This window comes from Garra rufa, chromosome 4 (genome assembly GCF_049309525.1).
Source record: "Garra rufa chromosome 4, GarRuf1.0, whole genome shotgun sequence".
Taxonomy (NCBI): domain Eukaryota; kingdom Metazoa; phylum Chordata; class Actinopteri; order Cypriniformes; family Cyprinidae; genus Garra; species Garra rufa.
Window position 1 is genome coordinate 29,115,692 of NC_133364.1, and position 72,089 is coordinate 29,187,780.

Genomic DNA, 72,089 nt, shown 5'->3' on the forward strand with positions numbered 1-72,089 from the left:
TTTGCAATAACAGTACATGAATTATCATGCATTAATTCGTGAATTAGTAATTTCTTGACTATGAACTAATGATTAGTTAAGACATGTATTAATCAAGAACTAATGAAGAACTAATGTAACTACGACCTGAGTCATATGAATTACTGCATGAATGCAATAGCCTACTGCTAGAAGATATTTTGAATTTCACTGACATTGTGGTGGAGTCAGCATTGTGAAAACATCAAATGTTTAATTATAAATAGTAAGGAAGAAACTCACCTGTTCCCCTCTCATTATCCTCTGGGAAATAAGGGTAAACGGTGTTTTTTTTAACATTATTATTATCACACTGTACAACAATAATACTGTTTTTATATTATAGTAAGGGCTAAGTTTAGGGTTGGGGTAGGTGTAGACATAAAAAAAAAAAAACACAATCTAATAGGTAGAAAAATTTATTTAATTGTTAGTCCGGTCGGAGATGTATACTGTGGCCGGGCGGAGAACAGCAACAACACAGCAAGAGTTGAGTGAGCCCCGGAGGGTGCGTTTATTGACAGAAGTGAAGGCAAGTAAACAATACGGTGAGTGAAGAGGTGAGTTCGTCTTCCTTGTGGTGCAGGGTGGCTTCTTCCTGGGTGCTTGTGTCTCCTAGTGACGGTGGCCGGTGCAGGGGGTTGGTGCAAAGGATGTGCTTTAACCCCAAAACGTGCAACCCGGAAGTGGGGGACCAAGCGGTCACGGCGACTCTGTAGGAGAGAGGACACAACGATCAGGTAAGTCTCACAGTTCATTGGAGATGATTCTCACTCTCTGGTTGTGGCAGATTGCTTATAAAGCCGGCGGCGCCGTGACCGATTGGTCCGTGATGAGTGGATCCAGCTGGTCCTCGTGTGTTGCCAGGGCGACGCTGATTGATCCTCGGGACGCCCGTCACAATACCTTCTAGCCAACACAGGTAAACCATATAAACACGTTGTTCGAGGTCTTGGGAGAATAGAGTAAATTGAACAATAGCGCCATCTGCTGTTTTGCAAGAGGAAGTTGCTCAATTGCATTTGTGAGAAGATATGGACGCATTTGTGAGAAAATCTGTCTGTACACATGTGAGAAACCAAGTTTTCCTCACAAAAAGTATACATATTTGCAACACACAATGCATATATTTGTTATACCTCTGCATTTTCTCTGAAATTGACTTGTGTTTGTGCATAGTACTTTTTGTTTGTTTGAAAGTCGATTTTTTCTTTGCAAAGCAGATTGTGTTTGTTTGCAAAACGCTGTATTTGTTTGTTTAATTTTGGCACATAAATAACTCCATATTAACTTGTCCCGCTATATGGTGTTAATGGACGAGGTGCAGGCTTTGCAGAGAGAAGTACTCTGCCAAGCTCATATCTGTCTTGAGAGTTAAATGGCACCTACCAGCCAAACAATTAGAATTTGCTGTTTCCTGGTATATTACGTGGTCCCGCTACAATCACGTTCGTCACGTAGACGCGCACACTCGGGACAAGGCCAGCGGTGGAATCGTTGCGGGGCTGCGGCTTTCTCTCGTAGTGGAAGCGTTTAGTACAGTTGAGGAGATGGTCGCGTTGCGGTCTCGGAGCGGACGTTGCCATTTGTATTTACTAGAAACTAAATAAATGCAGCAGGGTTTTTCTTTTTTTGTTTCTTTTTTCATTTTACGATTCCTAGACAAAATCACTTGCCTGTGATCAAAGATAGTGAGAACTGATGTTGGGGATTATAGCCAAATTTCTGCAAAATTATTAGTTCTTCAACAGCTTTAACTAATTGAGGGCCTGACATTAAGGAAAAGACAAGATAATTGGTAAATCTGCTAAAAAAGACAGACAAATTCATCCAAATAAAATAAATTGTTTTATTTATTTCAAAACACAAATGTATCAACATTGTTGGGAAGGTTATTTTGGAAATAGGCTGTAATAGGCTACAGATTAAATTTCCCTATTTAAAATGTAATTTAAAAGTAGTGTAACTATTTCAATTGCTTTAGAGGTAATGTAACATTACATTTAATTACTAAATTTCTAAGGAATGTTTTCAACTGTTAATCCTTTTAAAAACTTTTTAAGCAGGCAGGTTTATCTTACAGTAGCACTCAACACTAATTACTGTCAATTTTACAAAATCCTTCATCACTTGAATTAAGATTATAATAATTAAATTTTAAAGCACAGCCACCACAAAATCTTTAGCACCACTGTTTAACTCCTGAAACATTGGTGTCTCTTATTTTAAAGCAGTCAATGCGATTTGGGAAATAAATCAATCAAAATATTTACATGTAACCCACTTTGTAATTGTTAAAATTTTTAAAAGTAACTGTAATTTAACTATATTTGTTATTTCTCAGTAACTGTAACAGATTAGTTAAATGTCGTTTTTAATTAAATTACTTAATTCAATTACATGTAACTAATTACTCTAGCTAAGTTCAAGCCCCTACCACAAAGTCAAAGTGTGCAATAAACACTTGAAATACAAAATGACATTAGTAAGCTGAAATATGTACCCTCTCTCTTTCACAAACACACACACAGATTGACATACATGGTATGAGCAAGTTCTGCAATCCTCCTGTATGTTTACAGTATGTGCATTGAGCAATGCTGTTTAGTTTGCTAGTTTGGGGCCAAATTTCTTTTTTTTACTTTTGATACATATGCATTTTTGAAATATTTAAAACATTTTATTTTTATGAATTTGACTTATCAGATCTACCAATTGTTATATTTTTTTATTTTGTGCTGGTTAATTATGAACAATAGATAGTTGAACTTTTACCAAAAACTGGAGAGAATTGCGTGGGGCAGAGGGGCCGCTGCTGCAAATATTTGAGTGGCTCCTCCCCTAACAGATAAAATCTCACTCCAAACTTTTCCCAAAACTTGAGAGCCCTGCACTCGGTATGTGAATTATCAGATATTCTGTTCCATTAACAGAAAATAAATAAATAAATGTCTCATTGGACACGAAAATTAAAGGATTTGTTTGGATATTTATATTTATCTGAGAGAAATCAAAAAGCAATACTCACATAACGTTATCCTGGCTTGAAGAATAATAACGGCCCAACGGTCTGTTAAAATTTAAAAAGCGCTTCGGAACAGTGACGAGTAAATGTCGTACAGTGGTTGTCCAGACAGCCTAAGCACAACTTTCAGAGATGGCCCTGAACCGTAGTAGAATGGCAACATTGTGACAACGTAGTAACAACCTGACAACACAATGTAGAACCAACAACCTTTTAGCCATGTTGTTACAACGTTGCTAAGAGGTTGGCTACGTTGAGGCAACGTTGTGTGTTTGTTGGGAAGTGTTGTAAATACTCAAATAATGGATAGGGTGGAAACGAAACAGAAGCCGATTTTGAACAGAAAATGATATTTCAAGTAAAAAAAAACGTACATGCAGTTACTTTAAATTGCCATGAAAATACACTACTCACAATAAGTTAGGGATATTGTGAGAGACTCAGTGGATGTCGTACATACGGTGTTTGTTTCACTTCAGACATTTTTGGGATAGGGAGGCAATTGTATTGGGGTGATAGACACACCTCATTTTGTGTTTTCCATGTAATGGTCTCATTGTGCACAGGTGTCCCTTATATTGGGGCCAAAACCAAAAGACAACCCTTTTCAATGTGGCATCAATTTCAACATTCCGTGGGTATAAAAAGCTGGTATTGTCAGTAAGTCATTCCAAGTTGATCATTCAAACAGCCATGAACACACAACATCACTTAACAGACGAGTAGCGCCACCTGGCCATGGGGCGCCTTTGGGTCGGTGGCAGGCAGTCGTTTACGAGATGTGAGGGGTACTAGGGTTTCCAGACAAACCATTCGCAACCGACTACACCGCTTTGGCTTGAATGCCAGACGACCGTTGCAGGTGCCTCCACTGACACCAAGACACTGCCATGAACGTTTGCAGTGGGCACAAGACCATGTGACCTGGACAATGCAGCAGTGGTCTACTGTCCTGTTCACTGATGAGTGTCGGGTCACCTTGCACAGAAAGGCAAGGTGAGTGATACACTGAGGTCAACATGGTCCCCAGGGTTTCCTTTGGTGGAGGAGGTGCAACAGTCTGGGCAGGCATCACCAGTCAGCGCAAAACAGATTTGGTTATTGTAGATGGCTCAGTCACTGCACGTTCTTACCTCAGAGACATCATAGAACCCATCATCATCCCCCAATTCCGCCAGCTCACCCCCAACTTTCTGTTCATGGATGGTAATGCTCCACCACGTCGTGGCAGAATTGTCACAGCTTGACTTCAGGAATTTGGAGTGCCTCATATGGTATGGCCATCAATGTCCCCTGACCTGAACCCCATAGAGCACGTCTGGGACCAGTTGAAGCAGAGACTGCATGATCATACCCCACCCCCACGTGACCTGGTAGAACTGTGTTTAGCACTTGTGGAAGAGTGGAACGCATTGCCTCAGAACAACATCATGAGGCTAGTGAGGAGCATGAGACGTCGCTGTCAAGCTGTCATTGCGGCAAATGGTGGAAACACCCGCTACTGACATTGGCAATTTTTGTTATTTGGGGCTATCCTTGTTATTGTCTAAATTTTTGGGGTAATAAATATTAAACTATTAAAAATGGTGTTTCTTCTCAAACATTATTAGTAATATCAAAGGGAACTTTTACTTATTTCATTAAAATTCAGAGCAAATAGGAAAGGCACTCATGTAAAAAATTGTGAGTAGTGTAATATCATGTGCTATACAGTACATATTATTAATAGAGAGTATTTCTAATGAACTCAAGATGTAACTATCTTATGAATTTATTAAAAAAAGGACAATTCCATTAATAATTCTAATACCCACTAATACAAAATCTATCTATTGAATAAATAAATAAATTAATAATAATAATCTGCCTAAATTAAACTAATCACTGTAAACAGGCATAGCCACTAGGGCTCTGATCAATTGAACCATAAATAAATAAATAAATGAGAATAACTCCTAAAGTTAAGCAAACGTTTTTTTATCAATTACCTGGTGAAAAAGTACTACCCAACCCACAATAAATTAACAACAGTACAAGTACAGTATCCTACAGCCATTATGGAGTACAAATACAAACATTTAAAAGAAAAAGAAAAGAAAAAAAGCAGTTGAAACAAAACCATTCACTTAACACAAAAGTTGGGGCAGCATTTTTTTTTTTTTTTTGGTTTCATTAGAATATCAGAATAACGCACTTGTGGTTTTCATAACAACATGACTTTCTAATATGAAAAGACAAATAAAATTATATATTTAGTTATATAAATACATCAAAATAGGTTAAAATTGTTGTAAAAACATTCTTAGGTTACAAAAAAATGCCAAATAAAAGCCTGTGTACAAACTTCAGTAATTTAAACATAAAAAAACAAGTACTCTCACATTATGTTCCAGCCCTGATTACAGTATTCTTTTGCTTTAGTTTCACACAATTTATTTTGTCCATTTGTTCCAGCATCAATGAGTAATTATGCTTTGTATAATTCACTAAAATGTATAAATACTATAAAAATTTATGTACAGTACCCATTACAGTAAATCTGAAGAATAACTTAGTGTTAAGCAATTAACATTATTTACAGAAATGATTAAAGACTTCTGTGTAAATGAGACGGGAGTGGCAAGTATACAATAACAGAAAATACAGAAGTCACACAGCAGGTGCCAGTCAGGAATAACGATTAGTAAGGCTTTGAAATGTGCCTGCATTTGCCAGTCTTAGTCAACATCACTGAGGTCGCTCATAGGTTCATCTTGGACTCGACTCAGATGGTTCATAGCGCGGTTAAAGGCAGTCTGAACAGCCTTGCGGATGGATGAGGTCCGGCCCTCCATCATTTTAATCTTGTCGATAGTTTTGTCAATACCAAGAGGAACCATCTTGGATTTAGGAAGCCACTGCCTGGACAAGGAAAACAGCACACACAATCAAATAAATGAATACAAAAAAAAAAAAAAAAAATACCACTATAATTCCCCAGCTGATTGATTACATTAAGAACTAAAACATTTTTTATTACAAGTTCTCTGAAATGTTTAAATGCAAATGAACTGTTATCCAATTAAATATGCACTAATTTGCATAGATTTTAAAAGGAAAAACCTGAACACTGGATAAAGCCAGGTTTCAAATTCTTGTTTCATTTTGTTAACATCTTAGAGTCAAAGTTATTTTTTAAAGACAGGAATTTGGATCTCTCTTTTTATCACTCTGTAAAACAAAAAATAAAATAGCCAGACAAAAAAAAAAAAATAGGAATAAAGCATTGTATAAAATTAGGTAAATTATATATGAACAAACCCCTCTGTAATATAATATAGATAAGAATAAAACTGTAAAGTGTAAGTAGTGATTTTTGTCTGAGTGCAAGAGAAAAGTAGTAGATACTGGGGCTACACTGGGAAAAAAACCTAATACATCACAAAATTGTTAATGTATTACATGTCCTTTGCTTTTCTTTTTATTCAGCTCTCACAATATTAAATGCATTAAATACAAGACTTGCTGTCGGTCTGTTGTGAGTTCTGTGTTGCGTGGATGCAGACTTGGACTTGCCACTTGTCATATTCATTATGTTTGAACTAGTAGATTGCACATATGCAGATGCATGCTATAAAAACAATGCTGTTAACATGCAGTATCAAAACCTTATACAAGGTTACATGGTTATCATTCATGTCTGTAGTGCAAACAAGGACAATTTGATGTTCAATCGTTTGTTCAAATCCCCAAGTATGAGTAATAGTAATAGTGATGTCTGACTTGGCAAACACCAATAATTAGCCTCTAAATCTCACCAGCTACGTTTGTTGTCAAAGAAGAGAACGAGGTAAAGTTTCTCTTCTGACTTGTACTGCATCTGTTCTCCGATCCGTAGAACCTCTAGCGGAGGCATTGGGATAGAGACTCCATTGTGCTGGCACCCCACTCGTGGCATGTGAGGGTCTATGATCTTTAATAAAACAAAAACATGTTACAGAAAATGAGGACAAAAATCAAAATCAAAATGAGAAGGAAAAATTATTGGTCTAACATTTGAACAGAAACCATCACATAAGAATCTGATATGAAAAGCAAATTACATGAAGAAAAAGTGTGAAATAATCTCTGTTATATGTAAACAGTGACTTATAATAGACACTGTGCTGATGTCAATTAGGTTGTGCTTACAGTTGAGATATGCCCACACTGAGTGTAAAAAAAAAACAGTGTCGAAAGAGAGACTTACAGAGAAATTGAGACAAGTGAAACAGCACAAAAACTCAAAGCTTATGGAACAATACTGCAGTATACATTTAAGTTCCCATCCCTGATTGCTATCTTGGTTAGCAATCAGGGAAGAGAAACAGTCTCACACATACTGTTGTCTGTCACATCAAAACTTTGATTGTTTTAAAGTATTGAAAAGAATGAATCAAACAATCTGATAGAATTTTTTTTTTAAGTTTCCTGTAGATGGGTTTGATGAGTATCACTAGATAAAAAAAAAAAAAAAAAAAAAAAAAAACAGAAAAAAAATAAAATTAGAGAGACTGCAGACTTTGAGGTAATGTAGAATAAGAATTAAGAACCACCTAAATACAACTGGTAAGTTAAGACTGACCAATTATTTCTTGATCAAGAAATTTGTGTTTTTTGGTTTCCTGATTGACAGTCGTTCCATTTATTCTGATGTTTTTTTTTTTTTTTTCAGATTTTTTTTTTAACAAGTAAAATGATGGTCACAAATGTTTTATTTTGGCTAGCTCCTAAAAGTGTGACAACTGACATCACAGCTCATGCACAAGACTGAAGCCATAAGGAAAGGAAAGGAAAGGAAAGGAAAGGAAAGGAAAGGAAAGGAAAGGAAAGGAAAGGAAAGGAAAGGAAAGGAAAGGAGGTGATGTGAGGCCAAGTATGGTGACCCATACTAGGAATTTGTGCTCTGCATTTTACCCATCCAAGTGCACACACACACCGTGCACACACACGGCTACAATCCCTGCCGGACCTGAGACTCTCTAACCATTAGGTCACGGCTGCCCCTGCCCACCAAAGGGTTCGGCCAAATGAGCATCAGCTCAACAGTTTAAATTATGTTAATTCTGCAGAAAAGTGGTACTCAATGCGCAAGACTGGACAGACCCTATCCCAAAGAACCTAATGAAAAATGCATTTTCTAATTCACTCCTTTAAATGCATGAGAATAGAAAAAAGGAAAGAAAGAGCTAGAAATAGCTGGTTTCTACACATGCATACACAGACTTACCAGGGCAGGGTAGGAGGGGTATCCACTACATTTAGCCCAAACTAGTTTGAGAGGTTCCAGAACTGTAGCAGCACTAGCAGGCATCCAAATACTGCTGTTGCCAACTTCTATGAAAGTAGGAATATCAACAACTATGTTATGATGGTGCAGACATAATATATATATGTCTATAGTGATATAGCAAATAATAATAATAAAAACTCAATAATTTTAGACAATTCTTGTAGCAATTATTTGCAGTGAAAACTGATTTTTATAAGGCTGGACAATAAGGGTGAAGTGATACAAAAGAATTATGGTTCTGTACTTAATTCTGATTATAAGTCACAGTTCAGTACATTTTCAGTACAGCGGGGGTGTCTAACACTTTCTTTTTCTCTATATTTTATTATTATACTGTTATTTATAATTGATTATCTGTTCTCTTCATTATTAGTGTTTTATTACCTTAAATTATATGTATGTCTGCACTATGTCTGTACTTTCTATACTGGAAGCTCCTGACACCAAGACAAATTCCTTGTGTGTGTAAACACACGTGGCAATAAACCTCTTTTTGATTCTGATTCTATACAGTAGCTTACTGAACAAACTGTATATACACATACACATACACATACACATACACATACACAGTCATTTGACTGGCTGTCAAACTGGGATCAAATTACAGTTCAGTAAAAAGCATATAGATTTGGATACTGACCAGCAGCTATTCTAGCAGCCTTGGCAAAGTTTCTATTCTCAATGCAAGCAATAATCTCATTCTTGTCCTCCACTGTGTTCCTTCGGACGAGGGCTGGCTTCCCCTTCCCACACTTTGGTAGATTAACTGCAAAATTACTAAAGACAGACAAGAAAACATGATGGTGTGGGAGAATGAAAAAAATCTCTATATGAAAAAAGGAATGCTGCAGGGTTACAGGGATGTGCATTTTGCACTACCCAAGCACTTGACATAAATCAAGTCAAGATAAATCAGCTGAGTGCTTAAGTACTTGTGGTTGCAATGTGTGTTCTTGCAGCTCAAACTATTGAGCACGGTGCTAGCAATGCCTAAGCCATGGGTTTGATTATTTTTCAAGGCATGAAATGAAATGATAAAGAATATTCACTGCAGATTTCTCAGTGAGGATGCTAAAGGGTTAAATACTTTACAGATTTATTTATATATATAATACAATCAGAATTTCTGGCCAAATCCTTCAGCTCTACAAACGCACACAGCAAACCTTTATTATTATTATTATAAATTGCAATAGCAATTTTTATATATAAAAAAAAAACATAAATTACAAATTACATTTGAATGCAGCTTTTCTAGACAATATTTATTTTGTCTTCCCTAGATCGTTTTAATAGTCCTGGCAAGACATGAAATAAGCAAAATGTTAAAATTTGTTTTTCAATGAAGTATAGCATGTCACAGTGCATTTCATACTCTCAAAAGTATTTTATGACAACTACCAACCTGCTGCTGGAGGACATACTGGATTCAGATGCGCACCTGCGACGACGCTCCAGCTGCCTGCTAGAAACCAACTCCTTCTCTTGCTTCAGACCAAAACCATTTGGCAGCCCTAACAGACACGAGAAAAAGAGAAAGGCTCTCTATTCGCTGCTTTTACAAACGTCAACAACCAGTGAATGGAGGATGCTGTGATCGGAGCTGTTTTTGTTGTGTGTTGCGGGTTTTCAAGACAATGGAGATGGAATGTAAACGCAAAATTTGCGTGACTGAAAGAGCATGAAAATCAGGTTAAATCTCTTATTACAACTTGCAGTGTTACATATCATCAAGCTGAGAAAAGAACATGCTGCAGGCAACAGGTAGCTAAATGCCATAACTGCTGTTTTTTCATGTTCATGGAATAAATATTTTTACATGGCTTTTTAAAAATGCAAAGTGACTGGTGTTTCACGTGCGTTTGTCTAATCAGCGTACACTTACTTCACAGGTGGCTCCTATGAAACTGTTTTAGACCCTACTCTGAAGTAGGATCTTATTAAGTTCATCCAAAAGGTTTTCCTAAAACTAAATACGTTCCTAGTTCCTAATTAATGTGCATTTATATCAGTTATACTGTATCTGTCTTGCCCTTTTTGTTTGTTTTCCTGCACATTCTACCTGTATCCAGGCGTTTGATGGGCGATTCGTCCTCAACACTGTCTCCACTGGCACTCCGTGGTCTCTTCCTAGTGTGAAGCAATGTCTCTAGGCGTGGAATCACAACTGACAGGAATGTTTTTGTGCCTAGCCGAGAACTGCCCTTTGGAGTTTCACCACCTCTCACAGGCTTATGAGGGCTTGTGCTTTTTGATTTGCGGAAAAGCACAGCCGTTCGTCGATTTACTGGGCTTGATGGCTCAGCCAGAGTTGATGTAGCTACTACACTGACGTTGTTGTTCTCTAACTGCAGATGGGAGAGTCCATTGAGTGGCTGGGAAATACTATCCTGGTGGCACCGGGTTTTGTCAGGACCGGGTTCAACTGGTTTCAGTTTGGGTGGCTCAGAGTGATGTCCCGCATTAATGAAGGGAGGCACAGAAATAGATGGCTCAAGCTTAGGTGGGACAGATGTATCACCTGAAAGAAAAAAAAGGAGATAGTGTCACATTTTATTTTCTCAGAAAACTGTGAGCAGTATCGTGTGTGGTTGCCAGGATAATGCTATTAAGTTGCTAATGTGTGTTTTCAGTGCAATGCAATGCCATGCGGTTGCTAAAGCAGGGTTCTTCAGTCCTGCTCCAAGTGGGCCACTGTGATGCAAAGTTTGGTTTCAACCCTAATCAAACTCATCCGCCTGTAATTTACTAGTATTCTGAAGTCTAGAATGGTTTTAGCAGTTTTTTTCAGCAGGGAGGTGTGTTTGATTAGGGTTGAAACAGGACAGTGGCACACCAAGAAGAGGCTTGAAGACCCCATGTGCTAGTAGAGTGCTATGGGTGGTTACTATTGTTTACTATGTGGTTGCTACCAAGATGTTCCAAAGAGGGTTTCACAGCAGGGCTGCACAATAGTAGCAAGTCAGGACAGCTGAGCCAAGGGAAAAAGCAACAGGTGAAGTGACGGACAGGATCAGTAAATTACCTTGTGATGGAACTTGAACTTTAGTCGCTTGTCATATGTCGTTATGGCATTACCCACACGTATTTGACAGACGCTCAACTGGTTAATATCTTAAAAAAACATTTATACCAACAAACCTTTTTGGAGGATATGACTGGCTTCTTCTTCTAAAGCATTCTCCAGTTCAACAGAAGGAGAAGCCTTCTTCAAACTCAGCTCCATCCTCACATCACTAATGATTTTCTTAAGCATCTTTAGTCGTCTACTCCGTGATGGGCTGGATTTCATTGCTGTAGTCAGATCCAACTTTTCCAGTAGCTCCCTCAGCTGCTCTTCCAATGACATGTGCTCTCGATTGGCTGGAACCAATAGGCGGTCCACTGAAAGAGTAAAAAGCCAACATTTCATGTAAGGCTGGACAATAATTCGATATCAATATATATCGCGATAGAATTTTTTTCAATAACGATGATACTATATTTAAACCCATTTCCGATATTTATATATATATATATATATATATAATATTTTATACATTAGCATTTGTCACTGAACGATGTTCAGTGTTCAGCCGCCAGAAAGAGCACAACAGAATTGCGTGATGACGTACATCACAGACACGCTGCCAGCGCTCAGCAGTAGTTGGTTACAGATTATGTGAGCGAAGCGGTGTAATTTTGAATGGAGGGAGGAGCGGATTTTCTGAAAAATCGGAGCGTCGTGGTTTTCACTCGCTCCAAGAGCGCTCCACCACCGCTCCATCACGAGTACAATTCATGCCAACGGTCCGTAATATGTTAAACATATATAGCTAGCTTGATAGAGATGGATCACTCAAATCAGAAATAATGTGAAGGCTATGATGACGGCAATAGACATGAGCGGTAAATTATAGTTCACAAGGAATTAGTTTGTTCCTTCAAGATACTGAATATTTTCAGGTGAAAGCATGATTTAAACAGGTACAACACTTATTCACACGCATTAAAACAAATGTAATGGTATCCGATTTTGAATGAGCAGAAATCTGTAAGAAATGCAGCGATCCGTAGGTAAAATAACTGACTGAAAATGTTTTTTTTTATTTCATTACAAACTTTGCACTGCAAAAAGCAGCAATTATGCTCTTTTAATGCTGACAATGTTATTAGCTTGGGTGGTAGGAACAAAGTTTGCACACTAGGTGTTTCAAACTCTCCTGTTATTTTATTTTAGTATTTTTAATTTTAATATATGTTATGAACAGGACCGTTATATTTCAAACATTATTTCAGTTTTTTTTTTTTTTTTTTTTACGCGGAGCGAAGGCGGAGCAGTGTTTTTGATATCAGTGAGCGAGGAGTGGAGCGGGAGCGGGAAATTGTGAACTAGAGACCTGGCGCGGGACGGATTTTTCAGTCCCGCTCCCGCCCGCTCCCGCAAGATTGTGTCCCGCGCCCGCCCGCTCCCGCAGAAATATACATTATCTCGTCCCGCTCCCGCCCGCGACATTCATGATTTATCCCGCTCCCGCCCGCAAAAGCCCGCATAAAATTAACCTATATAGATTTTTTTCAGTACATTGATTGAATTTACATGAAACAGTTCTGTAACATCTGGTAAGTTCCACTAGACCCCAGCATAAACGCTCTGGATAAAATATTTGTTATTTAGGCTAAGCATCAACATTCACAAACCACTGTTATTCTTAACAAAAAAGCAAACATAAGCTACTGCGTGCATCCACAGCAGAATGCAAACAAAGCTTCTTTAAAGCTGACATCTCAGTATACGCGATCTCATAAAGCTCTTAAAACACAATGGATATTATGCACAATTAATCTTTCATACATGTCTACACTTTGAGTGTTGTAATTTGTAAGCACCCAATATTCAGCACTGTTCAATACTTTTTAGCAGTGAGTGGATTTTAACTTATCACCACTGATTGGCGATGCGTTCCAGAAATCAGCAGATGGCTACATTGCTCACACTGCAAACAAGTTTTAAATCGAAACTGCCTATTCTTGCGCTTACTGAGCATATTTATGTTGTTCTTGCTGCTCTTGTGCAATAGATGAATAACAATTTTTTGTTTTTAGATATTTTATGTTTAGATATTTCTATTTTGCGGGAGTCCCGCGAATCATTTTATTTTCCCGCATCCCGCACACACACGAGTCTCTACCCGCCCGCACCCGCACTTGCCCATCAAGTTTTGTCCCGCGCCGCACTCTGTTGCATTGGGTCCCGCGGGTCCCGCGGTACTCCCGCGGGATTGCAGGTCTCTATTGTGAACCCGGAGTGGAGCTGGAGCAGAGAGATTATTAAATGCACTGAGCGCGGAGGGGAAATTGTTGCCGCTCCACTCCGCTCACATACTCTGGTTGGTTAAACTTTCGCGGAAAGTTTTAGCTACAAAATGAGTACCCCTGACCGCAATACAGATGTGGATGAACAAGCTTCCACAAGTAAGAAGGCAGACGAAATAGTTGATAGTTGAGAGGAAAGACTAATTCAGTGGTGTGGAAGTGGTTCGGCTTTTTAAATTCGGATAAACTCTGCCATTGGTAAGTTATACACAGTTCATGCAAATGCTCGCCATAATATCAGCGCTGGCCGCTTCAAATAGATTTTCAAAAAGGCTTTGACTTTGTTAAATAAACATGAGCACTGCAGGTTTCAAATCAAAATGTGGCGCTGTTTTTTTTTTAAATGAATCTGTCTAAAAAGGAAACTTACTGTATTCAGAAAAGTTTGTCATTTTCATTTAATTTTTACTAATTCCTTATAAAGTAATTCATGACCACTGTGCTACTTTGTGTCCAAATGTTACCAGGAAAATGCGGGAAACAGCACCTCCTTCTGGAAGAGGATTAACTCTTTATTTATTTTATTTTATTATTTTTGTTTCTTTATCCTGGCTGAAGCAGTTTGTTTGTTGTTTCAATTTATATGAGTCTGAGAGTTTTATTTATTTGATAGTTTATTTCACATTTATTGTTTGTAAAGGCTAAATACAAATAAAAAGTGAACATTATTTTTTTGTACTGCTTATTTAAAATAAATAAATATATATATAATAATATAATTTTAATAGGAGGAGCCTGGAGGTATTATAGACTTTGCAAATTCAGTTTGCAGACATTTGTAGGTACTTGACAAGAAACGCCATTGCTTAGACACAAAGACATGCTTGAATAAATACATTTGTTTAGCTAAAACAGTGAGTATGCATTAGGGCTGGAGAAATAAATTAATGCATCACAAATCGAGAAATGATTCTGCATTGATTCTGGAGATTTTCCGAATGCATTGCCATTCTCTCTCGAAACGATTCTGAGCTTAGTCTTTAACAGCAGATGGCACTGCATGCTTTAGAAACAACAGTATTCTGCTTGCTTTCTTATGCACACTTGAACCTAAAATAATCATTCATAAAGTTAAAAAAGTTTGAAGCAAATTACAAGGGTGCTCAGAGTGAGCTGTGTTTACATTAATCTCCTGTCATAAAAGCAATCTGAGCCTAGGCGTAATTACATGACTCAGCAAAAAACACTCTTCTTCTTGAGCATTTGAGTGTGTGGTTAAAAACTAGATTAGAGCTCCATCTCTCTGGAATCGATTCTGGACTTAGTTTTTAACAGCTTAAAAACTAAGCCCAGAATCGATTCCAGAGAGAAACGCAATGCATTCAAAATCGATTAATAAATCGCGATGCATCGATTTATTGTGACAGCCCTAGTATGCATGTGTCGTTTTCACTTTGTTTTATATGTAAACATATAATATAATAATCTCATACCATCACATAGGGTGCACTGAGTGTAGTTTGCTTTATGTCCACAAGCAACTCTCTTTTACATAAACAAAAAACATACAATTTGATTGGGACTACAGAATTTCTACTCTAATCAGTATAGTTTTTGTGTATTTACCATCATCCCAAGAGAAGGGTGCAGATGACTCAATCTTGGGTGGCTCAAGCAGGTGCATGCCAGTTTTAAAATCAAAGCCGATTCTCTGAACATCTCGGCGAGTTTTCCTTAGCACGGCTCCACCCTGGTCTCTCAATCTAACAGCTGCCCTGTAGAAGAATGTATCCTTGCCATTGTACTTCATGCAGTTTTCAGTAATAAGATTGAAGTCAGCTTCAAATTCATCCAGATTCTTATAGCCTTGTGCGTTGATGCGTTTCCTCATGGTGGAAAAATCCATAGGGTGCAAAATGTGGTCCAGATAGTCAGGCACCTATGAGGAGCACAAAAAAAGAACCTTCAAGCCTCCTCACATAAAATAAGAGAAATTTCAGATTTCAAGTATCTCTGATTTTGTGACTGCATAAATCACACATTACATCACTGCGTTACAGAGCACAAAAAATAAAGAAATAAATAAAATGCTATGCTACACAATTAATAAAATTAAAAGTTAAAAACATTTAACATCAATGTTTGTATGTAAGAATCCTGTTAATAGCTTGGTTTTGCAAGAATAAATACATTAATCAGACTGACCTCTGTGTGAGACAAGCACACACAATGTGGCTATAAAAAGACTACACACATACATGTGTGTGTATATATATATATAGATAGTAGATCATAGATAGTGCGTGCACCCTTCATTCAAAAATCTCTCACTTGTAATATGTGAGCATATTTACTGTACAAAACTTGTCAGTGAACTATGAGGGCAAAAAAAATTATATTATTTAAATATAATTAAATAGAATTTTATTAATGAATAAAATAATCGTTCATTAATCGTAATCGGGTTAAAATGTTCAATTAATCGAGATTTTGATTTTAGGCCAAATCGCCCAGCCCTAATATATATATATATATATATATAATTTTTTTTTTTTCCTAGGCTTGATTGTGTTTATGGGGTGCAGTCTAACATGTGTTAATGCTTAGTTTAAAAAAATAAAATAAAATAAAAATCACCTTATTTTTCACATAATTTATGTCAAGTGTCAAGTAACGTCACACCCCTCACCTCAGTGGTGTTGTAAACAATGGCATCATCAATATTGCTTAACAATTTGAGCCTGAATGAGACCCAGAGAAGAGGATCGCAGAGAACCTGTGCAAACACAGCTCTTACAGAACGTTTCAGAATGGGAAGTTTTTTGTTTTTTTTGACCATAGGTCTTTTTGACTTCGGCCTGGGCTATTCCTCAGCCACTCCAAAATGTTGTTCTTATGAAGCTATTCCTTTGCTGACTTACATTTTGTGTTTGGGGTTATTACCACGCAGAAAGATGAAATTTCTTTTCATCTTACATTTTGTGTTTGGGGTTATTACCACGCAGAAAGATGAAATTCCTTTTTCATCTTCAGCTTTGTAATATAAAAGGGCTTTAGATGTTGTTCCAAAATTTACCATTTAATTATTTTTACATTTTGCAATAACATCCTTTAGCAAATAAGTTATGTGCTAACAGCTCAGCCATGCTCAACACTGTGTTTCCCTCAGTATCAGTATCAGTGATACTAGCCTTCATTCATAGTATTGTATAAGATGCCATTAAACAAATACTTAAAATAACCATTTAAAATACGATATTTTATTGTACATTAATTTGGAGAATCAGTGTGAAAATATTTTACAACTACAAATTTTAATGTTAATTAATTATAGAAATTTGTTATTAATTTTTATTGATCCTTTTTCTTATGCATTACAATCCTGATATACGCTATTGCTCAAAAGTTCAAGATCAGTAAGATTTTTTAATGTTTTTTAAAGAATTCTCTGCATTTATTTGATCAAAAATACAGTAAAAACAGTAATACGGTGAAATACTACAATTTAAAGTAACTGTTTCCTATTTTAATATACTTCAAAATATAATTTACTCCTGTGGTGGTGAAGCAGAATTTTTATCAGTTAAACTGTCTTCAGTGTAACATTATCCCTCAGAAATAATTCTAATAAGCTGATTTATTATCAATGTTGCGAACAGTTGTGCTGCTTAAAGGTGCCATAGAATGCATTGAAACAATATTTTAAATTGTTCTCTGATATCTACATAGAAGGTATATGGCATAGGAAAGGGCAAAAAATCTGCAGAAATGGTTTTACAGGTCCATTTACAACCCTATGATTTGTCCCTAGAATGAAATGCTCTGTTATTGCCTTATTTGGAAGGTTCCTGCATAATAATGAGGAGCTCTGCTCTGATTGTCTGTCTTACAGAGCGGCTTGCTCACACAGCTGTAAGGAAACACATGGAGGAAATATATATTTAATTATGGCCGCTTCATTTATTTAACTAGCCGCTTTTAATATGCGGTTTGTTGAATCTGCCGTTTTGAATCCGCGACATTTTTTTCTCTCACTACTGTGATCGCATGTGCTCTGTGTAACGTTATACTGCAGCGAAGTAGTATAACAAGAAGGACTTACCACACAAGTTTTGATGCTTTAGTGATGCTCAGGATCTGTAAATCATTGGCCATCATCAGTGCACTCATCTCTTCGTTTATGTGGTAAGTAAAATCTTATGTACAGGCTACCGCTAGCATTAAGCTAACCATGTCCCTTCAGTGGTTTTACTGATGTACTGACGTTACTGATGATTGGGCTATGCAAATGTTGGGGGCGTAACTATTAACGATTGGGATATTGCATAATAGTCGGTGTTATGTTGGAATTGACCTATTTTTCGGTGGTCTTTTGCAAACATCAGATTTATATAAGAAGGAGGAAATGGTGGTGTTTGAGACTCACAGTATGTCATGTCCATGTACTGAACTGTTATTATTCAACTATCCCAAGCTAAACACAATTTTTCTATTCTATGGCACCTTTACTATTTGTATTCTTTGAATAAGAGTAAAGTTCAAAGAACAGCATTTTCAAAATACACATCTTTGTAACAATAAAAGTGTTTACTATAACTTATCAACAATTTCTCATATCCTTGCTGAAGTTTAATTTCTTAAAAAAAAAATGAGAACAAAAAAAAAAAACAAATAAAACATACTACACAAAAACAACTGTGAATGGTAGTGTATATTGTTACAAAAGATTTATTAATGTTGTCCTTTTTAACTTTTAATTCAAATAATTTTCAGGAAAAATATTACAGGTCCCAAACAAATATTAAGCAGCCCAACTGTTTCTAACACTGACAGCAAATCAGCATATTAGAATGATTTCTGATGGATCATGTGACACTGAAGACTGTAGTAAAAGATGTTGAAAATTACATTAAGTATAGTTTTATTTAAAATATAGACAAATAGAAAAACATAATTTTAAACTGTAATAATGTTTCTCAATATTACTGTTTTACCGTAGTTTAATCAAATAAATGCAGCCTTGATGAGCATAAGAGATTAAATTTAAATTTAATTAAACGCCATATTTACCATTAAAAAAGTTGGGATCAGTAAGATTTGTAGTGTATATTGTGCATCCTGATTTTGATATTTTGTTGTCTAACACAATGACGGTGGACATTTAAATTACATATGTTGTGGTTATAGACAGGGTACTGAAATGGCCTCTGATTAATTAAAGTTCAGGAAACTGCAGACAAACCTCTTTAATGCTGACAGGCTCTACAAAAATGTGTGCTTGGTCTTTCTCCTGTAACTGATCCAGCACAGCCCTCAGAAGGACTGTGAAAGGAGTGAGTTGGACCTCCATTAATGTCTGCTGAAGCATAATCTGCAGCAGAACACAAGAATCATCATCCAAGAACACATACAGTCATGTGAGAAAATTAGGACACCCTATGAAAGCCTGTATATTTTAAATTTATTTGGACATATGGATATTTAATATCAATTTTAATAATACTGAGGGATCCAAATAATATAACTAAACAATTAAAAAAAAGAAAAGCCTTTTTAAAACTTTCTGTGAAATGTAATTTAAAACGAATGCAATTTCTGGTAAGGAATAAATTAGGACACCCCCACATATTATCCCACTTAAAATGGTTAAAATCACACACAGGTGTATCACGTCAGGTGCACGTGATCAGTACATCGTTACCCAGCATTGTAAAGGAGCCTTGCCCTATTTAAACCTCACATTTAGTTTGGTGTGCTCCTGACTGTTGAAGTGTTGAAGTGTGCGCCACGGTGAGATGTAAAGACCTGTTTGATGCCCTCAGAAAGAAGATTGTGGCCACTTATGAGTCTGGTAAGGGATTTAAAAAGATCTCAAAAGAATTTGACATCAGCCATTCCTCCATCTGGAAAATAGTTTACAAGTGGAGGACATTCAAGACAACTGCCACCATGCCCAGCTCTGGCCATCCAAGCAAATTCACCCCCAGAGCAGATCGCAAGATGCTCAAAGAAGTCATCAAAAATCCTAAAATGTCATCACGGGAACTACAGCAGGCTCTGGCTACTCTCGATGTGAAAGTGCATGACTCTACTATCAGAAAGAGACTACACAAGTTTGACTTTCATGGGAGGTGCGCAAGGAGGAAACCTTTGCTCTCTAAGAGAAATATTAAGGCCAGACTGAAGTTTGCCAGAGTGAACATAGACAAAGACCGTGACTTCTGGAATAATGTTCTTTGGACAGATGAGTCTAAAATTGAATTATTTGGACACCAGAACAGAAGATATGTTTGGCGTAAACCAAATACAGCCATCCAAGAAAAGAACCTCATACCAACTGTGAAGCATGGAGGTGGCAGTATCTTGGTTTGGGGATGCTTTGCTGCAGCAGGACCTGGCCAGCTCACCATCGAATCCATCATGAATTCTACTGTGTATCAGAGGGTGCTTGAAGAACATGTGAAACCATCTGTAAAAAAATTAAAGCTGAAGTGGAACTGGACACTGCAACATGACAATGACCCAAAGCATACCAGCAAATTCACCAAGGACTGGCTAAAAACTAAGAAGTTGAGAGTCCTGGAATGGCCAAGTCAAAGCCCTGATCTTAATCCCATTGAGATGCTGTGGGGTGACTTGAAACGGCTGTGCATGCAAGAAACCCCTCAAACATCTCACAGCTGAAAGAATTTTGCATTCTGAGTGGGGCAAACTTTCTTCTGATCGATGAGACTGGTAAAAGGCTTCAAATGGCGTCTCACTGAAGTTATATCAGCCAAAGGGGGCAACACTAGTTATTAGGGGGTAGGGTGTCTTAACTTTTCCCTCTATTAAAATACACATTTGTGTTCATATATTTTTTTATGCGTAATATTTTATTTTATTTTATTTATTTTTTTTTTTTAATTTTGTTGTTTAATTGCAAATAAGTCACTTTCTTTTCCAGACATACATAAAAAAACATGATTGGACATTGATATGTGAACATTTCTTAATAAAGAGCTGATTATTCAATGGGGTGTCCTAATTTTCTCACATGACTATATATGCTAACTCTAGACATTAACAAATGCTACCGTTATAATTGCTTGTCTTAAATAAAAGCAGCATATTGTTCTCATACCTCTTCTTTCTTGAGTTTTTCTCTCTTTCTGATCAGCTCTAGCAGGATTCTTGCTCGCTCAAGGTCATGTCTCAAACATTGCCACCCTTTCAGCTGCTCCTTCAATGCTTGAGTCTCCTCTTCTGTCTGTTTCTGTTGTTGCAAAGTTTTCAAATTCAAGTAAACCATTATTAAAATGTAACAATGTGTCAAGCGGTGCTTAAAGAAATATGTCACCTAAAAATTTTAATTTGTTGACGATTTACACCCCCTCAGACCATCAAAGACGTAGATGAGTTTGTTTCTTCATTGAAACAGATTTTGAGAAATGTAGCATTTTGCCACTTGCTCACCAGTGGATCCTCTGTAGTGAATGGGTGCCGTCAGAATGAGAGCCCAAACAACTTTAAAAAGCAGTACAATAATTCACACTAAGTCAAACTCCAAACTCCTCTTGTAAAGTGAAAAGCTGCATGTTTCTAAGAAACATGTCCATCATAAAAGCTTTTTAAATTTAAAACATTACTTCGGGCCAAAATAAGTAAGGGATAATGCATGGCTAGCTGTGCATTAAACGATTTTTAATGCACAATGTGGAGGCCAAGAACCACCCGACACAAAGTGCATTAAAAACGTTTAATGCAAAGCTAGCCATGCATTGCACTGTTTATACCATGGTCATTTCCCAGCAATGACAAGTTAAAGTGGTAATGATGTTTTCAGCGCAATATTTGATTGGACGGGTAAAAAAATGTATTTAGTCAGTTACGGCTCAAATCAGACACAGAGATGAAATAGTGCAGTAAGATCACATTTATTTGAATGAATTATAGCATTTATTTCAATAAATTATCGAAGAATAAAAGAGAGAGAGAGAGAGAGAGAGAGAGAGAGAGAGAGAGAGAGAGAGAGAGAGAGAGAGAGAAAGATCTAGTATCTAGTATCTAGGCCAGTGGTTCCCAACCACAATCCTGGAGGCCCCCCAACACTGCATGTTTTCCATGTCACCTTAATCAAACACACTTGATTCAGACCATCAGCTCATTAGTAGAGACTCCAAGACCTGAAATTAGTGTATCAGACAAAGGAGAGATGCAAAATGTGCAGTGTTGGGGGGCCTCCAGGAACGTGTTTTTGGGAACCACTGATCTAGGCTATTTTATTAATGAAATCAGAATCGATTTCAAGACATTAATTGATGGACTGGAGTCATGTGGATGACTTCAGAATTACTGTGATGTTTTTTATAAGCTGTTTGAACTCTCATTCTGACAGTACCCATTCAGAGGATCACATGGTAAGCAAGTGATGTAACAATTTTTCCAATTTTGTTCAAATGAAGAAACAAACTCATCTATCTGCTTGGCCTAAGGGCGAATACATTTTCAGCATTTTTTTTTTTAATTTTTGGATTAATTATTCCTGCAATGCTGCATAAGGATATACTTACCGGTTGTGCGTTTTTCTGGGAATGTAGGCTAGTTTGGAGGCGTCTGTTGAGTGGCACTCCATTCCTTGATAATCTTTTAAGCATCCAATAATTCAAGACAAGTTCACCAAATGCCTTCTTCTTCTGTAAAGGAACTTGATTGAGGATTGTGTTTAACCTGTAGGAGAATATGATATTATACAATAAAAGGTTTACATTTTTGGAAACTGATCGTGTAGCTATGGCTTAAGCTTACAAAATGTAAAAAAAAAAAAAACTTCTGAAATATATTTATGTACAGTATATAAAGCATTTTGATATTTGCACTGAAATAGCTTAAAATTGTCCAATATCTCACCCGCTTTTGTAAAATCAAAGATTCAAACAAACCTTTCAGATGAAAAACTGGGTATAGATGCATATGGAACTGGGGTTACAACTTCCACCTCATTGTTCTTAAGTCTCTTCTGTTTTTTTAATCTCATCCTACTGCTCTTATTGTCCACCGACTGACAAAGTCTGTAATTTGTCTTAGTTTCATTATAAATTGTAAGCGGTCTTTTAATGGAGCCATTTGGGGTGTGGGCCCCACAGTAGGCTGTCTTTTTCACCGAGAAAGTGGGTACACCTGAGTCAGTCAACTCTTTAATAGGCTCCATCTTCATAAAGAGACCAGCCTTCTGTGCACAGCTGACGTGGAAAGCAGTGTAGCAGTTCGCTTTGTGGCATTGGATACAAGCCCCAACACCTTTTTCTTTACAGAGGTAGCAGGTAAGCTTCCATCGAGCTGGTGGAATGTTTGAGACACCATCGATAGGCTCAATGAAGACTGTGTTGGAAAACCCAACTTCGGGAACCCATAAAGCACAAACAACGTGACCCCATTGGTCATCTTCTGTCTTTTTGACTGCTCCTCCCTTGTTAGGGCAGAGGATGCAGTTAGCGGGTTGTGTTGGGGACTGCAGACAATGTCGGCACAGCCACTGGCCCTCTGGAATGTACGGAACACCATAACAATCCTGATGAACAGCTAGATTGCACATATCGCAGAAGAGGATGGCATTGCTGTCCATGCAATCTCCATCCATGCATATGCAGCACACAGCATCTTCATCGATTAAGGACTGGAGACTCTGTTGGCCCTGGCATTCTAAAAATGATTCTTTTTCAAAACGGTCAAGAAGAAACTCAAAGGCATTGGGGGAAACCAAGTTAAGACCTTCATTCTTTCTTTTCTCATTGACCAGCTCAAGCCAGGCATAGTCCTCTTCATCCATATCATATTCCACCTCCTCATTCAGCTCTTCTAAAGTTTTCTCCTTATACTCATAGTATGTGAAAGGTCTGCGTGGGATTGATGGAAGATTGTAATCCACTGTGCGGAATTTGGGCTCGGGAAGGTTGCTGCCTTGCACTAAAGCATGTTGTGTAGTGACAGCAGCATTCTTTTTCTGCTGGTTGTTTCTGAGGCGTGCAGAACGTACCAAAACCTGCTGGTGTTTTTCAGCATTCTCCTTATTGCTGGTACACTCCATAATTTCCTGTGCCATGGGATCCTCATCCGTGATGATGTCGAGCTTGTCAAAGATGCTGATCCGGTGCAACCGGCCATCAATTTCTAGTTCGACCATCCTCTGGGCCTGGGCGTAAGTCAGGGTCTCACGGTTTGGGGAAAGTTTTATAGGGGAAGGTAGCCGTTGAGGGGTGGATACTTTGTGAGGCAGAGATTTTCTTTTCATTGGGGATCCTCACAAAGCTGAAAAGAGAGAACGGAACCAGTGTTATTCCTAATACAACAGCACAGCTGAATTAGATATTAAAATATCAAACCATGCTAATTTACATGACTACATGCAAACAAATTATACATTTCAAAGCAAAGGAAGTTATTTAAAAGTACCGTTACCATGGTACAACGATGCAATATATGTTACTTTGGTACCAAATGTATACCACAGCACTGAAGTGCAGGGTATTTCTACATCCTGGATTTATACAGTTTTACCAAGTTGTTATTATTAGGTTACTACAAGATTGTATTACAATCTTTACTATAGCAGGGTAAGCGCAATTAGGACGCTTTTCAAAACATTTTCGGGCGTCAAAGGCGAGATCAGATAGGCCATTCAAACGTACGATTAAAGGCATTTGGGGCATTTAATGTGCATACCAAAAATTCGAATCGAACCATTTCTTCAACATCACGGCAGTGTTTTGGGGGGTCGCTTTTGATCCCCTAAAATACTATGTAGGCAGTTCGCTATTTTTCGAGACAACATGAAGATACACATTCAAATCTGATCAGCTTACATTCCAGTGCATTATAAAACAGGTGCATCCCTGCAAATCGCAAAACAATAACCGTTATTTTAGGATCGATCATATTACCTCTGATCTCTTAAATAAAGAAAAGAGCAGCTTTCTAAAGCGGTGGCGAGATGGCCTGCAGTAATTCCGCACACAATGTTCTCCTCCAAGGACCACCAATTTAAATCTGCATGGATAAATCTGGAATGCTGCAAACGCTTATCCACAGCGGCAGCCAGGACTATAATAATGAACTACTAATCACTATGAAAACGCTTGGTTTGATTGCCATTCACAGACAGCGTCGTTTCTTTTCCGGCAACGAACGGCGATACGATTCTTCGTCTACAACCAACAACAATGCGGATGGTTCACTACGAATATACGTCCCACCCGCAACGCACGGCGTCATGACGTACCTAGCTCGCTCATAGGGTCACACAGGAAATTATTTCATTGTATTGACCATGATATTTCCAAAAGGAAAATGCTTTTTATTGTACTTTTTTATACATTTATCTATTAAATTTTCTTTCCAAAAAATCAATTTGACAAAACATGAGTGCTTATACTATCCATGTTCTGTATTTATATGCCAGTATTATTTATTTATAATATTGGGATGCTTATGTTATGTTATGCATTTTAATTGTTTCAGCTCAATTCTCAGTACAAAATCTCAAATACATTTACAATTACATTGTTGTATAAACATCTACAAACACAAACACATTCATGATTTAATTCAAAAAAATTAATTAAATAAATAAATAAATAAATAGAAAGCTGGTTAAGGACACTAGGCTATAGTATCTTTTAAACAGACAAAAAAAAAAAAAACATGTTTTAAATTGACCTAAAACACATTTAAACATCAAAGAGCTTGTGTGTTTTGCCCCACCCTTTTTGGTGCCTGACTGCCCCTGAGAGAGACCCTTGGGTCAAGAAACCCCGTGTGTTTGCTTTAGTAAACTCTCGTTATTTTTTAATTTTATTGTTATTTGTGATTTGAGTGTCTATGCATAAGTATGCAAAGTATAGAATCAATTGCTTCGTAATTTATTTACATGATTATGACCTTTTATCAGCTATGGAATAGAATGACACTGTAGTTTTGTTTTAATAACCCCACCCACTATATCGAAAGCCTCTATGACGCCATAGAGCCCCGTTTCTTCCGTCTGACGCCGTGTGGCGCTACTACAGCGCACTGTTTACGGCACAGGAGACAAAGCAACCAACTCAATTACAACACTGGATCAAACGTACGCTTTATTTAACCATTTCACAACCGAAACTCATTTAAGTAAACCATAGGACACAAAGGTAAGTGATACTTATGTCTTTACTCGAGTGTTTTACATTGTCTAAGGAAGACTCATGCATGATTTTGGTTTAGATCCAGTGACCCGGCTAGTTCGACGAGCTTCTCTGTTTTGTGCTACCAGGATCCGGTTCTGCCTCATCAGGTTATGTCCTGTGTGGCCTAACGTAACCACAATTGAGTTGTCACTAAGTCAAATACGCTCTTTCTACATTATTAAATGATTCAATGTAGGCTTTTTAAATACCCAAGCAGTCGTTTTTACAAATTAAATAATAAGAAATTATAAACAAGTCATTTGAATTTAATGACCATATGGCAGGAGAGAAGCGTTAAGTGTTTTCCTGTTGTTTTGTCTGCGAGCTAATGCACTAGCCGCTAGCATGTGTCGCTCTAGCTAGCGCCTACATCTCGTGAGGTCGCGAGAGCGTGTGTTGAGATGAGTAGCAGCACCTCAACTTTCTCACTAGAAACACCTCAGATAAATTGTACATAATGTTATTCAAATTACATGAACATACAACGACATACGGTCATTATTATCATAGTAGGTTGCTAGGTGTATATATTTTTTGACAATCTTTTTTTTACATTTAACGTTATTCCTTAATATATTGTTACAACTACTATTGTTAAACGTTATTTAGTATGTTATTTACATCAAATATAACGAATTCCACTTTTAAATAATTTAGCATAGTATAACATGCATAGTGTATATTTTGTTTTTCTATTAATGGCTGTAATAGGCCAAATTGGCATTGATGACAACAACCGACTTTTTGTTTAGTTTAGCTTAATCGCTATGTTCCATAACAAACGGGTGAAAACCAAAAAAAGCGCTATATGACTTTGTTTCATTGTTAATTTTGGGGGGGGGGGACAATGCCATGGATTCATATAGTAATAGTTTATATAGAAGAAAACATACCTATTTGGTCATATAAACACTGTTGCAATTCAGGAAATTAAGCATGTGTTAGCTTTCTCATACCTCTGTGTAGGTACAGGTCCAGATTAAAGATGTAATTCAACAATTTACACATGTACAGCACTTTTGCAGGCACAACTAATTTTGAAGGCTTCAAAGTGCACAAAATGATTACCGACCTTTAGGCAGCCATATGCAGGTTACATAATTATTTGTTATACAGTGTCGGACGGGTCACAATTTTACCCTTCATTTAAAAGTATCATTATCATGTTCACTGAATGAGTTGTATTATCATAATCATAATATTCATCCTATCATTGCTACTGATCCCATTTGCAGCAATAGTAATGGTGGCCATAAATAAGCTAATTATTTGTTGTGTTAAGCTGATATCAGATATAATGGGAGTTCTAAATAACTGTGTATTTTAGCTGTTATGGCTTAAAATAAATAGTAATAATAACATTATTTTTCAATATCTAACCAATGAAATATTCAGCTATTAAAGTTGTTCTGGTTTGCATTTTGGGTAGTCTTCCATAGTATTCTGAAAACCTTTTTGATGACAGTTTTTGACAGTGGCTGGTGTGACAGCAGGACTTAGCAGAGAGTGAGTTCCACACAACCAGTCAGTCAGTTTTATAACCGATCACTAAAAGTAATGATAACTTGAAGTTAAGGTCAGTCAGTGATTTTATTCAGTTAAATCGTCAGACTGATTCAAAAAGATAAACCATAATAATAATAATATAACTACTGATAATAACTAACAATAATGAGTTTGAAATAATGTCTTTGTTATATATATATATTTTTTTTTTTTTTTTTTTTTTTGTCAATGTTTTTAATCACATCCAGTTGCAATAAACTTTGAGTCCTTTATACTGTAATTGTATTTTTAAATATCGTAATATTCTTTTATCTCTATTCTCTATTATTTTTCAGAATCTACAAATGAACACTTGTGATTTACATTATCCTAAATGGAGGTCAATATATCTTGCATCTGGGCTCAGATATAACATGTTAAAGTAAACATCTGGATGGAAGAAAGAGCCACACCCATGACACTTGAACATTTAAAAAGCTGCTTTGAATAGAGAAAGTTTTCTTTCCCTGCAGAAATTCTTTCTGCGATAATGGACGGAGAGGACGGCCTCTCACAGAAGACTGAGGATACAAGCCACGACCATAATGGCTCCAAAGATAACAAGAGAATAGAGGCCAAAGGAACCTGTTTAAAAATTGAAGGGAAAGATGGTTATGTGTTTAAATCATACAGAATTACTCCTCAAGAGATATTGGAAGCAGAACCCCATACTTGTCCCTCTGAGACACTGGCAAAAGATTCCTCTTTGGTGTCTTTGTCATTTGAGGGCACAGAGGAAGATGGATCTTCTGAGGTCGATGGGCTTTCAACAGAGGATTCAACAGCAGAAAGTTGTGAAAAGCCTGATTCTCAAACATCTCCAACTATTTCAAATAAGAGCCAGAACATTGAAATAAATAATTCAGAAATTGAAACAAGTGTATGTATCAAAGCAGAACCAAATGAAACGGGTGAAATCGCTCAGGATGATGAAAAGTTATCATTTGATGGGACCTTTGGCCCCTTTGCCACCAGAGGTTATGATGATGATTATGGTAGCTTGTTCAGTGGGTACTCAAGTACTCTGTATGATGTTGCAATGGATGCTGTCACACAAAGCCTTCTATCATCCATAAGAAGTCCCCTTAATCCCAGAAAAAAATCCCCTGCTTGGAACCATTTTTTCATATCACCACGTGATAGTACCAAAGCAATCTGTATGTACTGTATGAAAGAATTCAGCCGGGGTAAAAATGAGAAAGATCTCAGTACTAGTTGTTTAATGAGACATGTGCGAAGGGCTCACCCCACTGTTCTTCTGCAAGACAGTGACTCATTAAATAATCTGTCCAATAATTCATCTTTAATACCTCCCAATATATCACCAAACAATGGAGACTTGTCTGTAAGCATCAAGCCCCCTACAGACAACCATACACCACTGTCCTCCTTTCTATCTGAGGCCACAGACATAGTGTCCAAAGACTCTTTACAAAAGGTCAAACCAAAAGCAGAAAAGAGCGTCAAGAGTGACTCTAGTGTGGTTCCATCCCCACATTCTTTAAACAACCATAATGACGATGCCACAGACTTGGGGAGTGAATGCTCTGGATCAGCCCCTAAGAGCTCAAGTTCCCGGCGGCGCTCAGCAGTGTGGAAACACTTTTATTTATCCCCTGCTGACAGCTCGAAAGCAGTGTGTATTCACTGCATGAATGAGTTCAGTCGTGGCAAAAATGGGAAAGACTTGGGGACGAGCTGCCTTATTCGCCACATGTGGCGGGCTCATCGAGACATAGTCATTGAAGAAAATGGACAGGGCTCAAGCATTCCTCCACCTTACACCACTCCACCAACATTGCTCTCACGCACACAAGACTCTGCAGAGGTCAAAAAGGAATTTCTCTGTACCTCCAATCGCTCTGATGTCATATCAGACGAAGTGCCCAATGATGACAGTGAGCACATGACTCTTGAAAATGAGGCAAATGATACTACATATCAGTCTGGACAGGAGTCCTTGCTTGATGCATCTTTTAGACTGAAAGGGGAAAATATACCTCTGTCATCTTCGCCAGAGGAACATACTGAGGGGCACGGCATATCCCAAGATCAGAGCTCAGTTTTTCAACAAAACAAAAAAATAATGAAACGGGTGAAATCAGAAGTATGGCATCATTTCATTGTCTCTCCTGTTGACCAGCTCAAAGCTTTGTGTCGGTATTGTCCCTGTGTCATAAGCCGTGGTAAACGAGGGGACTTTGGCACAAGCTGTTTAATGAGACATTTGATGCGACGACATCCTGATGTTCTCAAAACCCAAAAAAGCACAAATGACAAAGTTCCCTCACCTCAGTCTCCCCATTGTACTCCTGCTGTAGAGGATGACATGACAACAAATGCCACAGACAGCCCTGCTGCTGAAAACAAGCACCATACCCTGCCTGTTTTCAGCAAAAAGACTTCAAAGCTATGGAATCACTTTTCTATTTCCTCTGTGGACCCAACAAAGGTGGTCTGTTTGCACTGTAGCCGCACAATTAGCAGAGGCAAAAAGACAACCAATTTAGGCACTAGTTGCTTATTTAGGCACATGCAGAGATTTCATGGGCATGTGCTTGAAAATAGTAGTAATATCTCAGGTGATGTGTCATCTGCTGAAATTCAAGTTAAGCAAGAGCTCATGGACATTTCTACTTATGAGGAGAATGCAGAAAAGTTCAGTGAATGCCACCCAGCTGCCAAAAAAATCACCAAACTCATTGCAGAAATGCTTGCACTGGATCTTCAGCCATCAACTGTAGTAGAAAATGTTGGCCTGAACCGATTAATGGAATACCTCCAGCCACAGTATTCTTTACCTTCTTCATCCTACTTTACCAGCACTGCAATCCCTGAAATGTATGGGAGCGTGAAAGAAGTAGTTCTGACCCACCTCAAGGAGGCTGAAGGTGGAATCATCCATTTCACAACAAGTGTTTGGGTGAGCAGCCAAACTCAAGAGTACTTGATTCTTACAGCCCACTGGGTAACGTTTGAGTCTCAAGTTCTGCCTCAGGGGCAAGATTTCCACTGCTCAGCCCTCCTTGGCGTTTCTTCAATTGACTGTGACTACAATGTGCTGAACATACAGAAGCAGCTTGAATATCTTTGGGACACCTGGATTGGTTCCTCGGGCCTTAAAATTGGATTTACCGTAACAGATAATCAAACAATTGGAAGCATACTAGAGAGCAGTGATCACACCACCATGCAGTGTTTTGTTCATAGCATAGACCTCATTGTTAACGAAGCCATAAAAAGTCAGAGGATGGTTCAGAATTTGCTTAGTATTGCTCGAAAAATCTGTGAGAGAGTGCATCGTTCTGCTAAAGCAAAGGAGAAGTTGGCAGAGCTGCAAAAAGCTTATCAGTTACCTGAAAACCAGCTGGTTCAAGATGTTCCCTCCAAGTGGAAAACATCATATTTTATGCTTCAGCGATTAGTAGAGCAAAAGAAAGCCATTGATGAGATGTCAATAGAGTGCAATTTCAGGGAACTGATAAGCTGTGACCAGTGGGAAGTCATGCAGTCTGTCTGCAATGCTCTCAAGCCTTTTGAGGTAGCCTGCAGGGAGATGAGCAATCGCACAGCAACACTAGGTCAGGTCATTCCACTCATTCACATACTCAACCGAAAAATAGATATGCTTTTTGATGAAACCATGGGTATTGACAATATGCTCAAGTCTTTAAAAGAAGCAATGGTGACTAAAATGTCCCCCACACTTCATGACCCTAGGTACATATGGGCAACCATGTTGGACCCGAGGTATAAGACCTCCCTTTTTACTGAGGAAGAAGCAGAGCAGTGTAAGCATGACCTCATACAAGAGCTTGAGGTGTCTACATCTAACTCTGCGGAGACTAAACCATCACTGTCAAACGGATGTAGTGAAATACCAGCTTCATCAAACAGCTTGGCCTCAAACAAAGAAAACCTCTGGGCTCTTATGGATGACATTAGACAGAAAATTAAGCAGGAGGAGAGACCAAAATCATTGGAGCTTGCAGTGCTGGAGTATTTGGAGGAAGACATTCTTGACCAGAGTTGTGATCCTCTGGATTATTGGAACCTAAAGAAGTTACTGTGGCCTGAACTCGCCAAAGTAGCTGTACGCTATGTGGGTTGTCCACCGAGCATTGTACCAGCAGACACACTTTTTAGCACATCAAGTGTCAACTGTGCCCTGAATCAGTCCCGGCCATTGCTAGAAAATCTTGAAGGACTTCTATTTTTAAAGGTCAACCTTCCTTTGATATATTTTCAGTACTGATGATTGCATATTTATATTTGCAAGGCTGTTTCTTAGATTCTGATGAACCTCAACCTAGGACCACTCAAGTAATTTTTCTGAGAAGGCCTAAATAAACAATTCATTTTACTGAGGTTCGTATTCTTTACAGAGCATTTCGATGATATTTAATTGAATGAAAGTTTGCTTGAGTACTACTGTTAAGTACACTTGATAACTGGAGTCTTATTCCTGGTGAAAAGTGTTTTCAGGGAGGGAGGGTTAGCTAGCTATAGGGGTAGTTATTGTATGTTGCTGTACTTTGATTCCTTTTATAAAATTAATTTTATCTTTGTCTTCTCTCTTCTTGTGCCTTATACAAACTACTTCAGGTCAACATGCTGTAAATATTAACTGATGTGCAAAGCAAGTCATAGTCTTCTGATTTAAATGATTTTATAAAATTGAAACTACATGCTGAATACTGTTTTTATATATAAATACATGGCCCAAAATAAATGCTGTGACTGAGAGATGTTTTAAATGTATTTTATTTAATTCTGTGATTTTTGTGGTTCATGGTACTGTTAGAATTAGGGTTATTTTTATTTCTGCTGATGATTGTTTTGTTTGTATCTGTTAAAATGTACATAATGCTGTACTTTCAGGTTAAAATCTTTTTGAAAATGTGTCAAGCACAATTTTTTTTGTAATCTAATGGGTTAAATTATGGGACATCAAAGAAATGTACTGTACATTTTATAAATAATTTCCAAAATATAATTTGATAGAGAAATAATTCAGACTGGAACAATTAGGGTTTCTTTTTTCTTTTTATGTAGTAATTTGTAAATAAACTTTTACACTTTGAAACCATATTGCTTTTAAATTTGTTAATGTTTCAGGTCTTCATCTTGTGGGGGAAAAGGGGAAATATTTTCAGGGATCTACTGACAAAGAAACATATGATGTTGTTTATACATAGGAATAAAGGGATTGTATAATCTCACCCTTGTGTCATTCCAAAATTGTATGACTTTCATTCCTCTGTGGAACGTAATTTTTATCCATTCAATAGAAGTCAATGCTCAACAAAATGGTTTGGTTACCAGCTTAAAAATATCTTGTTTTATGCAACGGAAAGTCATACAGGTTTGAAAAAACATCACATACTGTTGACACACACCACTGGGAGGCCTCGTAATAACATGTTAACTAAAGGAAGCTGTGAGCAAATGACCATGCAATTCAAAAACTTTAACTGCTCTCTCAGTAAAAACATACCAGAATTCACATAACCACTTCCGTAAATATTTATTTGTCCATGTCTTAGCTAATGGAATATTTTATTCAACAATTATTATTGTCACAATTTCAGTTCAAGCTTTCACTAACTGGGTTCAATATTTGAATGTCTTTCTAGCAGCACAAGCTTATTGTTTAGCTTGATTTTGAGAGGTGGAAATTGGGACATCTCAAATACAAGGCTTTGGTATCCGGAGACATAGGCCAAGGGTTTGTGAGAGTCTTTGAGCAGCAATATCTTGGTTGCATTCGCTTCCATTAACAGGTGTGAATATGTTTTCATAACTGCATCAAGAGTCAAGTCCTCTTTCTTGTAATATCTAGGAAATTAAAGAAAAACATCAAGACAAATCACCAATATTGCACATGTAAGCCATTGTCTTTTAATTAATAATTGATTGGTCACACACCTCCAGTTACTATTTAGCTCCAGAAAACGTGAGACTCCCGTCTGTGCAGCAAGTGTATCAATGTGTAATGACACATCTGTGTAAGAAGTATGGAACTTAATTAGAATGCTTTCATTTTTCAATAATAATTTAATATTAAACAAGCAATCAAAATGAATATACCTGCTGTTGCTGGAATTATTCTATGTATGTCCTGCATTGCTTTTCCTCCTGGGTAGTTGTGATGGGAAACATAAAGAGAAATACTCGTGTATACTCCATTTAACATCAAATGTCCTACCACTGCAATGGAGCCAATTTTATACATCCATGACTTGTGGTAATTCTTCAAACTGTATCAAAACAGAAGAGAAAAACTGTATCTAAAATATCTGTTAACGTGATATAGTGTTAAAAAAAATAAAGACATTTGTTTTTTTCTGTTAAAACCACCTGTTCCATACCAAAACAGATGGTATCCAAACTGTAACACATTTAGTACAGCTTTAATCTGCTAATTGGTCTGTTTGAATGTATCAGATTTGGTTTTAGCCACATGGACAAGGAAACAAAAAAATAAGCTCTGATCTCTTTTCAGTGTTCTCAATGCTCCTCTTCCTCTACTGGAGCTCTGCCTTCCTGGGCAACTGTTTTAAGGCCACAGACCAGACTAAATTTCTCAATGGCATCTCTCTTTTTTCTCTTGTAAAATGTTTTTTTTATCTTTTTGTCTTTCTTTCTCTATATTTTTTCTCCAAAAATGTATTAAACTTTCAAGTGCTACTTATTAAAATCAAATCATTTTAAGTGCTACTTATCAAAATAATTATCCTTTTCCACATATTTTAGTTATCTTTGAAATATTCATTGTATTATTAATAGGGTGGTAATGCATGAGAAATGCATAGTTTATATAGCACTAACGTTTATCGAGTCATTTGGAAATCCTATCTATCTTACAACATAATTTAATGAAGCAATAAACCACGAAAGCATGTAGACAACTGAACATCATGTACTCATCCTCATTATTCCAAAACTGCATAACTTTCTTCTGCAGAACACGAAGAAAAATGTGTCTATGTAATGAAAGTCATGGTTTCCAAAACATGTTCAAATAATTTGTCTCTCTGGTGACGTATTATTTAGTACACTCAAACCCCACACCTGCACACTGATGTTCATTTTTTCAATAACCTGTTAAACTCGGATGAACATCACAATATGAAAAAAGCTCTATCACTACTTCTATTTTATTGTGATTTCAATATTTTTTTTTACACAAGTTTTATTTAAAAACTATTTTGAAAAAAAAAAAAAAAAAAAAAAAAACAAGATTGATATATTTTTTTAATTAAGTAAAAAAATGGCTTTAAAAGGTAGTAAAAAGAATAGTTAGTAATAAAATGAAGAACAAAGAAACTCGTTACACAGAACAAGTGGCAAGTCTATCAGTCTGCATTTACACTTCAAAAGTGTATTTTGACATATGTTGACTGCCGTATGTATAAAGCCAATCAGGTACACCCATATTTGTATCTTCTGACCAAAATTCTCAAATCGATAAAATAAAATTTTACCATACATTTTTCTCATTCACTATTTTGTTTTACTCTACAATACACCACATTGTGGAAGTGAAATGGGTTTCATGCAACAACAAAAAAAATCAGTATAACAAATCATTACAATCAAAATATGTTCAACTTACAGAAAGGAACAGCCGCAGGCAGCAATCATGTTGAACACAGGGAAAGTGTAGATGATGAAACGAAGCTCCTTGTGGGGCAGAAAGGAGTACAGCAGAATGAAGCCTACAGTTGCGATGAGCAGTTTTCTTGTTCGTCTATCCAACAGGCCGAGTGGAATAAATAGTATTGTGCTGCCAAGAGCTCGAGGGAGAGCAGAGTAGAAGTACCACAGAAAAGGGTAAGTTTGAGGCACGGAATAAGTCAAGGAAAGATACAAAATTTTGACAGGAGACAGAATCATGCAAGAATGCATTTTTTATGATAATAGTAATGCATTACCATTGTTTTTAAAAGTTTAGTTGGCCCAAAAATAAAAAACAAAATCTGTCATCATTTACTCAACCTCATGTTGCTCGAAATCTGTATTTTTTTCTTTCTTCTTTGGAACAAAGCAGCTTACTGGTCACTCTTATTCACGTGATTACAATAATAGACAGTTTTAAGATTCAAAAAGAATGCAGAAGCAGCTTACAAGTTTTTTCCACATTTTTAGATGTTATATAATAGATTAATGTGAAGGTAAGAACAAGTAATTCAGCTGTTAAAACCTCAGATGTTAACTTGGGAGCTACGGAGCCTGAAACACTACAACGCACACAATAAAACTTTTTTTTTCCCAAGAAATTTTCTCAAGACAAGAAAATGGCAGTTTTAATAAATAGTGTGTACATGCAATAAGCGGCCACCCTTATCCCACACATCCCATCACAAACCTGTTAGTCCTGTTGACTACTTGAATATTTTTAAATCTTGAAAGCTCATTTATTTTAATTGGAAAAGAGCAACCAGTTCTTCCTTTTGTGCTCCACATAAGTCATACGGCTTTGGATTGTCATGAGAGACAATGACAGAACATTTTATTTTGACTAAACTATTCTTACAGGCATTTTAAAATAATTTCGCAAAAGGATATTCCCCAGTTGGAGCTTTTATTTAAGACAGTGTTGTACCAGAGTACCTGACCTTCAGGCCAGAGCAGCTTATTCCAGAAAACTGTGTCAACCATGACAGTGAGACCTACAAAAGAGAACAAACACACTTTAGTCTGTGAAGGACTGTGTCTGTGCATGATGAGAAGCAAAACATCTGAACAAATGGTAAAGTCTACATTTAGCTTTAGACAATTAGGATATATGCTAATACTGAGATAAAATATAGAAAACACCACTGACCCAAACAGAAAACACCAGCAGGTACGGCATGGTAAAGCAACTGTAGAAAATGAAGTTTCCTGCTCAGGAGTGACATCAGCAACATCAAGCCAAAGAAGAGACACAATTCAGAGCGAAACACAATAATGGCCAAAGCGGAGAGCCAAACGAAGGTACCATTTCTCTGTGCCAGCCAAGATGTGAATGCCAGCAAAACTATTCAATAGAACACAATTTGGAGAATCTTTTTAGTGCTACAGTTTAAGTTAGACAAAATAATGCACCAGTATTAATAGAAAAAGATGCTATTACATTTGAATTTATTTTTATGTTATTCTAATTGTTGATCTTGTTGTTTTGGCCACAGTGAAGTAAATACATTTTTAGATGATTGTATGAGTAGTGTTGTTGCCATGTGCTCATTAAAGGAAACGTTAAACTCATTTTCATGAACAAACTTATTCACCTCTTGTATAATAAATATTGTACTCAAAACAACTCAAAGCCTAGGGTATGACAATTATATAGCAGCAAACAAATACATTATATTAAGTCGCATTGCTTTAGCTCTGTTTTGCTCCAAAATACTGGTCAAACTCTACCTATGTGTATACTTTCTACTTGATATAGTCTGTACCTAAAGGCAAAGCAAACACATTTGGGAGGGTTCTGGTACTGTAAAACATCAGATGAAACTGTGTGATGCAGATAAAGCAAAACAGACTGGCCACCATTGACCCAAACTGCCTCCGGACCTCTCTTTGCATCTGCCATAGTGACAGAATCACACATAGTCCAAGAACTCCTCTCACTGTGAAACAAAGAAGAATATACATGAAAATAAGACAATTAAAAATAAAATAATGTAAAACTGAAGGCTGTGATCTCAGGCATACCGAGGATCTGAGTGTAAAACTTAGGTGTTTGAACGAGGGCAAGCACACACGTCATTGGTGCACTTAGTGCTGAAATAAACAGAGGTCCAAGAAACGTACGTGGAACCACACCAGGAAACTCATGATGGTCGTACTGGAGAAACAGAAATAACAAGGACTTAAGTCTTCATGTGGGTCTAATTAGTCCAATGCTACATAACACTAAATCACCATAGCACTATAACAAAGTGCTGCAGCCGTGTCTATTCACCGTGGGACAGTTTTCCGGGTTTTGACGTCACGGCTTCAACAATCTTAGTACATTTAAATCAAATATCACAAACTTCTTAGGTTTAACGCATTCAAACACAGACTTAACAAAGAGAACACGTTATAACTGAAATAATTAAAAGCGCTGTTTTAAGGCTTTTAAAGATATGAGCGCTTACCTTTTCAAAATCAAATCTGTGATACAGAACATCATGAATTGCTTGTAAGTTAAAACTTTCCTCTACTTTGGTGTAAGGACAGATAAACAAATGTATAAATACAATACAGATGATAAAAATTAAGAGAGGACTCTCGTTAACAGCTTCCTTTCGAGCCATCAAAGCGCTCTGTACTAGCAGTACTTCTTTTTCTTCTTCTTTTAATGTTTTATGGCAGTTGGCAAACCAGATATATGGTGCATTTACCGCCACCAACTGGACATGAATGTGGTGCATCATTTAGGGGGGGGGGGGTGCCCTATTCGAAGTCTAATAATGATAGAGTCCTCCTTTCTACTTCCATAGATATTTCTCTCAAAACCCACTTTATTTTGAATATTATATAAATGTCTCCCTTTTCCCTCGTTATCCCAGTTCTTTTGCCATATTCTGTTTAAAGCTGTACTAGCAGTACTACCACAGCGCGTGCGCAAAAGTCTGAGATAAAGAAATAAATGGATAGAATGGAAATTGAAAGAAAAACAAGGTTACATGGGCGGTGCTTGTCGCCACGAAAGTTTTTTTTTGTGTGATTTGTCCGGTATGATTGGTCTACTTTTTTTTTTAACTCACTTCACTTTTATATTCAATTAAAAGTTAAACAGTTCCATTATCCAGGTGTGAAACATTGTGACTCTAGACGTGCTGTCACGTGATACTTGTTACTTTTTCCGGCGTTCGTTAGGATGGACCAAACATATTTGTTTGAGGTTAAAAACGTTATAATAGTATTAGAGATTACTGGTTGGTCGTTTGTTTGTACCCCAAACCTGTTTTGATACCTTTGGGTTTCCTTAGATGTAGGCTATGGTGTATTTTGCTCTACTGTGTTTTTAATACCAACGGGAGTGCGAACGTAGGTTTAGAAAGAGGGTTGCCACAGATGTGGCAACGTAAATAAACGGATAATGCGGTTGGTTTAAAACTCTCAGGCAGGGGCGCCGCTCGCAATTTTGGGCCCTATGACAAAATATGAGTTTGGGCCCCCCCTACCACACCAAAGCAGATCTCTGGAGGCCCCTAAAGGGCATGGGCCCTTAGAATCGTCCTAACTTACCCCCCCCCCCCCCCCCCCCACATATATAGCATGTGTTTCTGTAAACTGTTTAATTCAGAATTGTTGCCTTTGCCAAATACTTTACATTTGAAGTAAAACCAGTTGTATGACTGTTCATTCAAGACATTTGTGCTTGGGCCCAAATGACCGCTGATTGCTGCTATTTAAATTTCCAAAAGTGTTAACCAGCACATTCTCTATTTTAATTGTTTTCAAACATTATTAGGTTTGACCTATTATTTAGGTATGAACCAGGTTTAACTATTCTAGTAATTCCATGGAACAGTGAACTTGTAACTTTGTTGCAACAGTTTGTGGAGAGCCAATATGACAGTGCATTGTTGCTACAAAGCAAAGTCATAAAGGCATAAGGCACCAGCATCTGTGTGACCCTATACAGGACAAGTAGTTTCTGAAAACATATGGATGGATGGAATCATTTAAGACCAGTAAAATCTAAAAAAAAAAAAAAAAAAAAAAAAAAATGATTTCAATACTGATTGTGGTATGGAAAATCTAGGGTGGGGCCTGTCTAGCCACTAAATACTTTAACTGTACAGATGCATAAACATCAGCTTTACAGTAATAATAAAGAAAACAGTAATTCAGTGGTGCAAACAAAGTTTAATTCTGCTGTAAAGCAGCTCTAAAAATACAATAGTAAACAGTCATTGTTCAGCTGAAATCAGTTCAGTGTTGAAAAGTGTCAGCTTTGCTCATGTTTTGCATAATATTGCATTTACTATTGTGTAAGTAATGTAGTCCCTCTCTCAAAAAGGAAGAAAAAATTTGAACCTGTATTAGACCAAATGTGTGATGTTCACAGTATGTTACTGAATGGCATGGATAACATCAAATAAATCAATTTTTATCAAGTTGATGTGATCTGATGATTCCCGTAAAAAAAAGTGAAAACCTATTAAAAATCAGCATCAAACCTGGCAATCAATTAATCAATCAATACAAATGGTGCTCAATATTATTGTTGTTATTTTTATTTTTTCTGGCATGGCAGCATCACATGTGCCTATCATACAAATACAATTAGACCATTTTTATCTGAACGTCACTAAATTTGTATTAATATGACTATTATTTTTGTTTGTAGATTTCACACGTTTTATTACATAGTGTTTCATATTTCCAATACCATATAAAATAAAGGAAATAGTTAAAATAATTCACATTATAAAAATCACGCAGTTCTTGCAGTCATTACTTTTCTGATGCTTATGAAAAGACAGACCGTCTACAACCTAATGACATATGTTACTAATTCTGCCTATTATTTCGGACAAACCAGATTATTTTAGACGTCCCAAAGTCAAGACTGAAAATGAGTGGTGACTGGGCATTTTCAGTGGTGGCTTCAAAGCGTTGGAATAGCTTGCCTTTATATCTTAGACTTTTACCTTAATTGGGTTATTTTAAAAGAAAGTTGAGATTGTATTTATTAGAGGTAGCCTTTGACTCAACTCATTGATCAAACAAAGTGGCTCTCGTTATTTTCTGTTATGTTTGTTTTATTTGCTTATTTATTTTTACTCTTAGGCTATTTCTTTCTGTGATGTTGCTCTCATTTTTACTATTTGTTATTGTATAGCACATTGGTAAACCCGCGTTGTTTTAATTGTGCAAAAATAAATAAAACAAACAAACATTCTAATCTCGAATAATATTTAGGCTTTTTTTTTTTTTTTTTTTTTTTTTTTTTTATTAACAAACTACAACAAAGATATATACAAATATAACAAGACATCCAAACAAAATAAAATAAAAAGTAAAATAAATAAATAAATAAATAAAAATAAAGAGGTTTACATTTTACATTTTAGTTGCAAGTATGCAAAGATACAATCTGACAAAAAAAAAAAATATATATATATATATATACATATATATACACATACATATACACACATATACATACATACCTACAATGTATATAGATTCACTTTTCGATCAACTTTAACTCTTCAGCAAATACAATTGTATCTTTACATTTTTTACTATCAATACATTGAAGAGAATCTAGATATGAATGAAAATCAATCATAAAAACCTTTAAACAAGGTTTAGAATTATTTCTTTTACTTTTATGAATATGAAATTTTCCAAATAAAATAATCAGATTTAACATAAAATTAACGGATATACTTTTAGATTCAAAATATATTAAAACATCCTTTGAAGTCAGATCACAACTATAACCAGTTTTATCTTGGACGTACAAAGATAATTCTTCCCAAAACTTTTTTGAATGACAGCATTCATAAAAAAGATGTAACAAATTTTCTGGTTGATCTAAACAAAATGAACAGTTTTCATCAATATCCATAAATTTTGACAGAATATAATTGCTCACATAAATATTATGTAGAATTTTCAGATGTAATTCCTTAAGTTTATTAGGTATACAGAATCTAAACGGGAGCAACCAAGCTTTTTTCCACACAATATCTGTGAAACAACTATTCCAAAATGATTTCCCTCTAGGTTTTAGAGCTCTACTTTTATAAAATAATGATCTAATAAATTTGTTTGTACACTTTTTACTATTAATATCTACTCCATTTAAATAAAGTGTAGGTTCAGTTCTATGGACATTGCATGACAACATATGACTTCTCATCAACATCAGTATACCTGTGGGAATGGCTTTCATTACATAACAATATTCTCTATATTTAATTGGAAATGACCATTTGTTCATGAAAGATTCATAAGAAAGCAAATTGGCTGACTGGTCTAAAATATCAGATAAGAAGTAAATACCTTTATCCATCCAACTTTGTAAATAAAGAGATTTCCTCTTAACTGTAATATACGCATTATTCCACAGGAATACTTTGTGTGGGGAAAAATTGTGTACATAGCACAACTTCCAAGCCTTAAGAGCTTGTTGGTGGAAATTAGATAACGCCACAGGTAATTTCTTAACAGAGTAGTCACATAATAACAAAAAACGCAACCCTCCAACCTTTTTAAAAATATTATATGGTATAAAGAACCATATCGAGTCTGATTTAAGAAGACAATTTCTGAGCCATTTTACTTTAAATGTATAATTTAAATCAAAAAAATCCAAAAGTTCAAATCCACCTTCATTTCTTGGCCCTTGAAGAATTTCCTTTCTTAAATAATGATGTTTATTCCTCCAAACAAATTGTATACACAAATCATTAATTTTTTTACAAATAGAGTCATGAACAAAAAGAGATAATGCTGGATAAATAAATCTAGACATCCCTTCAACTTTGGTCAATAGGACTCTGCCAATAATGGTTAAATCCCTTTGAAGCCAATTATTGTAGATATTTTGAGCTTTTTTTAGTTTAGGGGAAAAATTTAATTCTTGCCTTTCTGTTAAATCCTTTGTAATACTTATTCCTAAATATTTTATCTTTTGTTTAATCGGGATATTACATAACTCTTTTTCTTGTGACTCATAAAGAGACATTATTTCACATTTTGTTACATTTAACATTAATCCAGAAGCACCAGAAAATGCATTTACTAACTGCAAAGCAGCGGGCAACTGTTCTTTGTCTCTCAAAAAAGATAACAGTATCATCTGCCAGCTGAGATAATCTAATTTCTTTACTAAAGATGGTAATTCCTTGAACAGTTGGAGAGTTCAAAATTTTTATGGAAAGAAACTCTACTACTAGAAGAAACAAAAAAGGGGATATAGGGCAACCTTGGCGCACTCCTCTATAAATAGGAAATCTTTTAGAAGTATTTGGATATAAATTAATAGAGCTATTAATATCTCTATGAAACATTTTAATAATAGAAATAAATCTCTCCCCAAACCCAAAAGTTTTTAAAGCCCTAAATATAAATTGATGCTCGATTGTATCAAAAGCTTTATGGAAATCAAGAAAAACCATTAAAGCTTCAGATTCCACCAAATTAGAATAATCTAACAAATCCAAAATTAGTCTAATGTTCCAACTTATGTGTCGACCAGCCATGAATCCCGTTTGATACTCACTAATAATTTCATTTAGACCTTTGAATAATATTTAGGCTAGTTCGGACAGCATGCCAAATGTGACGTAGGGTTACAAATGTCTTTTTTTTATTGTCCCGCGCGTGGCGGCAATTCATTGGCTCATAAGTTGATGGCCAGGAGAACTCTCCAATTACATAAAGACACAATGTTACCGGTGGGCTGACGCGGAAATCCGAATGTCTAGCTGGTGAAAAGGCGGCATGGAAATTTGTGAAAATGGCATTCTACAAATATTTATAATAAACGTGTCATAATTTCAGACACTAGATGTTGATGCAGGACATCTTAACTGGCTGGAGACAACCTAGAAAAACAGTGTTTTCTTATTAGACAAGCTTTGAGCTACACAAGAAAGCATGTTACACTTTTTACACAGTATTTTTCACTTGAGTTGTATTATTTTGTTTCTACCATTTGGGTCTGGCTATACAAAGGACTTTAACGCATTATGCTCAACATGCAGACAATTAGTCGACAATTTTGACAAGGTATGTATGTTTGTATCTATCTTTTTATTATCTATCCATTTGTCTTGAAGAAAAATAACATATTTAAAGCAATACATTTCATTAAATAAAGCTTGTTAGTTGATGTTAAAACAATACATATGTCAAAACTAGTCAAAAAGTGTCTGGACGTTGTCACACTTAGTACAATATCTATGTGTGACACATGTAAACTAGAGGGAAACTGATTTCACATACATATGCTAACACCAACTATCCTATTGAAACCAGTTATTTCTGCACTTATCACTACGCAAATGGTTCAGAAAGGGTTTTTATAAAGTCTCTAGTATCACTTGTTTACAAATGCTACGTTGATGTCGTATTGTCAAATAATAGCATTCAGACGTCTTTAAATGTGATATAAATGTCTGAATACTTTTTAGGGTCACTTTATACATGTTGAGTGTTAACATATACATTTTTGCCAGGGTCTAGAAAAAACAGCGAAGCAAAATTTTGGTGGTGGAAACACGGAATGGGAAGAGCGAAAACTCTCCAAATATGAGTCGAGGTGAGAAGAAAAACATTTGCTAATTTGACACAAAACATCTTAATTTAATATTTACTTGCATGCACTTATGAAATAATGAAAAACATCTTATCTTTACCCAGCCTATCATCTTAAGCTGATGATACACAGGGCAAATTTGAGCAATTTTGCCAGGCAACTTTTTTTGAGTAATGTTGCATGGGCACTTTCCCTTTTTCCACTTTGTGAATAATTTAGATCAGTCGTGAGCTCTGTGTCTCACCTGGTTGCCTATTGACGGCAACATTGCCCAAAAAGTTGCCCCATGTATCATTAGCTTTATTATTATTAAATGTGTGGTTTCTTCAGTGAGATTAGGCTGACGGAGATACTGGAGGGCTTGTGTTACAGCAGCAGTTTTGAGTGCAACCACATGTTGGAAGAAAATGAGGAACACTTTGAGATGTGGTGGTTCAAGAGGTCAGGAACTCAGATGAAGAATTTGTACAATAATACCTGAAGACTTCATTCTCAAGGCTAAGGTATACTTCATTTTTCTGTGTGCCGTAATGTCTTGTGCACTTTAAAATATGCAAGCCTTTCTGAGCATACTTCATTTGACTGTGCAATGGCTGTTTTGATACTACATCTGTTGTGTCCAGTGTAAGTATACCAAGTATACCACTCTGAAAGACAAAGAAGCAGGGTAGGGTTACCAGACGTCCTGTATTTTGTGTGACAGTCCCAAAAATTGTGCGACGTCCTGCAAGACATAAGCAATACCCTGCATTTCGTAAACACGTGTTTATTCTCTCTTGAAATTACAATACCACAATAAAAAAAAAATTATTTGCATTTCAAAATCCATTTGTGCAGCCGGCGTGTTCTACCTAAGGTTCTACCTACCTTTTAAAGATTCTAGTAGGATAAAGTCAACATTTGAATGCTAAATGCAATTGAGTGCTAAAATGAGTGTAGTAAAGGTACACTGCATGGCTATACCATAAAGTTTTTTTTCCAATTCCCAAAGTCTCAACACAAAAATGCTATTATAATAATAATTTGGTAAAAATACTTTATATCTTTATATTGTTTGACTTTCAATTAAGGCAATACAGTGAAAAATTGCAATGTCTCAAGTTGAGATGGCCTTCGATGGTGCTTAATGACATAGCAGCTAAGAGATGTCTTGGAGCCTCAGTAGGATGCAGCATTCTGATTAAAAAGCGCCCTAGGTTACTGTCCCGCATTAAAAATGCCTATCCATTTTCTTGTAAAGACCTCTTGCTGCTTATTGTGTGTAATCGGGTTTGGCTAATGGCTAATTTTTTACAATTCCTGGATGTCAGAAGAAGTTTGACTACATAAGGACAGTCTGTGTGGACTCTGTTGATAGCATCATTTACGCCTTGCACACTCTGCAATACAATACGGCACTCAGACAATGTATGTATACTTAAGTCTTAAGTCTCATTATTAATAGTGTATATTTAATTAAATTAATAAAATAAATCTAACTTATTTGCATTTTTGTTGCAGGAAAACAAAACATCCAGATCTGTTCAAGTGGTTTTGCATAGAGACCATCAAAGTGTGCTGCCCAAAAGGCTCATTTGGTCCTGACTGCAACAGTAAGTAAATTAAGTGTTAAAACACATTTTTTAATAAGTATGCAAATGCTTAGTCAACGCATTGCAAGTCCACAGTCCTTTTTTTATATTTAACATGTGTATGCATTACTGTGACAGTAACAAACTATAGTATTGAAGAGAGACAAAAGATTTACTTTGAAATCTCTGTTCCATTAAACTTGATTCACGTAGCTAGCTATAAGCTGTGGAGCCCCTAAGGGGACATTCTGACATCATTATTTCTGATGGAAATAATTTGAGATCGAGGAAAACTATATTTTAGTGCATTTGCATGCTACATTTATTGGTGTAGTGCAATACTTTAACTAGCAAAAAACAAGTTATTTGAACGAATGCAAAGTTTCTTAGTGCAGGGGTTTTTAAACTGTGTGTCTCAGAGTGACAGTTCATTATTAAAAGGCTCGGTCTGCAATATTAATCAAAAGAAACTCGCTTACTTCTCTGCGCTGTATTCTGCATGAGATTGCATACACCGGAAATTTTAAAACGTACGAAAACTGTATCAGGCATGTTCATTCATCCCTAGTGTCTGTTTAAACTCACCGCTGTGTCTTTGTATCTTGTAAATGAGACGCATCTTTAATTTATTCACAATTATATTGATCTCCAAAATGTTTGAGGTAGTTCTGCTTTGTTTGTTTTTTTATGTTTTGCTGAAAAAAAAGTGTTGGGTTGCGCTTCGCTCTTCCCTACACACACGGAAGGATCATGAATGCATTTTCTGCACTGTATCCCGTGATGAGTTTAACAACACTCACAGCGTGGGTTACAGTTTATAGCCGCACCAGAGTGAGCGTGTTTCGAGTGGCCTCATTTATAAAACTTTCTTACGCACTGATTTGATCTTAGAGTGTTCGTACGATCAAATCCACGTCAAAGTACAGATTTATAAAAACCGTCTTTGACGTGGAAAAGTACTTATCTCCACGTCAGATTCCAGCTTGGCGTACGACCGTTTCCTTGTGGTAATGCCTGGTATTGCAGATAGTTCAGCCTCACTATAATTTGATTTCTTGCGCTCCTTTTTACTTGCCATTGTCACAGAGTTTTTGCTTTAGGAATGAGCTCATTTTATATGTTAATTAATTAAGCAGGGGAGTTTCGACGGCGGAACATTCAGCTGCACACAATTCCACGATCATTTGTGATTTATAACCGAATGACTGGCATACGCATGGATTTCGTGGTACGTTCGTTTTCTCTGAATCGCTCTTACGATCAAATCAGAAAAGTTCTTAGATAAAATCAAGGATGGTTTCTACGCAAGTCTTTATAAATGAGGCCCCAGGTTTTGTGGACATATATCATAGACCCATTAATGTCTGTTAATGAAGAAAAAACATTATTATTAATGAAATTTTACAGGTGAACTAGAAAATAAAATGTTTTTTTTGTAAATACTTAATTTCTGCCATATTTAAATTAAGATTAAGTTTACAGTAATGTCAATTATTTTTTGATATCAAATATTTTGGTGGGTCTTGAAATTATTACGAAATTATTACTCTTGATTATACTTTATAGTCTAGGTGGGTCGTGGAATGGAAAAGTTTGGGAACCCCTGTCTTAGTGGAACACAAGCATTGTGCGAGGGAACGCATATAGATTAAAAAAAATAATATTCCTCTTTTGTTGCATCACCATGTCCCCTTGTAATATATTGACAAATTTCACACTGACAGCCACATTTCAAATTACTATATAAATGAAGCTTACCACTAAAAATCTGCTTAAACAATTGTTTAATGGAACACCATCCTTATGTTGCACTGTGAATGTGAATTCATGTATACAGTATATGCATTGTACAAGGCATTGTCCTACGATTTTGGAACACATGGATTTTGTGTAGCTAGAAGCATTTCCATTCAATTAATTACATTGTTGCAGACTTTAATTCCCCCATCTTGAGATTATGGACATTTGTAAAATTGTCTCTTGTTTTGCATTATTTCAAGCTTGCATTGGAGGAGCTGACAAACCATGCCATGGTAACGGCAAATGTGATGGAGATGGAACAAGGGCTGGAAATGGAAAGTGCAGTTGTGATGAGGGATATGAAGGGGAATTTTGTCTGGACTGCAGTGATGGTTATTTTAATGCACTGAGGAATGAAACATTCTCCTTGTGCGAAGGTACACATAAAATACTTGATGAGCATCATATGTTTCATGTGTGCAGTGGAGTGCCACAATTTGTATCTGTAGCAGTCTCAAAATGATCTGTCTGTGTATTCTGATAAAACCAGAAACGTGTGGGACTTAACTTGAGTTTCGTAAAATTACATTAGAAGTGCATTTAAAAATATAATTCTGTCCCCTTTATAGTTTTCATTTGACAGACATGCCTTGGATAAAAAAAAATGTTTTCCCCATTAGAATTAGAGTTTATTTAAATGTCTTCTACATAACAAATCTTAATTAATAACTTAATGTTAATTTTGTAAGATTTACATGATTCTGTATCTTGGTTCATATTACTCAAGCTCTGAAAGACACACAGACAGCAACACTGCCATTTTATTTGTGATTGTGATTTCATATAGATTTTACACTCATTTACTTTACACACTTGTTACATTTTAGTGGTTTGTAAAATTGTAGAATACCTGGATGTTATCCAGCAAACACAAGGCATGACTGTGTATGAAAAAATATTTTCTCTATGATTTGTTTTTTAAGCTATTGTCCATTCCTTTCCAAATGAGGTATTCAGCTTCCAGCACACCTCCTTGTTATAATGTTTATTAAATTGAGATTATCAATATACTATGGGGTCCAAAAGTCTAATACCACCTTGAAAATATGGATTTCAAAATCTAAAATCTGGAAAAAGGTTTTGCAATTTTGAAAAATGTAAAACAAACAAACAAAAATGTTATTGCATAAAATTAAAATGAATTGTATGATTTTGAGATTATATTAAATTTGACACTTTTTTTTTTTCTTTCTTTCTTTTTTTTTTTTTTTTTTTCTTATTTTTTTTTTTGAGAGTGTCACAAGTCTTGTGTTGGCTGCATTGGAGGAACCAATCATGATTGTAAAGAATGTGAGAATGGCTGGGAGAAAGACCAAGAAGGAGCATGCACTGGTAAGAAAAAGTATCTATCTATCTATCTATCTATCTATCTATCTATCTATCTATCTATCTATCTATCTATCTATCTATCTATCTATCTGATCAAAATAAATTATATATTATATTAGATTAAGTCATTTACATAGTGGATGCATATTAATACAAGTTTTCTGTATCAGGACATAATACAAAATGATCTGGTCCTTGGCAGGTCTTAAAATTTGGAAAATAAACCTCAAATTGTCTGCATGACTTTATCAGTTTGTCAGATCGTTCTGGAATTCTCACATCATTATTGAATTTTGTCCCACTCTTCTTTACAACATTTCTTCAGTTTATTGAGGTTTGTGGGCATATGTTTATGCGCAGCTCTCGCCACAGCATTTCAGTCAGTATGGGGTCTGGACTTTGACTTGGCTATTACAAAACTTTGATTATTTTCTTTTTCAGCCATTGTCTTGTATATTTGCTGGGGTGCTTGGTGATTATTGTCCTGTTGCATGACCCAATCTTGGCCAAGCTGTAGTTGTCAGACAGATGGCATCACATTTGACTCTAGGATACTTCGGTATACAGAGGAGTTCATGGCCGGTTCAGTGACTGTGAGCCCAAAGTCATCAGCGCTTCATCAGCATGTGTGACTGTTGGTATGAGGTGTTTGTGCTGATAGGTTCTTTAGGTTTTCACCAAATGTGGCGCTACATATTATGGCCAAACAGCTCCACTCTGGTCTCATCTGTTGAAAGCACATTGTTATAGAAGTCTATGGTTTGTTCAGAAGCAACTTTGCAAACCTAAACTGTGCTGCAATGTTTTTTTTAGATAGAAGAGGCTTTTCCTTCAAACCTTTCAAACATGCCATACTCCTGGGAGGACCGGGGTCTGTTTTAAATGTCTTCCTTTTGTGAATAAACTTCTTCACTGAAGAATGATGGACTTCATTGTTTTGGAAATGGCTGTATTACTCTTCCCAGATTTGATGGCTGTAACAGTTGCTTCTCTAAGACCCTTACTGATTTCTAACCTCCTTGGCATTGGGTTAACATACACCTGGAGGCTCCAGAAGGCTCCCCACTGATACTTACCCTTTTAATTCCAATGTTAAGTCAAGTCAAGATTATTTATACAGCGCTTTTTACAATACAAGTTGTGTCAAAGCAACCTTACAGTATTATTATAAGACAATAAAGTGTCAATAATAATGCAAAAGTTCCATGTTGCATCAAAGTCAAATAGGAGAGGACTCATCTGGTTCCCGTGGCCTTGTGCCAGTGGCTGTTTAGGGTTGGAGTTCTTTCCTGATGATCTGTCTCTGGGGCTCATCTAGTTGACGCGGTATCCGCTGACATTCGGATGTAGGTGTTGATCCACCATCTGCTCTTGGTACGGACTGGATCCGGGGGACTGCAGTGACCATCTGATCTGGATACAGACTAGGGCTGCACGATATTGGGAAAATATGGTATATGCGATATTGTTGTTGAATATTGCGATAACGATATTTCTTGCGATATAACATTTCCCTAGAGAAATGCTTTTTTTTAAATTATTATTATTATTATTATTATTATTATTATTATTATTATTATTATCTATTTTTTTTTTTAAATCATTTATATGTAATGATCGTACTAAAATAAACAGGAAATAGATATTTGTCTGTCATCCGAATTAAATCTAATTCAGGCTAAAAAAAACTGTCAAGTAAGTTGCAAACACTTAGACTTTGAAACACTACGAATGACTTAAAACCTCGGCAGATATTCTGATTTCTGGTTTTCCGTTACCATAGATCTGCAAACACAAAATGAATTGCTTTCAAACATTACTTTTTATTTACACGTAACATACACTCAAGAGCATCTTTTAAACAAAATATTTCCTTGCCTCGCCTTTTTTTTTTTTTTTTTTAAATACAAATAAATATTATTAAACAATAGAACTTTTTAGTAATGCACCGATCTTGATTCTTCATGGCCGATTCTGATTGCCGATGTTTTACAAATAAATGGGCTGATTCTGAAAGCCTTTTTTAATATTTATTTTATGGCCTAAGCAAGGGACAGGAATGAATGAAAAAAAAAAAAAAATAAAATAACCAAGATAAATAAACAAGATGTTTATTTTCTCTATTATAGTTACAGCCTTTTAAATTAGAGACAACCACTGCATTTTTAAAGAATCTACAGTATAAATAACAAAAAATAAACAACACAGTTCTTTCTTAGTCGTGTAGACAGTAAATGCAGCCATAATCAAAGTAGGCTACTCTTTCAATATTTAAAGTGCAAATTTTTCAAGCATGATACAGACAAGTTATAGACAACTACAAAACTTAATATAGCCCACATACTAATAACAGCCTAGATATTTTATGTAGCCTAATTGTCGCGCATTGTGGAGTCGCTCTCTAAATGTGGGGTATTAAAATTGTATTTGAATGCGCGTGCGCATTTTACTTTTGGTTTGGTTTAAACGACCGCGCGAAACTCTCAGCAGCGCTGAGTGTCCATTCTACAATACAAGAGATTACTTTAACAAAACCATTTGAAAGTGGGAGGACACAAACGGGATTTTAAAAAGCGTGTCCCCTGTGGAAATTATGCCCCTGCGTGAGTGGAACTCTGCCGCCGAGTTATTATTTGATGTGAATGTATGCCGCATTGTACAGTAGCCTATATTGAGACTGAGGCGCCAGAATTGTATCTGACAGAATGTGCGCGATGTAACACGAAATATAGTATATTTCTTTAAAAGCCGATTGTGGGGACCTTTTAACTATCCACAATAAAAAATCGTCATATCACACACCCCTAATTGCAATGCAGTTTGTGCAGATCCGGAACAGAGGTTAGTTGAGAGAAGAAAAAAAAAAAAAAGGCCGGTTCATAGTTCAGTGGAGCGCAGTGTAAGTGACAGGGATATTATCTCAAATCTTCATTGAAGGTAATAATATAAAAATTAAGTTTAAATGGTTGTAATGTTGGAGAGAACGGCGAACCTGTCACTGCATCAGTTCACAGCAGTCGGTGAAAAGTTTTGTAAAGAAATGAAACCAATTAAATGTCATTTATCGCAACTCTCTGCGATACCAATATCGCGTATACTGTTATCGCAATAACGTTAATTTTTTTGATATATCGTGCAGCCCTAATACAGACTGGATCTGGTGGCTGTGGTGACCTCGGAATAAGAAACAAACAGACTAATATTAATGTAGATGCAAAAGTTCCATGTTGCCACAAAGTCAGATTGAGAGGACTAATCTGGTTTTTGCGGTCTTGCAGTGAAGGCCGTGTAGGTGATGAGGTCTTCACTGTCTCTGGGGCTCATCTAGTTGACATGGATTCTGCTGACTTTCAGGGCTGTAGAGGTCATCTCTGGGTGCTGATGGGTACGCACTGGATCCGGGAGACTGCAGTGACCATCTGATCTGGATACAGGTGGCTACGGTGACCGCGGAATAAGAAGGAAAGATACTAATATTAGCCTGGATGCTATTCTTCTTCTGATGCAACGAGTACATCAGGTGTTATGAGAAGTGTTCCCGGTTCCGGTTGACATAATTAATGCAGCCTAACAATCGGATTTGGATTATAGAAATGTGTTAAGTGTAGGCCAGGTTAAAGAGATGGGTCTTTAATCTGGATTTAAACTGACAGAGTGTGTCTGCCTCCAGAACAGTGTTAGGTAGATTGTTCCAGAGTTTGGGCGCTAAATATGAAAATGATCTGCCGCCTGCAGTTGATTTTAATATTCTAGGTATTATCAAATTGCCGGAGTTTTGAGAACGTGAAGTGGATTTCCCCTTGTCGCTTTCAAAGATCACACAAGTCTTGGGGTTTTGAAGCCAGAAGATGAGACTTTATTACCAGAGTAACAAAGAATGAGAGACCCTGCAGGAGAATCTGTCGGGTCTTTCTTTGGCATTGCTCTTTTATAGTGTTTTCTTATAGGCGTGTTCTATATATTTCACACATATGGTTCTCCTCAAGTCCGGTATCAGGAAACGGACTGGGGGCCACCACTCAGTCAGGGAAGGGGCCCCATCATATATCTTTCATTTAGGTCACAACAGGACGTGCAGATAAGGCAGATGAGGTATGTCTCCACATTCCCAGACGGCTATGTTTTTCTAATGTGGGCCTTCTCAAACACAGGCAATACACGATTATAATAGTCAAAAAACTTGATTCATAAATGGCTATAGTCACATTGATGACACTTAATTATAAAATACATTGATTATAAAAAAATCTACTTCATATTCCCCCTTTGAGACGTTCTATGTCTCATTTTCTCCATAGTGCTGTTTCATGATCTAGGTTTTTTAGCTACTACTACTCAGTGACTAACCAAAGTCAGTATGTTTTCGTTACCAAAGGGCTAAATCATGCCACGGCACTTTGGAGGGGTGTCAGGGCCAAACATCTCCCCTCACATTTGCCTAGAAAGGAGTAAAAGATCCTGACACCTTGATTTACCTTTTCCCCCCTGCATATATAAGGGATTACAATAGTTTAAAGCATGTGCGTGCAATTGGTTGAGCCTTGCCTGTGGTTGTCACAGTTATGTGAATTAGCTACACAATCATGTGTTTTATCTTCATAAATTAATGGAATTAATTCAGCTGGGTTCACAGTATTGCATCGTTTAATAGTAACATCAGGATATGTAAGTAACATTGCATATGCTAACGTACGAGCTGGGGTCAGAACAAATTTTCCTTGTTCAATTAACTCTGCGGTTTTATGATGGGTGTAAATGATAACTGGGTATCCCATAGTTATCTTAGATGCTTTCTCATATGCTTGATTTACAGCCGCAAGCCCTTGTTGATAACACGGTGGGTAGCCTTGTGCTACGTTATCAAGTTTAGTACTATAGTAAGCTATTGGTTGTTTTTTCCTACCACTACAGGTTTCCTGCATTAATACAGCTGATGCGTATCCGTCAGCTCTGTTAGCAACATACAGGTGGAATGGCTTTGAATGGTCAGGTGTACCTAGGGCGGGAGCCTTTTGTATCTCTTTCTTGATAGACTCGAAGGCTATCAAGGCATCAGTATGCCATGCTAATGGAGCCTTTAAATTTTGTAGTCCTGCTTGCTTCATAAGGTCTCTCAAGGGAGCTGTTTTTATAGCATAATCTTCTATCCAGTCACTACTGAAGCCAGTCATTCCTAAAAAGGTCATCATCTGACCTACTGTTTGTGGCATTGGCGCTTTGCTTATGCCTTCTAAATGCGTTGGAGCTATGGCCTTTGTGCCATAAGAGATCAATCGCCCTAGGTATTCTACCTGTGGCAAACAATATTGCAGTTTGGTTTTAGAAACTTTGTGACCTCCTTGAGCTAACTTTGTAAGCACTTTAATGGAATCTCTATGACACTGTTCCAATGATGTTGAACATATAATTAAATCATCCATATATTGCAGCAAAGTGCTGTCAAGCAGGAGGTCTTCCAAATCAGCTTTAAGGATTTGGTTAAAAATGTGGGGTGAATGTTTGAACCCCTGAGCTAAGCGGGCATATGAATATTGTTTACCAGCATAGGTAAATGCAAACAGGTGCCTACTTTCTTCTGCCACTGGGATGCTGAAAAATGCAGAACAAAGATCAATTACTGTAAAGTATTTGGCCTCAGGCGGAATATTAGTCAGTGTGTGTGGGTTAGGAACATCAGCTGGCCAATCTTCCACTACATCATTGATTGCTCTTAAATCATGTACAAGACGCCATTTAGCTTTGTTTGCTTTACGTATGGGATAAATGGGAGTGTTGCAATAACTGTTGGTTTCTATCAAAACTCCAGCTTTTAGAAGTCCTTCAATTGTATCCTTTATACCTAATTCAGCTTCTGGGCTTAAAGGATATTGCATTTTCCTGGGGAGTCGTGCATTTGGTTTAAGCTGTACTTTTACAGGGCAGGCTGACTTCACTAGTCCTACATCTGTTTCATGTTGAGACCATAGCTCGGATGGCACTTGCTGTTCAACTTCCTGTAAAAGTTCATAAGTAATGCTGTCTGGCTCTGGTTCTGCCATCATTTGCATTTGTGGCTTTTGGTTAATGACTACCTCTTGAGGAATGCCTAGCAAAGACGAACCACACAATTTTTATGTAGTTCTTGTCAGCAGAATGAAAAATCAATGGATTTTCTGTAGGTTCCCATTTATTCTGTTCAGCTTTTTTCATCATTGATCCTAGATCCTTTGCTCTCCAATCTTTTCCTACATACAAAGATATATGAGGTGTGGAATTGTTTATATTGAACCATCTCTTTATGAACTCATTTTCGGCTATTTTCAAGGCTGTTCCTTGTTTGCCTATTATGATGTATTGTGAGATCATTTCAACTTTTTGCTCTTTGGTCCCTTCTTGCCATTCTTTTTCTATGTCTGCCTTTCTCAAGGGGTCATATTTCATCGTGCAGTGGAATCCTAACTTGGGTATTTGTGATTCAGGGATCTGTGCTTCAATGAATTTACCCCATTTGTCTATCGTCTGTCTTACATCATTCTCTATCTGTCCTATCCAGTACACATTTGCTTTTGGCTCAGAAATCATCATTTGGGTTCCCTTCATATCTATATACACTCCTTCTGTAGAACACCAAATTTGTAAGCCTAGTTTACACAATGCATCTCTTCCTAACAGATTAATAGGAGTTTGATCTGATACAAGGATAGGCATGGTCACACTTTTGTTTTTTGTTTGCAAGCGGATTGGAGCCGTCATAGGAATTAACTGTATTTGTCCCGAGAATCCTACGGTCTTTACAAATTTTCCAGACCTGGGGAGGTGTAAGGCACAATCTGATTTTATACAGGTATAACTGGCTCCAGTATCCAGCATCATCGGTATTGTTTTTCCTTCTACTTCAATTTGCATAACAGGTTCCTGATTTGCATTAGTTGTTAAAATTGGAAACTGTCTCTCCCCTTTAGGATTCTCTGGGCATCCCTAGTATCCTTGATTTGGGCCTCCCCAGTGGTTCACTGGACCTCTAAAAGGTGCCTGCCAGCCCGTCCCCCTTCCCGCCCCGGGTGCCAGTTGCCATGGATTAGTAGGGCAGTCTCTTTTGTTATGTCCTGGCTGTCCGCATCCCCAGCATACACCTGGAGGGAAATTAGGAGCTCTGCCTCTCCCTCTCTGCCCCCGTGGTTGAGGTTTTCTTTTCCATTCGGGGGGCCCCTGCTGCTGAGCATAAACATTGACGATAGGGGTCGGAGTCTGGTTTGGGTTAGGATGGATTGCTGCTGTTAGAGTTGTAGGAACAGCTGGTTGGGAAGCATTTACAGAAGCCATTACATTCATTTGGTTAGATTCATCTTTCTTTACAACTGCTTGAATCTTTTTCTTATTTTTGGCTGTTAGTTCCTCAAGCTGTAACTGAGTTAACTTTCTCTGTAGTTCTTTCTCTTGTGTATTGAGCTTTTGTTCATTTTTTCTGTAAAGTTCCACTGCATGAGTCACATGGTCACAAAACTCTTTGTGTGTTTTAGAGTTTAAACCAACTACATCTTCCAGTTTGCTTTTTACAGCTTGTGGCATGGCTTCTATTACGGCATTTCTGAATAATGTAGCCATTAGAGGGTCTCCTTCTGGATTCCCTTCAGTCTCTTGCTTCCACCTTTTCAATTGTCTCTGAACATAGGTAACTGGGTTTTCATTTTCCCCCAGTTGTTCTCCCTTCAATGCTTTAGGGTCAACTCTAGTTGGATATTCAGCACGTAATGCTTGCCACAAGGCAGGGCGGAATACATCAAAAACAGTCCCGTCCATGTAATGTGAGTCCACAGCTCTCTCTAACCCAGACGCTTGGAGGATTTCTTCCATTTTTGGTCCTCCTATAGTTTTTGCCAGTAGTGCTTTCATGTCACCTACAGCTAGAAGCTTGCCCATAGTTTCTTCTTCAAACACTCTAATCCATTTCCCAGCACCTTCATGCATGTCCGGGAGACGGGTGACCAGCCCCTCTAGGTCCTGCGAAGCCCAAGGTATATATTGGCCCTGTGCTCCTTTAATTAAAATTGGGAGTTGTTTTGTTAATGGCCTAAGCCTTCCGTCTTCTTTTTCTCGTGACCACCTTCCTTCATCAGCCGCAGACTCCTTTTCACCTTCTTCTACTCTGCTCTCTGGGGACCTACTTCCTTGTCTTAATATTCTATCTGTTTCATCCACATATTTTTCTGTTTCTTTGATCCTTCTACTTAACTCAGCCTCTAATAACCTTGCTTCTACTTCAATTTCATCCTCTAACCTTCCTGACTGCTCACTTGGTTTCTTTACACTTGGGGTTTTTTGTTCATATTGTGTTTTTATTTTTTCCAAAGCAGTCTGCACTTGTTTATAACAGTCTAAATATGAGCCTTTCTGTCTGCTTTTTGGCCTTACATCAGGCCCCATCTGTTTTTCCTCACTTAAGTCTACATTCCCTTCCATCCGCATCTCTCCAGTAACCTCTACCATTCCCCTGAGTAAAGGAAATTGACTTTCAGGGGTCACATAAGGAGGGGGGTCAGCAAATAACTCTTCTTTTTTCTTAGTTTCTCTGTCTGCTTCCTTCAGCAATTTCCTTGCCTGTTTTATATTTTTCAGTAAGTTCTCTCCTTCTTTTTTGAAGAGTGTTAACACTTCTATTTCTTTTTCTCTTTTTTTCTTCTCTTTTCTTTTGTTTTTGACCCATACCTTTGGTTTTATAATTTATCAATGTTTCCATTTCCTCACACAGTGCCAAACTAAACGTACCACCCTTGGGCCATTGAGTCACCATATTCTTTGTTCTCTTCTGCCATTTTTTAGAGAGCTTATTTATAAGTTCTTTACATAAGGGGTACTTTGAACTCAAAAGCTCTTCAGGTGTTGCTGCCATAATTGTTTAATACAGCAACCCTTTTTTTTAAATTGTTATCACTCAAGATTCAGATTTACAAATTATTCCCCTTTTATTTATTTTATTTTCTTAAAAATATTAAGTAATCAATTCACCACAGATTCTCTGAATGATAACTTTTTATGTTTAAATAATACCAAACAGCAATATCAGCCACCTTTTCACAATGCTAAATTTTACCGCTCAGGTTTTTAATAATTCATAAATGATTTTACACAAATATCATTCATACCAGTCCCTTTATTCACATGGGGCTCATGTCCACATTCACTCGTGTCCCTTTATCATCAACAGGGCTCATGTACATTCAGACTTTAAATAATGTCCCTTAAATAACAGGGCTCATGTATATTTAGACTATGTCCCTTTATTTTACAGGGCTCACTTACTCTTCTCAAGCGAAACACTAACTACGTTCTCTCTGTGTAACACAGGAGGGTCACGCAGTCACCGTTCACAAGATACAGAGTTTATTATCTCACACAGCTGCAATCACAACCACTCACGCAGACAAAGACCTTTAACACACACACACACACACACACACACACACACAGACTAGCTGCACCCTCTTCCTGAGGGTCTGAACAGCTGCTCGCTGCTTTTACTGAAACTTTTCCCTCAGTACAGTAAAAAGCAGTAATTTTCAGAAATTTTGGGTGCTTTCCTATATTTCATCTGTTTTCATCTATTGCTATCCTCAAGGCCCACTTAGCAATAAACACAGATCTTATTCAACTCTTAAATACACTTAAAAACACAACTTAATATTCCCTGATACATTTAAAAACACAAGGAACAACCTGGCAAGTTTGCACTCTGTCTCATTGATTCACTTCCTCTACACAATGAAGGCAACCCTCGCAGGATTATTTAGTGCCTACTTCTTGTAGGTCTTTAACCTAGGATTTCCAGCGCTTCTCTTTCACCTCTTTATAACTAAAATAAATTCTACACTTATAAGAATATTATAATCTGGATTCTCTATTTTCTCAAAACCAACTCAACAGAAAACACAGATTAATGCATGCATTTAGTTCTTTTGGAATCAAAACCCCTTCCTGTTTAAAATTTTAGCTCTATTCAATTTAGTTCGATGAATTTAGAAGAACGAAAGTGTCTCACCACGAGCAACTCTGGCAAACAACACAACCTAACTAAATAAGCAAAAACTGCTTACCTTGGCCAAGTTGTTGTGTTGCTCGTCCAGAAGCCGCCCGTCCTGATCCACTCCACAGCTCTCTTCTATCCTGCTGACTACGCCAATATGAAGTGGATTTCCCCTTGTCGCTTTCAAAGATCACACAAGTCTTGGGGTTTTGAAGCCAGAAGATGAGACTTTATTACCAGAGTAACAAAGAATGAGAGACCCTGCAGGAGAATCTGTCGGGTCTTTCTTTGGCATTGCTCTTTTATAGTGTTTTCTTATAGGCGTGTTCTATATATTTCACACATATGGTTCTCCTCAAGTCCGGTATCAGGAAACGGACTGGGGGCCACCACTCAGTCAGGGAAGGGGTCCCATCATATATCTTTCATTTAGGTCACAACAGGACGTGCAGATAAGGCAGATGAGGTATGTCTGCACATTCCCAGACGGCTATGCTTTTCTAATGTGGGCCTTCTCAAACACAGGCAATACACGATTATAATAGTCAAAAAACTTGATTCATAAATGGCTATAGTCACATTGATGATACTTAATTATAAAATACATTGATTATAAAAAAATCTACTTCAAACGCAGCGGATGTGAGAGACTATAATATGATAAGACCTCATACTGAGGAGCTAAACCGTTCAGGGCTTTATAAGTAATTAGCAAGATTTTAAAATCTATACATTGTTTAATAGAGCGCCAGTGCAGTGTTGACAGAACCAGGCTAATATGGTCATACTTTCTGGTTCTAGTAAGAACTCTAGCTGCTGCATTACACCTACCTCCTGGAGAGTGTTCTTGATCTGGCCAACTGTTGTGAAGAGTGTTTTCTTCACCAGGGAAAGAATTCTTCGGTCATCCACCACAGTTATTTTCCGTGGTCTTCCGGGTCTTTTGGTGTTGCTGAGCTCACCAGTGCGTTCCTTCTTTTTAGGAATGTTCCAAGCAGTTGTTTTGGCCACGCCTAATGTTTTTGCTATCTCTCTGAGGGGTTTGTTTTGTGTTTTCAGCCTAATGATGGCTTGCTTCACTGATAGTGACAGCTCTTTGGATCTTATCTTGACAGCAACAGATTCCAAATGCAAATAGCACACTTGAAATGAACTCTGTACCTTTTATCTGCTCATTGTAATTGGGATAATGAGGGAATAACACATACCTGGCCATGGAACAGCTGAGAAGCCAATTGTCCCATTACTTTTGGTCCCTTAACAAGTGGGAGGCACATATGCAAACTGTTGTAATATCCATTGTTGTAAATACCCTCAAATTAAAGCTGACAGTCTGCAGTTAAAGCACATCTTGTTCGTTTCATTTCAAATCCATTGTGGTGGTGTATAGAGCCAAAAGTGTTAGAATTGTGTCGGTGTGTGTGTGTGTGTGTGTGTGTGTGTGTGTGTGTGTGTGTACACACTAGGGCTGCAACTAACGATTATTTTAATAATCGATTAATCTGTCGATTATTTTTTCGATTAATCGATGAATCGGATAAATAAAAAAAACAAGGGATTTACAACCCTTTATTCAAAAACAGAACTAAAATCTTTAGAAAGTGCACGAACATGTTGCTCCTTGAACTGTTATAATAATAATAATAAAATAAAAATGGACTAACACAAAAAACATACACATGTATGCTTTACATCTGCCAAATATATAGACTAAATAAACTAAAATTACCATCCGTCAAGACAGCGGATTGCTGTGGTGTACATGCTGCATTTCCCATCAAGAAGCCTCTCAAATTAAATTCCTCAGTGCGCATTAAAGTCATGTGACTTTGCACGCTGGAACGGGATAACTTGACTAACTTTCTGCTACATTCATTCTGCCATGGCGGTGTTTAGTGTCCTGCCATCAGCAGCGACCAGCTGGAAGAGTTCCGCATTCAAATGCACGCAAAACTGGCCTCAAAGCCCCAGCAAAAGTAATTACCATGAATGTGTCAAGGCAAAAATTAAGAAAATATTCGAATTACTTATTAATAAACTAGTATTTTCTGATTCAGTGTTGCAAAGATGAAATTGATGATCCTGCCATCTGCTCATTAATGCCTAATGCATCTTTATGGATTAGCTAATGAAAGAGTTTTGTTTTCGATTTTAATTATTTCGTTTTATAGTAAAATAATAATTTAAAGCTTTCTATAGATATTGTGTTTGTGAGGCAATTACCTGGGTTTCGGTTAATTATTGTGAAGCGCTCCTGTTTAAACCAAAGATATAAAGCGTATTCTGTTTGTTTTCTTTAAGAGCACATTTTGTTGATACTGTTAGTACACACAAACTAAGGTAGACCCTTTACAGTTCCGGCCCGGGTGGTAAATTACTCTTACCTTTATGAGCAAAAAAGAAATTCCACATTGCACTGGCGTATCCATGTCCTGCAAAGCGCGCTTCTCTCCGCACAAACTTTGGAATTATCTTGATTGAATGATTAAACTAATATTGTGATATGTTTTAAGTTTTTTATATCAATGGATTTTAATTTAAATCGCGATGAATTAAACAGGCTTTTGATCTGTCTGCCGCTGTTTGCTAGGTATAACTTTAAAAAACAAAAACTTGAATTTAACAAACAAAAAGTGTTCCAAATATATCTCTAAATTAACTTTATAAACTAAAGGAACGGAAATAAATGTAATCACTTTGCTATTAAAAACAGCAGCTGTGTAATGAGGAAGAGAAAGAGAAAAAAAGACAGTCGGACTGCAAATTCAGTCGGCCAAAAATTGATGAGCTGTCGGACATTTTTACAAGGAATGTTTGTTTAATAGCCTATTTAATACTCTTAGGCTACTTTCTTAATTAAATATATTATTTCTTTGATTTATTTTAGCGTTTTTAGGCTGCTTGTTCGCTGACTGAAGTGTAGGCTATATATAAAAAAACAACGTGCCACCGTCACAGCCCTATTCAAAACTGAGACGATTTCACCTCAGCAGAGCTCCTCTTTCTCCTTACGGTTGTGGTATGTTTTCGACACATTATACAGACAGACAGTGTTACAAAAACTATAGAAGTAGTTTTCTCCATCTCCACTATCCAACGACCCGTACAGCAGCTGTTTTGCGATCGAGCATTGGCTGCTGTGAAAGTACGCTAGCCAAAGTAGGCTTAAATATCAAACATGTTTGATATAAATCGGGGCAGCATATATATATATAATGTAGAAACGGTGCTTTATGCTCAAATTTTCCAGTTTTGCGCATAAGTTAAATTCGCATTTTTGGATGGAAACCTTATGAGGTGCCGGCATCTGCTGGCATCAGTGTGGGAGAGAGACCGAATGTGTCCACTCCGCTCTGCGCTCAATTATTTTTTTAATATATATATAATAACAACCAAATGTCTCTGCGTCGCGCGACACAACGAATCGATTATGAAATTCGTTGGCAACGCTTTTAGTAATCGATTTTTATCGATTTTATCGATTCGTTGTTGCAGCCCTAGTACACACACACACAGATAAAGTGAGGTCAATAAGTATTTGATCACCCTGTGATTTCTCAAGTTCACTTACTTAGAAATCATGGAGGGGTCTACAATTTTCAGCATAGGTGCATTTCCAGCATAGGAGAGATCTTCCGTGGGGCCCCAGTCTGAGGGACATTGACAGTCATCATTAGCCTCTTACATTTTCTGACAATTGCTCCAACAGTTGTTCTTTTTTCACCAAGCTGCTTGGCAATTGCCCCGTTGCCCTTTCCAGCTTTGTGAAGGTCTACAATTATGTCTCTTGTGTCTTTTGACAGCTCTTTGGTTTTGCCCATGTTGCTACTTAGACTTTGGCTGATTGTGGAGTGCACAGGTGTCTTTATGACAGCTAATGACCTCAAACAGGTGCTACTAATTTAGAATCATGAGCAGAGTGTAGCTGGACTATTTAAAAGCAAAATAACAGGTCTTGGAGGGTCAGAAATCTGGCTGATAAGCAAGTGATCAAATGCTTATTTGACACAGTAATTCACAAATAAATTGTTAAATCATACAATGTGATTTCCGGATTTTTATTTTTAAATTGTGTCTCTCACAGTGGAAATTATAATAGGTGTTGTGTTTTACGGATTGGAGACATTTGTATAACACTCCATATACATTTGTGTTATAATACAATCTGTTAATTCCAAATATTAGTTTCTGACATACCACTGGAAAAAAATAGGGGGTAGGAATAAATAAATAAATGATTTGCCCCATTAATCTCAGAACACCTCTTGGTGGTGGGCCAGTGGACAGGGACATCTCCTTGCCACCTTTGCAAATCCCAAATTCCCATACCTTCCCATCCAGGCATTCCTACTTGACTAGTCTGATGCAGTACAGTGGCTTAACTACTTTTTACCCCATATGTGTCAAACTGAGCTCCTGAAGGGCCACAGTAAACTCTGCAAAACAGTGCCTCTCTAGGAGCTGAGTTTGATACTACTGTTTTAATCCCTTTTTCTTAAAGGATTAGTTTACTTCCAGAACAAAAATTTACAGTTAATGTACTCGCCCCCTTGTCATCCAAGATGTTCATGTCATTTTTTTTTTTTAGTCATAAAGAATTGTTTTTTGTGGAATACATTTCAGGATTTCTCTCCAATCTCCATATAATGGTTAAGGATGGAAGTTTGAACTTCCAGAATGCAGTTTAAATGCAGCTTCAAAAGGCTCTAAGCATACCAGCTGAGAAAAAAGGGTCTTATCTAACGAAACAATTGGTTATTTTTAAAACAAATTGACAATTTATATACTTTTTTTTTTTAACCTCAAATGCTTGTCTTGTCTCGTTTCTGAGATGTGCATGCGTAGTTTACAAAAAAAGGTAAAACAGCATTGTAGGATGATTTTGAAGTTGAAGACGAAAACGAGATGGGAGTTTTTAATATATTCTAACTGTATTGACCCGGATTACACAGACTACACATGCGCATCACAGAGACGAGATAAGACAAGCATTTGAGGTTAAAAAGTATATGAATTGTCAATTTGTTAAGAAAATAACCAATCGTTTCACTAGATAAGAACCACCTTCTTCGGATCGTTTAGAGCCCCTTGAAGCGTATAAACTGCATTTTGGAAGTTCAAATTTGGGGGCGTTATACATATCCATTATATGGAGAAAAATCTTAATGTTCTTTACTACTGAAGAAACTTACAACTGATATTATTTGTTTATTATATATAAGATGCATTATGTCCTTTAGTAACAATTCAATAACTTTTTACATTAAGTAACTTCATGCATTTTTGGCTCTTTCAATATGTATTTCTAAGGCCCATACATTTGTCTTTACATATATTGGTCCTGTGTTTTTTTTGTTTTTGGTTTTTTTTTCCATTACAGACATCAATGAATGCACCAAAGATCCAACTCTGTGCAAAGATAACCAGTACTGCCTAAACACAGATGGTTCTTTCTCATGTAAAGGTTTGTTTAAATACAATATTAACCCGAAGATACATTTTATTCTGCCTATTTTATTTCACCAATATAATACTTTTGCTTCTATTAAGGTGGGATACGGGTAAGGTTAGGGACAGGTTTGGTAGTATGGGTAGGTTTTAGGGTGGATGTAAAGGATGTAATTACAGAAATTCACTACAGATGTAATTACATATAGGTATTTTTAAAAATATAAGTACAATGTAAAAACACAATAAGTGCATTGTACCAAATGATTAATTTAAATGTATCTACATAGTAGTTAAGGCCACCTAATGTAAAGTGGGACGCAATATATTTTGATATAGCTATTTTTATCTTATTTTTGTTAATAAAAATCACTTACTGCTTTTGACTGAATCAGTTTGGGATCTTTATTGAGAACCAATTCATATTTGATTAATTTAGTGAAGACTATGCAGTGTTTTGGTTATACGCATAGAATTAGTTTTGCTATACACCATCATATTACCCAGCCTGAGTTGTAGCAGTGTAATTACACATAAGTATTAAGTAATAATAAATACCAACATGTAGTTATTCTAGGTTTAGGGTTAGAAACAGTACATTATGTGCAATTACATGTAAAACAAAGACACTGTAAAATAAAATGTTACTGTTATTTTATATCCCAGAATGTGATACCAGATGCACTGGTTGCAAAGGACCTGGTGCCAATAACTGCCTCACCTGTGCTGATGGCTATAAGGATGAAGAAGGCATCTGCACAGGTATTGCTTTTTTCAGGGAAGAGCTTGAATTGCAATGACTTGAATTTTCACTCTTTTGTGTGCTTGTAGTTATGTGAGCAAAAGGATGCAGTGTGTACACCAGGAACACCAGGAGTGTGTTAAGACTGAAATAAGCTTTATGCGTTGTTGTACTGGGAAAGGAAAGGAAAGGAAAGGAAAGGAAAGGAATGGAGCTGACATGTCACCAAGTAAAGTGATTCATACTCAGAATTTGTGCACACGGTGTGTGTGTGTGTGTGTGTGTGTGTGTGCCTTGCTCAAGGGTCTCACCTCAGTCGTGGTATTGAAGGTGGAAGAGAGCACTGATTATTCACTCTCCTCACCAACAGTCCCTACCAGTTTGACATGTTCACCGACAGCCAATTAATTGCTATTGCGATAATATTTTACCTCCAACGAAATTCTGGCAGTGTCAAAAGATATTGCACACAGTCCTGCAGGGTGACTTCTCCTACGACGAACATCAAACTGTCTCCATTTTTTCAAGACAAGCCATGGTCAGAATTAATGCTGGAGATTTCTTTTAACCACAAACTCCGGCACTCTTGTCCACCACTTTTGGAATTCATATGTTGCCTTTGCTACGATAAAACCTGTGCTGCCGTTTCCATTTAGGTGTGTAGTGCTGCTTACACAATTCTTCTTAAAGGGGTCATTGTATGCAAAACTAACTTTTACATGTTGTTTGCACATTAATGTGTGTTGGTAGTTTGTGTACACAACCACCCTACATTGATAAAAATCCATCCAGTGGTATTTTTTTTTAATCTTTAAAAGTAATATCCCCTTTTTAAAATCAGTTCATTCTCAGCTTCTTGTCGTTGTGACGAAACACAGTTGATTGACATGAGCGTCTTACCTTAGACCCGCCCTCACTGAGCTGAAACAGTCCAAATACACCGCAATTGTGTCGACTCAGGTGCAGAGGAAGACTCTAATTGAGCGATTGGGGTGTTCTGTTGTTGGATGTAATAATGAACACAGCGGTCGTCATTTACTGAAGATGCAGAGGAACGTTACTTTCACTTTTAAAAGGAAAGCGTGATCCCGGTCTGCATATGCATTTGTGTTCTTGCAAATCCTTCCTGATGCAGTTTCACCCACAGCAGAAGTGAATATAAAGATTTTTTGTGCGTCTTTGCGAATGGCCTTTCTTAATGTGCTTTTTGGCAAGTTTCACCACTAAATGCGGCTAAAGTAAACATTATATGTCTTGTAATCCCAGAGAGGGGCGGGGCGAGCAGAGCTCGTGGCATTTAAAGGGGTCATGTCTTAAAATAAGCTGAGTTTTTGCAGAGCTGATTTTGATAAGATAAAAGGCTGTTTTTTACACTACTATTGAGAATTTTTAACCAAAGTATATTATAGACTTTTCATTAAGACTCCTAAAGAATCATATGAAAATGTGGAAAATGGGCATCCGATGACCCCTTTAAATATGCCGCTATTGCCACCATACTTTTAATGATAGCCAACATTTCAGCCTCGTGTGGAATGCAGCTCACAGTCTCTGAACATGAATGTGTTGACAATGTAAAACTCTGGACAGGTTTTCTTTCACCCGTTTTTAACGCTTCTTGACTGTTGTACAGTCTGACATTAATGACAACTGAGATCCCACAGTGTGACATGGTCATTATGTTTGTACAGTCTGACAAGCAACAATCGTAAAGGACTATTAAAAATTGCACAGTGTGAGCCCAGCTTATTAGCAGCAAATTAGGAGTTTATTGAGGGAAGCTTAGTTAATTGTGAATTTCCATCCATCCATGCCATTTATTCAGATTTGGGTCACAGTGGCAGCAGGCTTATTATGGATGCCTTTTCCCTTGCGACTTTCTCCACTTTTTCTGGGTAATCCCAAGGTCAAGTCACTATTACCTGTACAGTGCTTTTTACAACACAAATTGTGTCAAAGGAGCTTTACAGTATATATAGTATAATAGGAAAATAGTGTGTCGAAATAGTGTTTCGTTTTCCTCTGTCCAGATGATTAATTTTAAGAATATAATATTTAATTAAATAATTGTGTGCGTGTGCGTGTAAAATGTTTAAACTATATATTTATTTATTTATTTATTTTTATTTTTTTATTTATTTTTTTATTTAAGATTTTTGCATTGTGACCTTGTGACAATTCAAGTGCTCTATGCATCAGGACAAGGCCACAATTTTAGCTCCAACCCTAATCAAACACACCTGAATAAGTTAATCAATGTCTTTAAGATCACTAGAAAGCTACAGGCAGGTGTGTTGGATTAGGGTTAGGCCCAGCTATACATTTTTGTCCCATAGATTTTTGTATTTACCTATATTTGTCCTGTGTTTACCTATTACAGACATCAATGAATGCACCGAAGATCCAGCTCTGTGCAAAGACAACCAATATTGCCTAAACACAGATGGTTCATTCTCCTGTAAAGGTCCGTTTAAATGCAATGTTAACACAAAAGATTCATTTTATTTTTGTAATCCTTTAGTTAAGGTGCCATTATAACAGTGTAATTACACAAATAAGTACTAAATAATAATAATAATAATAATATTAATGACCTACATGTGTTTACTGTAGGTTTTAGGTTAGGGTTAGTTTAGGGTTAGTACTGTAAATTATGCATAATTACATGTAAAGCAAGGACAATGTAAAATAAAATGTTACTGTTGGTTTATATCCCAGAATGTGATACCAGATGCTCTAGTTGCAAAGGACCTGGTGCCAATGACTGCCTCACCTGTGCTGATGGCTATAAGGATGAAGAAGGTACCTGCACAGGTAACACTTTCATTAATAGCCTGAATGGCAATGACTGAAGTTTTCTCTCTGTTGTGTGATTGTAGATATGTGAGTAACTGGAGACAGTGTATACACCAGGAGTGTGTTAAGACTGAAAGAAGCTTTGTGATGGTGTGACTACTGGTTTTTAGAGCAGATTTATAGTGAATGATCACTTTTAGTGTGAATAGACCCATATACACCATACTCAGCTCATCCAGAAATTAAAATTCGTTAACACTTTAGAATAGGGAACATTATTCACTATTAACTAGTTGCTTATTAGCATGCATATTAACATGTTTATTAGTACTTATAAACAGGGATGCATATAAGTGGTGCGCATGCACAACCTATATAAAAAAAAAAGTGCTGGATACATAAGTCCAGACTGCTCATTTGCACACCTACATGGTTGACAGCTGTTAAAGGGTTAATCCACCTCAAAATGAAAATTTTGTCATTAATCACCCATGCCGTTCCAAACCTGTAAAAGCTTTGTTCATCTTCGGAACACAATTTAAGATATTTTGGATGGAACTGGGAGGTTTGTAACTGTCCCATTGACTGCCAAGTAAATAACACTGTTAAAGCCCAGAAAAGTATGAAAGACGTCAAAATAGTCCATCTGCCATCAGTGGTTCAATCTGAATTTTATGAAGGGACGAGAACACTTTTTGTATGCAAAGAAAATAATTTTCGTATGCGTTTTTTCGTATTCGTAATCCTAACAATTTGTCACGCACAGAAACCTTGCACACTTAGACCGATGCGTATTAATTCATCCGTTGTGGAAAAAAAATGCAAAACAATACAAAATGGAATCTTCAAGCAGCGAGGTTGATTTTGGCGTCCACTCTCTTATTAAAAAGAGAAAAATAAATGATATATTGGGTCTATCCAATTATAAGATAGAGAATACTTTTTATGCGCACCTCTATATTAATGAGCTGTGGGATTATCCCTGGTAATTCAAAGTTTACTTCAGGATTTCAGTAAACTTTGATGCTTTGCTAGCATTACTGGAGCCACATATTATAAAGAAGACCACTAATTTCTGCTAACTCAGTGTACAACAGTGTTTCTCAACCCTGGTCCTGGATGCCCCCCAGCACTGCACATTTTGTGTGTCTCCCTAATCAAGCACACCTGATTGCACTCATCAGCTCATTAGAAAACATCTCCAGGGGTCCGTTCTTCGTACCTCGCTAACTAAGTTAGCTGGATTTGATTGTTGACGATTTGGCATGATCTTGGATTGTTTGGTTCTTCGAAGCTCATCCTGGACTTGCTGTCATAGCAACAGCTCTGCAAGCTTAAACCTGCTCTGGAGCAGGTTTATTTCATGTAAACAGGATTTAGGCTGCGCTCCTGGCAGGTTATGATTGGTTGAAATGGCGAGGTTACATCTGATTGGTTAAAGTGCACGACTGACGCGGGCTGACTCACGTGGGAAAAGAAAAGTATCTTGCAAGAAAGTGTATATATATGACAGGTTCCAACAAATATTTGGCAGCACAACTGTTGATATTATCCAACATTGATCATTCTTATTATAAATCAGCATATTAGAATGATTCCTGAAGGATCGTGTGACACTTAAGACTGGAGTAACAGCTGATAAAAATTCAGCTTTTCATCACAGGAATAAATTCTATTTCAAAGTATGTTAAAATATATTAAAAAAACAAAAACATTATTTTATTTTGTAAAAACAATTTGCAATATTACTGTTTTTTTCTGTATTTTTAATCAAATAAATGCAGTCTTGATGAGCATAAGAGACTTCTTTAAAGACTATTACAAGTCTTACTGACCCCAAACTTTTGAACGGTAGTGTATAAAAAAATAAAAATATAAATAAAATAACATATCAAGGAAAAAACATGTAACATGGGCAGCATTAGCGCGTTTAATTTGTTCACTACTTTTTGCCAGCCCTCTCTCCTTGCTTTTCCAGCCTTTGCAGTATTCCCTTGCATTTTAATTAAACTCTGAAACTCCTGAAATCCCTCAATCAAGAGTTCTTGCTCTGCTGCAGAAAAATACTGAGCTCGCTCCTTCGTCATGTTCACCGACCAATCAAAGCGTTGCCGATCAATGTTTCTACTATCGATACGTAGCCCCTTTTAAGCCACCCAGTGATCTCAAATAACTTCATCCAGCTATACTAATCATCAACAACAGGTGCGTTCGGAGAACCGGAATAGCGAGCTCATAGTTAGCGCGATGATTTGATCTTGGATGTGTCATTTGATCCTGGATGTAGGAAGCGAGGTACGAAGAACGGACCCCAGGACCTGAAATGGGTGTGTCAGATAAGGAAGACATACAAAATGTGCAGTGTTGGGGGGCGCCCAGGACCATGGTTGAGAAACACTGGTGTACAAGAACCTACAGTGCTTTGTGCTGCGAGATGAAGTGAATGAACTTGTCTGTATTTTGGCATTCGCTTGTACAGTGGCTCTGAACTGTCTCTGAAAATATTTGGATGAAAAATTCGTACTCTGTGTGCAATAACCTTTACTCTGCATGACCATATTTTAGATTCCTTAAACCTACCCCATACCTAAACATAACTACTACAAGCTAATACCTTACTTACTATCAATAAGCAGCAAATTGGGAGTTTGTTGAGGGGAAACTCTTAATAGCGAATATCCATCCAAATGGTGCCGTGTCACAGTGTCAGCAGGCTGAGTATGGATGTGTTTTCCATTGGCACTTTCTCCAGCTTATCCTGGTCCCAAGGTGTTCCCAGACAAGATGAGTTTGCCCGGGTTCTCTTCCCAGTTAGACATGCCCAGAACACTTCCACTGGAAATCATCCAGGAGGCATCCTGACCAAATGCCTGAACTCTCTGAACTGGCTCCTCTAACACAGAGAATCAGTAGCTTTAATCCTGGATCCTAAATATGTTTTGGACGACCGAGGGTCTCAGGGTCATCAAGGGTCATGGCAAGTGCATTTAACCACAAATGTGAGCTTCAGGACAAACAAACTCAAAGCGCATGTGTCTGTCAGTACGTGAATTTCATGCATCTAAGTACTGCATTCCGAACGGTATAAATGAAAGCATATCTAAAGTAAAACACTGAAATAACGATGGGTGGAAGCACACACTGTTAAGCAATGTGTACATGGGTCTAAAACTTTTTGCCACACCTGCCAATGGCCGGTGATGTGAGAATTTACCAGCCAAATGTTTTTATCTGCCATGAAACTCTTTTTGTTACTTTAAGTATATGCATCTATGGTGTAATTACTACATTTTAGTGTCAATACATTTTCATATTTAGTGAAACAATGAGCTCTCACTTTAATTCAAAGAATCCAGCACAGCAAAAGTGGCCTGCATCCCAATGTACATACTATCCATCCTAAATTTTATGTGATCGTAGTAATTTTCAATAATATTTAGGGCAGATAGGCTGGATAGTATGCACATTGGGATGCAGGGATAGGTGCAGAAATCTATTATGGCTTATTACTGCATCGATGCAGAATCTTCCATGTCCGCATTGCGATGCATAGATGTAGCAAATAATTTCAACACCCCTAAGGTTTGCACACATCTTGGGAGATATTTTGTCCCACTTCTCTTTGCAGATCCTCTCCAAATCATTAAAGGAACCGTATGTAAGGAATTTATGTCAGTTAATCATAAAATGGCCCTGACATGTCACTAGACATTAAGAAATCATGTTCATTTCAAATACTTATATCACTGACAACAGTGGTCCGGCCAGGATATTGTCATTTAAAAGTGAGAGTTGCAGCCCTCAACTGATGTTATTGTTGTCATTTTGTGTTTTGGTCTGAGGCGCCACCCTCCAGCTATCTACTAATCACGAAGTCAGTAGAGTTTTGTGATCCGGGTTGCCAGCTCTGTTACAGCTGCGGCTATACGAACGTGTTGGATAAAACATGTATAACGTTACGAAACCTAAAAGACCTCGTTATGAATCCGAAATACGTCGTGACAAAGTCCGAAATAAAAATAGGATTTGTATAGGATATGCCTTTGAAAGATGGAGTCGGCTGAAAACGGAGAAGAATTTGAAGATAGACGCCATCGTTGGTAATTTTCTCCTGGACAAGTAAGATTCATCTATGTTTGGATAACTTTGCTTCCGTACACAGTGGATTTCCCACGGTTGGTCGTGCAAAATGCGTTCATAAAAAGCTTTATATCGCGCCACTAGCAGGGTATGAAAACAATCTATGTTCCGACTGAAATGTGGTGTTACAGTACATCTTTACGAAATATTTGGCTAATCGCCATCTGTAAATTTTTGCGATACATAATTAGTTCGCAAAACATCTCTTGTGAAGCATAAACCTAATTAACAGAAGAAAAACAAATTACTGTGTAGGACTCGTCACTTGAAGCTCCTTGTAGCACTAGCAGCCTACTCCTGCAGCTTAGCTGGCAACCTCGAGTCAGGGGGGAGTGGGAGGGGATACACCGTTCTACAGTATTTTGAAAGTGATTGCAGTACCAGTTTTGGCCGCAATCCTACATACGGTTCCTTTAAGGTTTTGAGGCTGACGTTTGGCAACTTGAACCTTCAGCTCCCTCCACAGATTTTCTGTGGGATTAGTCTAGAGACTGGCTAGACCACTCCAGGACCTTAATGTGCTTCTTCTTGAGCCACTCTTTTGATGCTTTGGCTGTGTGTTTTGGTTCATTGTCATGCTGGGATACCCATCCACGACCCAT

General features: G+C 37.0%; 3 protein-coding genes across 3 annotated transcripts; 1 reads left to right on the plus strand and 2 right to left on the minus strand.

The window, feature by feature from the left end:
• Nucleotides 1-5,004: 5,004 nt before the first annotated feature.
• brd1a (bromodomain containing 1a) lies at nt 5,005-24,827 on the minus strand. Its single transcript, XM_073838942.1, has 13 exons — nt 24,572-24,827; nt 22,574-23,939; nt 22,205-22,361; nt 20,776-20,907; nt 18,895-19,023; nt 15,279-15,591; nt 11,499-11,741; nt 10,420-10,878; nt 9,763-9,871; nt 8,998-9,134; nt 8,292-8,398; nt 6,841-6,995; nt 5,005-5,944 (listed from the first exon to the last, which is right to left on the minus strand). Exons 2-13 carry the CDS (start codon nt 23,920-23,922, stop codon nt 5,761-5,763), a joined length of 3,474 nt encoding a protein of 1,157 aa, XP_073695043.1. The 5' UTR covers nt 23,923-23,939; nt 24,572-24,827; the 3' UTR covers nt 5,005-5,760.
• Nucleotides 24,828-25,696: 869 nt separating this feature from the next.
• Nucleotides 25,697-32,143, plus strand: zbed4 (zinc finger, BED-type containing 4). The gene is made up of 2 exons (XM_073838943.1): nt 25,697-25,816; nt 27,694-32,143. The coding sequence occupies exon 2, from the start codon at nt 27,888-27,890 to the stop codon at nt 31,650-31,652; it is 3,765 nt and encodes a 1,254-aa protein (XP_073695044.1). The 5' UTR covers nt 25,697-25,816; nt 27,694-27,887; the 3' UTR covers nt 31,653-32,143.
• A 281-nt stretch (nt 32,144-32,424) lies between these two features.
• alg12 (ALG12 alpha-1,6-mannosyltransferase) lies at nt 32,425-37,714 on the minus strand. Its single transcript, XM_073838945.1, has 9 exons — nt 37,531-37,714; nt 37,103-37,235; nt 36,844-37,017; nt 36,228-36,422; nt 35,968-36,072; nt 35,016-35,238; nt 33,488-33,657; nt 33,326-33,401; nt 32,425-33,235 (listed from the first exon to the last, which is right to left on the minus strand). Exons 1-9 carry the CDS (start codon nt 37,687-37,689, stop codon nt 33,001-33,003), a joined length of 1,470 nt encoding a protein of 489 aa, XP_073695046.1. The 5' UTR covers nt 37,690-37,714; the 3' UTR covers nt 32,425-33,000.
• Nucleotides 37,715-72,089: the final 34,375 nt, after the last annotated feature.

What these genes read in the sequence shown, in the direction of transcription:
- alg12 (XM_073838945.1), bottom strand. Translation starts at nt 37,689, where the DNA reads ATGGCTCGAAAGGAAGCTGTTAACGAGAGTCCTCTCTTAATTTTTATC. An exon ending in TGCTGGTGTTTTCTGTTTGG is followed by an intron (nt 36,073 to 36,227) that starts GTCAGTGGTGTT and finishes TCTCTTTTGTAG; the next exon opens with GTCTCACTGTCATGGTTGAC. An exon ending in TAAAAGCTCCAACTGGGGAA is followed by an intron (nt 35,239 to 35,967) that starts TATCCTTTTGCG and finishes CCGTGCCTCAAA; the next exon opens with CTTACCCTTTTCTGTGGTAC.
- brd1a (XM_073838942.1), bottom strand. Translation starts at nt 23,922, where the DNA reads ATGAAAAGAAAATCTCTGCCTCACAAAGTATCCACCCCTCAACGGCTA. An exon ending in AGCCTGTCAGCATTAAAGAG is followed by an intron (nt 15,592 to 18,894) that starts GTTTGTCTGCAG and finishes TGCTCCTCATAG; the next exon opens with GTGCCTGACTATCTGGACCA. An exon ending in AGTATGTCCTCCAGCAGCAG is followed by an intron (nt 9,135 to 9,762) that starts GTTGGTAGTTGT and finishes GTCTGTCTTTAG; the next exon opens with TAATTTTGCAGTTAATCTAC.
- zbed4 (XM_073838943.1), top strand. Translation starts at nt 27,888, where the DNA reads ATGGACGGAGAGGACGGCCTCTCACAGAAGACTGAGGATACAAGCCAC.